This window comes from Chiloscyllium punctatum, chromosome 45, assembly GCF_047496795.1.
Source record: "Chiloscyllium punctatum isolate Juve2018m chromosome 45, sChiPun1.3, whole genome shotgun sequence".
Taxonomy (NCBI): domain Eukaryota; kingdom Metazoa; phylum Chordata; class Chondrichthyes; order Orectolobiformes; family Hemiscylliidae; genus Chiloscyllium; species Chiloscyllium punctatum.
The window spans coordinates 35,925,438-35,997,526 of NC_092783.1; the positions used below are offsets into that span (position 1 = coordinate 35,925,438).

The 72,089-nt window shown below is 40.4% G+C and overlaps 1 protein-coding gene across 1 annotated transcript; it reads left to right on the plus strand.

Annotated features, from left to right (window-relative positions):
- Nucleotides 1–1,739: 1,739 nt before the first annotated feature.
- LOC140467098 (peptidase inhibitor 16-like) lies at nucleotides 1,740–55,408 on the plus strand. The gene is made up of 8 exons (XM_072563163.1): nucleotides 1,740–1,898; nucleotides 15,307–15,525; nucleotides 22,577–22,686; nucleotides 23,352–23,440; nucleotides 33,262–33,282; nucleotides 35,676–35,696; nucleotides 38,225–38,245; nucleotides 53,359–55,408. Exons 1-8 carry the CDS (start codon nucleotides 1,740–1,742, stop codon nucleotides 53,457–53,459), a joined length of 741 nt encoding a protein of 246 aa, XP_072419264.1. The 3' UTR covers nucleotides 53,460–55,408.
- Nucleotides 55,409–72,089: the final 16,681 nt, after the last annotated feature.

The following is a 72,089-nucleotide window of genomic DNA, read 5'->3' on the forward strand; positions in this document are numbered from 1 at the left end:
AAATCTGAATAAGTGGTAATAATAACTCAGTGTCAGAAACTGTGTTCGTTGTGCTGAATGCAACCCTTATAATGGGATATTAGGCCTAGCAGAATCCTTCCTATCAAAAAGATGTTGTGAAACTTGAAAGGGTTCAGAAAAGATTTACAAGGATGTTGTCAGGGTTGGAGGATTTGGGCTACAGGGAGAGGCTGAACAGGCTGGGGCTGTTTTCCCTGGAACGACGGAGGCTGAGGGGTGACCTTATAGAGGTTTACAAAATTATGAGGGGCATAGATAGGATAAGTAGACAAAGTCTTTTCCCTGGGGTTGGGGAGTGCAGAACTAGAGGACATAGGTTTAGGGTGAGGGGGAAAGATATAAAAGAGACCTAAGGGGCAACGTTTTCACACAGAGAGTGGTACGGGTATGGAATAAGCTGCCAGAGGAAGTGTTGGCGGTTAGTACAATTGCAACATTTAAGAGGCATTTGGATGGGTATATGAATAGGAAGGGTTTGAAGGGATATGGGCTAGGTGCTGGCAGGTGGGACTAGATTGGATTGGGATATCTGGTTGGCATGGACGGGTTGGACCGAAGGGTCTGTTTCCATGCTGTACATCTCCATGATTCTATGACTGCTGAATGCAGCCCATCATAACAGGACTGGGTGTGGGTTTAAAAACATGGAAGAATGGAATCAGGCTGTAAAATTATTGAACTCAATGTTGAGGCCTAGAAGCTACAGGTTTCCCAGATGGAAACTGAGATGCTGTTCTCCAAGCTTGCACTGAGATGACAGAAATGTTGGCAATGGGAACTTGGTGGTGTGTTGAAGAGGCAGGCAACTGGAAACTTGGGATCACTTTTGTGGATAGGACATAGGTATTCTGGGAAGCCTGCCTGCATTTCATCCCCCCAAAGTAGAGCAGACTGCATTGTGAACAGTAAATACAGTGACAAGATTGAATGAAGTACAGGTGCTTCACCGAGAAGGTCTGTCTGGTACCTTGAAGAGTGAGCAGGAAGGAGGTACACGGTCATGGTATTACGCCTTCTGTGATTGCTTGGGATGGTGCTGTGAAAGTATTGGAAGTCGAGGAGCAATGTCCCAGTGTCCCAGAGGGAAGGTGTCCTGCACAACCTTTTACTTATCCACCCCACACCGATTCTGTTATGACATGGGTTGTTTTCAGCCTTGTACTCCTCTACCCATTATATGAATGATATTCAGCACAGGGTTCCCAATTTCTCACTCTTAGCTCTCATTACCACCTCTTTAGTGCTTCTTCTGTCCTAGTCACCCAACCTCTCACCGTCCCAACCTAAATTCGAGTTCAACTTCACTTTTCTCCAAGCTGCTAACAGTTCTGACAGAGTCACCGAACTCGGGAACATTAACTCTGCTTTCTGCCCACCGATGCTGCCCACCTGCTGAGTTTCTCCAGCAATTTCTGTTTTTGTTTCAGTTCGCCAGCGGTTCTTTGGTTTATTCCAGAAATCCGTTTTGTTTTAGGCTCACGTGTAGCCCACTTAAGCGAAATAAAGATCATGATCCGTTACAGTTGTGCAGCTTGCATCTCAATCCTCCAGCGCTGACTTCTCCTGAATGTTGATATCAAACGGCGCCTGAAGGCGTCATAAAGTTGTTCCCGCGGTCACAATCATGAACATTGCGCTTCGTTTCCTCTGCCTCTCTGAGCCGGGAGGCCCTGTCCACGAAGTCAGGGCCAGGCTTGTCACAGGGTCTGCGAGGAAGGATGGCAGCAGGAACACTCCGCTTGCTCGCTCTGCTGCTCATTTCTCTGGCGTTCCCCAAGCTCAGCCACACCCTGACCAAGGCAGAGAAGCAAGAGCTAGTAGATGCACACAACAAGTTTCGCTCTTCAGCATCCGATGCATCCAACATGCTGACAATGGTAAGTGAGATGGATTCCTTCATTGTGACTCCGAAGAGAGATGAAGAAAAGCTGAGAGAGCAAAAAAAATGATTTCCCCATTACTGATCGAGAAAAAAATGTCTCCGTTAGAAAGTTGATTGTACCTCACCAATCCTGGGTCATGGGGAAGGCAAGTGTTTCTACCAGCTTGCATAGGACTCGTTCCGACATACAACAGTTCTCCTGGCAGATCGAGACCTGCCAATTTTTGAATCACTTAACAATTAACTTTTCCTCCATTGCCATCATCATTATGTGTGCTGGTAGTTGTTCATATCTATCTTTGAGCAGTTTCTCATTTGTCAACAACTTAGAGTCAGAGAGATGTACAGGATAGAAACAGACTCTTCAGTCCAACCTGTCTATGCGGATCAGATATCCCAACCCAATCCAGTCCCACCTGCCAGCACCTGGCCCATATCCCTCCAAACCCTTCCTATTATATACCCATCCAAATGCCAAATAAATGTTGCAATTGTACCAGCCTCCACCAGTTCCTCTGGCAGCTCATTCCCTACATGTACCACCCACTGTGTGAAAAAGTTTCCCCTTAGGTCTCTTTTATATCTTTACCCTCTCACCCTAAACCTATGCCCTCTAGTTCTGGACTCCCCGACCCCAAGGAAAAGACTTTGTCTATTTATCCTATCCATGCCCCTCATAATTTTGTAAATCTCGATAAGGTCACCCTTAGCCTCTGATGCTCCAGGGAAACAGCCCCAGCCTGTTCAGCCTCTCTATAGCTCAAATCCTCCAACCCTGGCAACCCTTTGCAAATCTTATCTGAACCCTTTCAAGTTTCACAACATCCTTCCGACAGGAAGGAGACCAGAATTGCACGCAATATTCCAACAATGTCCTGTACAGCTGCAACATGACCTCCCAACTCCTGTACTCAATACTCTGAACAATAAAGGAAAGCATACCAAATGCCTTCTTCATTATCCTATCTACTTGCGACTCCACTTTCAAGGAGCTATGAACCTGCACTCCAAGGTCTCTTTGTTCAGAAACACTCCCTAGGATCTTTGCTTTCTCAAAATGCAGCACCTCACATTTATTTGAATTAAACTCCATCTGCTACTTTTCAGTCCATTGGCCCATCTGGTCAAGATCCTGTTGTAATATGAGGTAACCCTCTTTGCTGTCCACTACAACTCCAATTGTGGTCTCATCTGCAAACTTACTAACTATACCTCTTATGCTTGCATTCAAATCATTTATATAAATGACAAAAAGTAGAGGACCCAGCACCGATCCTTGAGGCACTCCACTGGTCACAGGCCTCCAGTCTGAAAAACAACTCTCTACCACCACCCTCTGTCTTCTACCTTTGAGCCTGTTTTGTATCCAAATGGCTAGTCTCCCTGAATTTCATGAGATCTAACCTTGCTAACCAGTCTCCCATGGGGAACCTTGTCGAATGCCTTACTGAAGTCCATATAGATCACACCTACCACTCTGCCCTCATCAATCCTCTTTGTTACTTCTTCAAAAAACTCACTCAAGTTTATGAGACATGATTTCCCACACACAAAGCCATGTTGACTATCCCTAATCAGTCCTTGCTTTTCCAAATACATGTGCATCCTGTCCCTCAGGATTCCCTCCAACAACTTGCCCACCACCGACATTAGGCTCATTGGTCTATAGTTCCCTGGCTTGTCCTTACCAACCTTCTTACCCAGTCTTCCGGCACCTCACCTGTAATACAAATATCTCAGCAAGATGCCCAGCAATTACTTCTCTTCATTCAACTTTGAAGTCATCCAACAATGATTATTTCTCTTTTTCCTCGATTCTACCATCCTTAACACTTCTTCTAAGTCTGCTCCCTCTTAAAATGTCTGCTACCTAGTTTCTCCTAATTGTATACGACAAACTTCGCTCTCCAGGAGATAATGCGTGTATGGAATAAACTGCAAGAGGAAGGCTGCAAGAGGAAGAAGAGGCTGGTTCCATCATAACATTGAAAAGGCATCTGGATGGGTATATGAATAGGAAGGATTTACAGGAATATGGGCCAAATGCTGGCAGATTTATCTAGGATACCTAGTCAGCGTGGATGAGTTGGACCAAGAGGTCTGATTCCATGCTGTACAGCTCTATGACTCCACCATGCTTAATCATTTGTTATTTGTTTTCTGCTCTGCAGATCTTTCCATTCTCCTGATTACACATATTTCAAAGCTATTTAGAATTATAGAATTCCTACAGTGTGGAAGCAGGCCATTCAGTCCACACTGACACTCCAAAATGCATCCGACCCAGACCTCTCCCCTGTCCCACACCCCCAATCCCTGTAACTCTGCATTTCCCAGGGCTAATCCGTCTAGCCTATACACTCCTGGACATGATGGGCAATTTAGCAAGGTCAATCCACGTAACCTGCATCTTTGGACTGTGGGAGGAAACCAGAGCACCCATCGGAAACCAACAGAGATATGGAAGAATGTGCAAACTTCACACAGTTACCGCTGGGAGGAATCGAATCCTGGTCCCTGGCACTGCGAACGGGCAATGCTAACCACTCAGCCACTATGATGCCAAGTTGGAGATTTAGTAAGTTGGGTTTTCCATGGTACATAAGGTCCGTGTCCCGTGTCCAGACAAAACAACAGTGAATCAGGCTCCTTAACTAGTATAGGACACACATCTTTCTATTTGCGGAAACTAACTTTGAGTCATTCAAAGATGTCAGAATAAAAAAGATTTCATTGTGCGCCTCTCAAAACTTTTGCAAACTCCTTGGGGGAGCTTGTGGCACAATGATAATGTCACTGAATGAGTAATCCAGAGCCACAGGCTGGTGTTCTTGGGATATGGGTTGGACTTCCATCATGGCAGATGGTGAAACTTGTATTCAATAAAATCTTGAATAGAAAAGCTAATGGTGACCATGTAAGCATTGTTGACTATTTAAAAACTCTCATATTGTTCAATGATTTAGCAATTTTTGAGAAGATTTGTAGCTCAGGTTGATAAGTATGTACGTTAGCTCACTGAGCTGCAAGGTTTGTTTTCAGATGTTTTGTCACCATACTAGGTAACATCATCAGTGAGAGTCTCCAGTGAAATGCTGGTGGTACGTTCCGCCTCTCTATTTAAAGATCTTGGTTTCTTCAGGTGGGTGATGTCATTTCTAGAAACAACAAACACAGACCAAATACTTAACTTCAGAAGCAGTCATTAAACACCCACAAACGGACCTGCATCAAGACATTATTTCAACGAGCTTCATCGCACTGCAGCACCCAAGAACTACAAACAGGTACCCAATAAACACAATCTGCTGATTCCTCAGAAACAAACCCAAACAAGCAGACACAATGCAACGAAAAACTATAGCCATGTTACCTTACATCAAAGACATATCAGAAATGACTTCAAGACCATTCAGACCCCTTGGCATCATGGTAGCCCACAAACCTACTAACACACTTAAACAGCGACTAATGAACCTAAAGGCTCCATTAGATACAACCAGCAAAGCTAATGTCATTTACAAAATATCATGCAAGAACTGTGAAAAGCACTATATCGGACAAACAGGCAGGAAACTTACCACCAGAATGCATGAACGCCAACTAACCACCAAAAGACATGACCCATTACCACTAGTTTCTATACATACAGATAAAGAAGGACACCACTTTGTCTGGGACAATGCACTTATCCTAGGGTAAGTGAAACAAAGAAACGCACAAGAAATCTGAGAGGCATAGCATTCTAATTGGAACTTCATTAATAAACACATCAATTTAGACCCCATCTACCTTCCCTTCAAAAATGAACCGGAAAGGACATCACCCACCTTAAGAAACCAAGACCTATAAATAGAGAGGCGGGACATATCACCAACGCTTCCCTGGAGACTCTCACTGATGATGTTACCTAGTCATGGTGACAAAACATCTGAAAACAAACCTTCCAGCTCAGTGAGCTAACTTACATCCATATTAATGATATACTTGCGGAAAGGAAATCTGCCATTTCTACCTGGTCTCATCGACATGTGACTCCAGGCCTGCAGGAATGCGGCTGATTCTTAATTGCTCTCTGAAATAGCCTGGAAAATCACTCACTTGTATCAACACTAAGAATGCCTAAAGAAAGGAATGAAATCTGATGGACTAGCTGACATTGACCTAGGCACCCGAAAGGACCTCTGCAAAGTTCTCCTTACCAAAATCTGCAGCCTTGTGTGACAGTGTCCCACAGACTAGTCAAACATCATAGTCATGTGGAATCATACCTTATGAACAATTTCACAGATGTCATCATTACCCTTTCTTATTATGTCCTTTCCCACTGGCAGGATAGATCCAGTGGAGGGAGCAGTGCAGTATTATACAATCAGGAAAGAGTTGTTGTGGGAGTCCTGAACATTGACTCCAGAACCATGAATTGTCATGCATTTGGTCAAACATGGCCAAGGAAACCTCTTGCTGATAGCACCCTCTCCTTGGCTGAGTACTGCTCCATGTTGATTAACTCTTGGAGAGTGCACTGAAGGTGACAAGGACACAGAATGTTCTCTGGTGGGGGACTTTAATATCCATCACCAAAAGTGGCTTGGTAACATCAATACTGACCAAACTAAACTGAGGCTGTGGGAATAAATGAGAGAATTAACAAGAATGAAAAATCGATTTGACCTTTCACCAATCTAACTGAATCAGATATTTCTCCATAGCAGAGAGCACTGTGCAGCACCCTTCCTTGTGGAGATGAAGTTTCGTCTTCACATTGAGAATAGCTTCTGTCATGTTGTGTGGCATTACCAACATCTTAAATATACCTAACAGGTCAAAAGTAGACATCCATGAGGTGTTGAAGGTCATCATTGATAGCAGAGTTATATTCACCCAAAATCTGTAACCTCATAGCCCACAAAGCCTCATCATTACTATCAAGCTGGAGAGAAAAATTTGTTCAGTGAAGTCAGTTATCAGAAAAATGATGGACAGGCTCATTGAGTGTACAATAAACTTGCAAAGGAGTAATTAGCTCACTGATGCTCAGTTACTACTCCAGCAAGTCCACTTGCCTCCTGACTTCTCTATAATCTTGGTCCTAGAGTTGAATTCCAGAGTGACTGCCCTTGACATTAAGGCAACCATTGGCATTGTGTAGCATCAAGGAGCCTGAGTGAAACTAAAGTTGGAGTAATTTACGGAGAGAACTCTCCACTGGGTTGAAGTCATTCGTAGTACAAAGAATGATTTCTTTGGTTTTGAAGGTATTCTAAAAACCAGATTTACAGTTATTTCTGGCAACTTTATAGAGCTTTTATTTTAGACTCATACAATCCTAACTTATTTTATTAGCCATGTATGACTGACCTTTCTTGCATTTAAAGATTACTTATATACAGTCAAACCATTATCATACTTTTTTCAATCCACTTCAGTCAATTTGTTTCCCATGCCTTCATAACATCCCTTATTCAAATTTAGCACCCTTGCTTTAGATCGAACTTTTAAATATAACATAAAATTCTAACATAATGTAAACATGCATCACTAAAGGTCCCTTTTACAATAACTTCTTTAATAATCTCTTTATCATTCCATAATTCTAGATCTAAAATAGCATGTTCTGCAGTTGGCTCCTCAACATACTGCTGTAGAAAACCATTTCTTACACGCTCCAGGAACTTGTCTTCCACTGCTTTAATGACCAAATGGTTTATCCAATCTATATGCTGCTTGAAGTCACCCATGATAACTGTGTTTTTCATGCTACATGCTTCTCTCGTTCCTGATTCATAACATGTTCCACTTTATCACTACTATTTAGTGGCTTATAAACAACTTCAATCCCAATGATTGCTGCCCCTAGCAGTTTGTTACCTCCACACAAACACCACACATTGTTCTTCTGATCTGAGATCATCCTTGACTAATGTACTACTCCCATCCCTTATTATTTGTGTGATTCCACCATTTCCTCTTGTCTGTCTTTCCAAAACGTCAAATATCTTTGAACATTTATCCTGGTCACTGTGCAGCCATGTTTCTGTAATTGCAATTAGATTATACCTTGTTTCTCCTGTCTCTCTAGAATCTTTGCGATTTTCTGTTACCAACTTTGTTTCCTTCCAATTTGAGTTACCCTTCAGGTTTTCATGTCCCAACATGCAGGTTTAAAACTAACCAAAGAGCAGCAATAAATCTTCATGTGAAGATATTAGTCCCAGTGTCAGTCCTATGAAAATGTAACCCATCCAGTTTGTACAGGTCACTTCTGCCCCAGAACCAGTCCCAACTCCTCAGAAATCAAATGAGCTTCTCCCAACATGTGTTTTGCAGCCATGTAGTCAATAAATTTATCCGTCTGTTCTTACGGTCACTAGCACATGGCATTAGGAATAATCCTGAGATTACTGAACTTGAGGTCCTGCTTTTTGATTTCCTTCCCAACTCCCTAAAATCTGCCTTCTAGGCCTCTTCTTTCTTCCTACCTATTTTGTTTTCACCAGTTTGGACCACAATGTCTGGCTGATTGTCCTCCCTCAGAAGGATGTCCTGCAACTAGTCCCCGCTGTCATTGACCCTGGCACCAAGGAGCTAACACACCACCTTGGAGTCACAGTTAATGCCACAGAAACACCTGTCTGATCCCCTAACTATAGAATCCCCTATAAATATTTCTCTTCCATTCTCCTTCTGCCTTCCCTGTCCAGCTGAGTTACCCATGACGCTATGAGCTTGACTTTGGCTGCACTCCTCTGAAGTTCTACTTACCTTAACAGTTTCTAAAATGGAGTATTGATTAGCAAGCAAGAAAGACAGGAGGGCTCCTACTCTACCTGCCTGGTTTTCTTTGACTTTCAGGTAATCATCAATTCCTTCTCTGCCTGTATGCTTCTAATCTGTGGTGTGACCAGCTCATGATGTGTACTATTGATTTAGTCCTTTGCCTTATGCTTATGTGATTCCAGCCACAACTAAAGATCTGAAGCCCAGAGCTGAGGCCCTGTACAGCCATAGAACATAGAACATAGAACATAGAACATAGAACAATACAGCACAGAACAGGCCCTTCGGCCCACGATGTTGTGCCGAACTTCTATCCTAGATTAAGCACCCATCCATGTACCTATCCAAATGCCGCTTAAAGGTCGCCAATGAATCTGACTCTACCACTCCCTCGGGCAGCGCATTCCATGCCCCCACCACTCTCTGGGTAAAGAACCCACCCCTGACATCTCCCCTATACCTTCCACCCTTCACCTTAAATTTATGTCCCCTTGTAACACTCTGTTGTACCCGGGGAAAAAGTTTCTGACTGTCTACTCTATCTATTCCGCTGATCATCTTATAAACCTCTATCAAGTCACCCCTCATCCTTTGCCGTTCCAACGAGAAAAGGCCGAGAACTCTCAACCTATCCTCGTACGACCTACTCTCCATTCCAGGCAACATCCTGGTAAATCTTCTCTGCACCCTCTCCAAAGCTTCCACATCTTTCCTAAAGTGAGGCGACCAGAACTGCACACAGTACTCCAAATGTGGCCTAACCAAAGTCCTGTACAGCTGCAACATCACCTCACGACTCTTGAATTCAATCCCTCTGCTAATGAACGATAATACTCCATAGGCCTTCTTACAAACTCTATCCACCTGAGTGGCAACCTTCAAAGATCTATGTACATAGACCCCAAGATCTCTCTGTTCCTCCACCTGACCAAGAACCCTACCATTAACCCTGTATTCCGCATTCTTATTTGTTCTTCCAAAATGGACAACCTCACACTTGGCAGGGTTGAACTCCATCTGCCACTCCTCAGCCCAGCTCTGCATCCTATCTAAGTCCCTCTGCAGCCGACAACAGCCCTCCTCACTGTCCACAACTCCACCTATCTTTGTATCATCTGCAAATTTACTGACCCACCCTTCGACTCCCTCTTCCAAGTCATTAATAAAAATTACAAACAGCAGAGGACCCAGAACTGATCCCTGCGGAACTCCACTTGTAACTGGACTCCATGCTGAATATTTACCATCTACCACCACTCTCTGACTTCTACCGGTTAGCCAGTTTTCTATCCAATTGGCCAAATTTCCCTCTATCCCATGCCTCCTGACTTTCCGCATAAGCCTACCATGGGGAACCTTATCAAATGCCTTACTAAAATCCATGTACACTACATCCACTGCTCTACCCTCATCCACATGCTTGGTCACCTCCTCGAAGAATTCAATAAGACTTGTAAGGCAAGACCTACCCTTCACAAATCCGTGCTGGCTGTCCCTAATCAAGCAGTGTCTTTCCAGATACTCGTAAATCCTATCCCTCAGTACCCTTTCCATTACTTTGCCTGCCACAGAAGTAAGACTAACTGGCCTGTAATTCCCGGGGTTATCCCTATTCCCTTTTTTGAACAGGGGCACAACATTCGCTACTCTCCAGTCCCCTGGTACCACCCCAGTTGCCAGTGAAGACGAGAAGATCATTGCCAACGGTACTGCAATTTCCTCTCTTGCTTCCCACATAATCCTAGGATATATCCCGTCAGGCCCGGGGGACTTGTCTATCCTCAAGTTGTTCAAAATGTCCAACACATCTTCCTTCCTAACAGGTATCTCTTCTAGCTTATCAGTCCGTTTCACACTCTCCTCTTCAACAATACGGTCCCTCTCGTTCGTAAATACTGAAGAGAAGTACTTGTTCAAGACCTCTCCTATCTCTTCCGACTCAATACACAGTCTCCCACCACTGTCCTTGATCGGACCTACCCTCGTTCTCGTCATTCTCAGGTTTCTCACATATGCATAGAATGCCTTGGGGTTATCCTTGATCCTATCCGCCAGGGATTTTTCATGCCCTCTCTTAGCTCTCCTAATCCCTTTCTTCAGGTCCCTTCTGGCTATCCTGTATCCCTCCACTGCTCTGTCTGAACCTTGTTTCCTCAACCTTATGTAAGCCTCCTTCTTCCTCTTTACTAGACATTCAACCTCCCTCGTCAACCAAGGCTCCCTCACACGACCATTTCTTTCCTGCCTGATCGGTACATACATATCAAGGACACGTCGTATCTGCTCCTTGAAAAAGTCCCACATTTCCACCACATCCTTCCCTAACAGCCTATGCTCCCAACGTATGCTCCTCAAATCCTGTCTTACAGCATCGTAATTTCCCTTCCCCCAATTGTAAAATCTACCTTGTTGTGCGCACCTATCTCTCTCCATAACCAAGGTGAAAGTCACAGAATTGTGGTCGCCATCACCAAAATGTTCACCCACCAACAAGCCCACCACTTGTCCCGGTTCGTTACCGAGTACCAAATCCAATATGGCCTCCCCTCTGGTTGGACAATCTACATACTGCGTTAGAAAAGCTTCCTGGACACACTGCACAAACACCGCCCCATCCAATCTACTTGATCGAAAGAGCTTCCAATCAATATTTGGGGAGTTGAAGTCGCCCATGACTACGACCCTGTGGCTTCTGCACCTTTCCAAAATCTGTTTCCCAATCTGTTTCTCCACATCTCTGCTGCTATTGGGGGGCCTATAATAAACACCCAACAAGGTGACTGCACCTTTCCTATTTCTGACTTCAGCCCATACTACCTCCAGAGGCAGATCCCCCTCAAACTTCCTTTCTGCAGCCGTTATACCATTTCTAATTAGCAATGCCACCCCCCCTCCTTTTTTACCACCCTCCCTAATCTTACTGAAACATCTGTAACCAGGAACCTCCAACAGCCATTCCTGTCCCTCATCTATCCATGTTTCCGTGATGGCCACAACATCGTAGTCCCAGGTACCGATCCACGCCTTAAGTTCACCCACCTTATTTCTGATACTCCTTGCATTGAAGTATACGCACTTGAGCCCATCTCTGTGTCCGCAAGTAGTCCCTGTCAGTGCTACCTTCTCCACAGCCTCCCTGCAGTCTTGGACATCCTGACACACAGCTAGCTTACTTGCTGGACTACAAGTCCGGATCCCATCCCCCTGCCAAATTAGTTTAAACCCCCCCGAAGAGTGCTAGCAAACCTACCCCCCAGGATATTGGTGCCCTTCTGGTTCAGGTGCAACCCGTCCTGTTTATACAGGTCCCACCTTCCCCAGAATGCAGTCCAATTGTCCAAATATCTGAAGCCCTCCCTCCTACACCATCCTTGCAGCCACGTGTTCAACTGCACTCTCTCCCTATTCTTTGCCTCTCTGTCACGTGGCACCGGCAACAACCCAGAGATGACGACTCTGTCTGTCCTAGCTTTTAGCTTCCAGCCTAACTCCTTGAGCTCTTGAATGACCTCCCCACCCCTCTTCCTACCTATGTCGTTGGTGCCAATGTGTACCACGACTTCTGGCTGCACACCCTCCCCCTTAAGGATTCTGAAGACACGGTCCGAGACGTCTCGGACCCTAGCACCCGGGAGGCAACAAACCAGCCGAGAGTCTCGCTCATGTCCACAGAACCGCCTGTCCGTCCCTCTAACTAGAGAGTCCCCTATAACTAGCGCTCTCCTCTTCTCCCCCTTTCCCTTCTGAATCTCAGAGCCACAGACCCCTTCACTGCAGCTTACACCTGCAAGGCTGTCCCCCCCAACAGTTTCCAAAGCTGCATACTTATTTTTTAGGGGAACGACCACAGGGGTTGCACTGCCTGTTTCTTCCCCTTCCCACCTCTAACTGTTACCCAGCTACCTCTGTTCTCTGGCGTAACTATGTCCCTGTAGCTTCTATCGATCACCCTCTCAGCCTCTTGAATAATCCTCAGCTCATCCAGCTCCAGTTCCAGTTCCCTAACTCGTTCGGTGAGGATCAGGATCTGACTGCATTTCCTGCACACGAAGTCGGCAGGAGTATCGGTGGTCACCCCTACCTCAAACATCCTGCAGGAGGAACATTCCACCGCCTGCGCTGCCATGACTGTACACTGTCTCCAAAAACAAGAACACTGAGTCAATAACCTGTGGACTTTAAAGTTAGGTTAGAGGAGGAGGGTGGGAGGGAGGCCCTACGGAAGTAGGACCTGGGGTCTAGAACACACCCACTCAAATACTAATCACTTACCTTCCCGCCCAGCTATGCGCTCCAACCTCACTTCCGCTGCCCGCTACAGGTAAGTAATTTTGAAACAAACTGTCTTACCTTAGCTGTAGTCAGTACCACTTCCAGTAGATGTGTTTGTCTGGGACACATGGTATCCATGCCTTCATGTGTACTGCAACATGTACACTCCACTTGTCCTTTCTGACCTGCCATCCCATAAGTATAAGAATTTTTTTTTACCCTTAAAATAAGTATAAAGGTTTGATGTAAATGAACCAAGTTATTTCTCAGAAAAAGAGAGAAAAACAAGATTTAAAAAAAGACTACAGACTCATAACTCTGGATTTGAACAAGACCTGAATGAAAAACTTCATCCATGGTGTTTAATAGGTTCATGTTAAATTGATGTAAGTCACATTGCTAAATAATTGCTATGAACTAGTTGATTCGAGCAAAACCTCTTCTTCGTTTTTTTTAAGGATCTCTAAATCCAATAGATGCTCAAATAAGAGTTGGGAAAAAAGAAATGAATGCCATAAATTTATCGTAAATTTTGAATACTGTAAGTGACCTTGTCACAACATCAATAAACATGGTATTAATTAATCTCCAAAAAGGTTTTGGACAAAATTTCATATCCTTTCCTTGAACTATGACTGAGCTAACAATGTATTGACCAGGTGAGGAGGGATAAAATGACTGCCCTCTTTTCAACGATCTCAGTTAGTCACAATATCAATGTATTTTAGGCAGCAATGGCCTAGTGGTAGTATTGTTGGCCTATTAATTCAGAGACCCAGGTAATGTTGTCGGTTGGAATCCTGCCATGGCAGATGGTGGAGTCTGAATTCTGTAAGAGCCTGGAATTAAGCATCTAATAATGACTATGCATCCATTACTGGTAAAACCCATTTGGTTCACTAAAGTCCTTTTGGGGAACGTAACTGGCGTCCTTACTGGTCTGGCCTCCACATGTCTCCAGACCCACAGCAACGTGGTTGACTCTTAACTGCCCTCTCAGCAATTAGGAATGGTGGCCTAACCAGCAACATTTTCATCCCGCAAATGAATGAAATAAAAAAATACTTTTTGAAACACATTAAACCTCACTCTAGTTAAATTGTAGTTAATTAGTTCATGAGAAGCATTAACAAGTTAATTACAAGGATATTTTGAATGAAAGGAAAAATAATTTTAGTACTTGCTAATGCTGAGAAGAATAGTAGAGACGGGAAATCACAGGACATAAGTGCAAAGCTGAAAAGTGAATAAGAAAGAGAGATAAACAATATGCAGTTTAGAGTCTTTTGGGTGTCTTTGAGATGTTAGGCTTTAACCTGAGACCACAATTGGTTGGCAGTGTCCAAGATGGGCAGCAGTTGTCGATATGACAAATATTGTTTGAGTTCTTGGTGTTTGGGTGTTTCTCCAATTTGTGTTGTCAGTAGTTAATTAGTCCTCCCTTAGCAAGAAAGGGGAGAGAGAGTGTTTCTTCTACTATTAGAAATTCATCTCCATTGCGCTGCCAAAACAGTGGCTTGAAATGTACCTCATTCATGTATTCCATGCCAGGGTTCATTTTTCCAGTCTGGATAGATTAGATTAGATTACTTACAGTGTGGAATTTGGCCCAACAAGTCCACACCGTCCTGCCGAAGCGCAACCCACCCATACCCCAACATCTACCCCTTACCTAACACTACGGGCAGTTTAGCATGGCCAATCCACCTGACCTGCACATCTTTGGACTGTGGGAGGAAACCGGAGCACCCGGAGGAAACCCACGCAGACACGGGAAGAATGTGCAAACTCCACACAGTCAGTCGCCTGAGGCGGGAATTGAACCCGGGTCTCTGGCGCTGTGAGGCAGCAGTGCTAACCACTGTGCCACCCAATAATTGCAGGCTTCTCTTGTATTCTTAAAATGCGAAGGTTATCATTTAGGTATAAATTTAAAATGTGATGTACACGTTTCCTTTTATTTCCCTGGCTGTTTTCAGTCTCTTTTGATCAATTATTAACTTCAGTTAAGACAGTTGCATTTATTTCCCTATTGTTTTATGCAGCTTTGTTCAAGCTGTGATCAGGCCATTTTTAAATTAGCAATTTTTAAAATGATTTTATCTCATGGAAGTTCCAGGTATTAATATAGATTATGTGAGTCCAAAACTGATAGATCAATCACAATCTCATTGAATAGTGCAGCAGACTCGATAGGTTGAATGGTCTACTTCTACTCCCACGTATTATGGTCTTATGGTAGTCCATATTTCGTCACAATCATGACATTGATGATATGTTAATTAAAATAGATTTAGTTCATACTTGACCGAACTTCTATTTTTGTGTATACTATTTTTACTTGCTTTCAGAAATGGGATGGACATTTAGAAAAAGTTGCAAAGAAATATGCAAGTAAATGTCTCTGGAAACACAATATCAACAGAGGGAATGTTGGAGAAAATTTGTTTGCAACGAATGGTCCATTAGACCCGGCAACGGGGGTCGAGGACTGGTACTTAGAGATTTTTGATTACACATATGAGAATATGAGCTGTACTCCAGGGAAAATGTGTGGACATTATACACAGGTATGAATTTTAGCTTACTTCTCAGAGTGGGCAGATTTATGACTTTGTTTGATTAATGAACACATCTAAGATTTTCAAAATCATATTTAAGGAGATTCCTGACAGTGGAAATCAATTTTATTTGTGGTCTGCATAGCAAATAGAAAATTCCAAAGCTTCTATCAAGATTAAAAAGTGTAAATGACTGGATTTTACGTTAGTTCTAACAAATCTGATGGCATATACATTTGTATAAATTCGACAGCAATATTTGCAACTACACATTTGCAGTTAAATGTGTAAATCAGAAAGCTGTTATCCTAGTGTAAATATCATTTAACTTTTAGTTACTCACAAACAATCTGTCTGGTAGCAAAAATGAACTTCAGACTTTAATTATTTAAAAAAGGAAAATCATTCAACTTTACTATTCTTTCCATTTATTTTATTCTTTCCATGCAATCTTTCCTCTGCCTTTTTAAATTCACTTACTTTTGACACGGATTTTGTTATTTCAAGTAACACTTATGGTTCATACTCATTATTGATCATTAATAATTCTTCAACCATACATGGTTGCTGTACCCATTCAGATAGGTATCAGACGTTCTTTAAAGGGTACTGCAGTTTTGGACAGTTTGGATATCCCTCCTATAGGAAGGATGTTATGAAACCTGCAAGGGTTCAGAAAAGATTTACAAGGATGTTGTCAAGGTTGGGGGGGTTTTAGCAGTAGGGAGAGGCTGAATAGACTGGGTCTGTTTTCCCTGGAGCATCAGAGGCTGAGGACTGATTTTATCGAGGTTTATAAAATCGTAAGGGATATTTTTCCTAATTAACTTATTAACTAAATTTTTTGTGAGCTATTTTATCGTTAATCCTACGATTAAAATGTTTTTCAACCAACCATTCAATTTACCTTTGCAACCACTTAATCATCAATCCATTAAATCTCAACTATCCATTATAATTAATTTTATTGGGAATGCAAACTTTCTCTCATCTTACTTGTAAGAATAATGTAATTTTACTCATTTCTGAAGTCAATCAAAACCATTATTTCAATTATTTCTTTCAGAGATTTATTCATGTCTTGTAATAATTTTGAAATAATTACTTTTGTCACTTTCACTTTAAATGTATGCACCACAAATTGCTTCTTTAGTAGAACTACAGAGTAGAATAAAAGCACAGAATAACGTCATTCAGCCTATCCTGTCTGTCTGGGTTGAGTAAAGTGGCCACCCATCCTAATCTCCCTTTCCAGCACTTGGTTTGTACATTGTGATTATTACGGCAATCTTCCAATACATAACATAGCTACAATTTATTTATTCTTCAAATGACCCATCAGTTCATAATCACATCCTTATTTATAGTCTCTGGCACATAAAAGGTGTGTGGGGAAAGAATAGGATAAACTTGAAAAAATATCCAGTAGAACGTACCAACAAGCAGTTGTCTTACCCTGAGGTTTATATGTGTCTCTCATGTTTAATTAATTAATTATGCTTGAGGCTTTTGAGCTATTATATTGAGTTGACCAATCAAAATTATTGAATATCGCTTCCTCAATCTGCAAAATAAGTCTTGGACTTTCTGATTTGTATTACTTATTTAGATTCAGGAATTCAGTACAAATTGTGCCCGTTTGCAGTTTATGCCATCCTAGAAGGGGCAATGGATTCAGAGGAAGCAGCTTAGATGAATTGGACCAAAAGTGCAAATGGACAGAAAAGTGGCAGCTTTTATTTAGAATGAGCTAATATGAAGTTCTGCACAAAGGAAGGAAAAATTATAGCGTAATAATGAATGAATAGTGATCAAATATGAATAGTGAAGTTGAATTAGACCTTGAGTATATTGTCTTTTGAAACTTACAATTTGTTAACCGCTAAAAATGGATTGAGTTAACAGAAAATACAGTCATCGGAAACCAAATCAACAATGTCAATAATGTTTTGTAAATTTATAAACAGAACTATAGAATACAAATTCAAGGAATCACATTGATTGCTGCTTTTTGGATGGGAACATAGGAGCAAGAGTAGGCCACTCTGCCCCTTAAGCTTCTTAGCTATTCTAGATCACAACTGATCATCCACCTGTGGTAATCTTCATATCCATTGATGTAATTGCAAAAAGGAATCTAGCAATATCTGTTTTGGACATGCTCAATGGCTGAGCCTCCACAGACCACTAGGAGAGAGAATTTCCAAATATTTCAAAGTGAAGAAGTTCATTTTCATTTCCATCTTAACAGAGACTGTGTTCAATGTTTTAGACCTCCTTACAACTTGGGGAAATATTTTTTGTGCATCTACCCTTTCTAGCTCTTTAAGAAGTTTGTAAGTTTCAATTAGATTAATCCTCACCCTGTTAAACTCTTCTCAATTTCTCCCGAAAGAAAAGTTCTGACAACCCAGAAATTAGTCCAGTGAATTTCCACTGCATGGATCATACAGAAATTATATCCTGCCTTAGATAAAGGTACCAAATTGTACACAGCACTCAACATGTGGTTCCACCAAAATTCTGTACAATTGAAGGAAGACATCTTTAGCTCTGCACTCAAATTCTTTAACCACAAAGGCCAATATTTTATTTACTTTCCTAACTGCTTGCTGCATTTACATTTTCACTCTGTGATTTATGGTCAAGGACAACCAGATCCTTTGGACATCTACACTTTCTAGCCTCACATTGTTTAAGAAGAAATCTGCACCTATATTCCTCCTACTGAAGTGGATAACCTCAGACTTTGGCACATTCTGTCATTTTCTCGCCCATTCACTCAGCCTGTTCATCCCCCTTGATATCTCTTTGCATCATTCTCAGAACATACATTCCCAAATAATTTTGTATCATCCATAGATTTGGAATTTTATATTTGGTCCCCACATCTAACTCACTGATATAGACTTTGCACTCCAAGCACTGGTCACAAACTGTTAACCTGAGAATAACACATTTTTTCTGTCTGTTTTATTTCTATTAATCCATCCATGCCAGTGTATTAGCCCCTGTGTGAGAACTTGTCAAAAGCCATCTGAAAATCTCAATGGACCACATCAACAGGTTCCCCGTCATCTACTCTGCTAAGGACATTCTCAAAAGACTCTAACAAATTTATTAAACAAAATCTCCCTTCATAATTAATGTCGACTTTTCCCAATTGGACACTTAATTTTATAATCAATGTTAGTATTTTCCTGCTACTGACATCACACTAACAGGTCTACAGTACCCAATTCTATCCCCCAATCTCTTCTTAAATACTAGACTACATTTGCAATTTTTTTGAATCCCATTAATAACAGATGAAATGAACCAATGAGGATGATGAACTGAAAGAAATCTGTACTAGTTAAAAAGTAGCATTTGAGAAATTAATGGCACTGAAAGTTGAAAAATGTCAGAGACCAATGATCAATAGTAAGAAACAAACAGAAATAGGCTTCTAGACAAAAATAGAAATTGCTGCAAAAGCTCAATAGATTCGGCAGCATTTGTGGAGAGAAATCAGAGTTAATGTTTCAGGTCGAGTGACCCTTTCTCAGAGGCCTCCCTTACTCGACCCAAAACATTAACTCTGATTTCTCTCCACAGAAGCTGTCAGACCTGCTGAGCTTTTCCACCAATTTTGCTTTTTGTCTAGAAGCCTGTTTTTGTTTGTTTCTTACAATTTGAAATTCACATCTTTAGTCATGTTTCTTTATCAGTTGCCTGGTCCAATTTTGCTGAATTCTATAATGCCATGCCTTGTGCACCGTGTTCTGTTCTAATCACCAAAACAAAAGGATTTACATAAAATGCGAAGAGTCCAGTTCTCATCTCTAATATTGAAAGTATGAGTTATGAGTGTTTCAGCCTTGAATTGAGATGTCTCATGGAATCTCATGCACATATTCAAGACAAACAACAAAGAAAAGTATAGCATAGGAACAGGCCCTTCAGCCCTGCAAGCCTCTGCCAACATGTTTTGTCCTTCCATACTAAAACTGTCTTCACTTACAGGATCCGTATCTCACTATTCCCTTCCTATTCATGTTTTCATCCAGGTGCTTCTTGAGTGCTGCTATTGTGTCACTTCCACCACCTCCTCTGGCAGCGCATTCCAGGAGCTCACCGCCCTTCATGCGAAAAACCTGCCTTGCTCATCTCTTTTAAACTTTTCTTTCTCGCTGCATCATGAACCTGTCCCCTAGTAATTGACCCTTCCACCCTGGGAAAAAGCAGCATACCTTCCAGTCTGTCCATGACATTCTTGATTAGATTCCCTACAGTGTGAAAACAGGCCCTTCGGCCCAACCAGTCTACACATACCCCCCGAAGAGTAACCCACCCAGACCCGTTTCCCTCTGAATAATGCACCTAGCACTATGGACAATTTAGCATGGCCAATTCACCTAACCTGCACATCTTTGGACCGTGGGAGGAAACCGGAGCACCTGGAGGAAACCCACGCAGACACGGGGAGAATGTGCAAACTCCACACAGCCAGGCTGGAATTGAACCTGGGACTCTGTGCTATAAACTTCTATCAGGTCATCCCTCAACCTCCTACGTTCCAACGAAAACAAACTCAGTCTATCCAATCTTTCTTCATAGCTAATATGATTACATTTCTGTAAATGGGCTGGGAAAGTACTTTAAATGAAATTGAGGACAGCAGATACAGGGTCAAACCAGTTAAAGAAAAATGTAGAAGCGATATCAGTAACATCTTCTTTGCGCAAATTGTTAACAAGGAATGGACTCCGGTACACAGTGGTAATCATGAAAAATCTAGAAATAATTTAAAGACCAATTCAAATGTAGCAGTAAGGAGACTTCAAGATTTTTCCAAGTGGGTTAACTAAAATCAAATGAAGAACATTGCTTATTGATAATTACCTTATGATATCTTGACAAGACAAATAACCACTTGCAAAAGCTATGATAGGGCTGCTGGCAACAGTATTACGTTATGCAGATATTGAAGATATTTGAAAAGGAGTGAATAACAGTGAGTGGGGAAAACCACAGTCATAAACAACAATCCAAATTTGGACCTGGGTGAAGTTAAGACTTTTGAATTGAATTGAACTGAATTTATTGTCATATGTACTGAGGCACCGTGAAAAGCATCGTCTTGTGAGCAATACAAGCAGATTACAGAGTTAAGTAGCATAGATAAATAAATAACAGGTGAACAGCAACAAAATCAAAAACAGAAATACAGATGAATGTTAAGAGCTTGTGAATCCATTCAGTATTCTAACAACAGTAGGGTAGAAACTGTTTCGAAACCGGCTGGTGTGTGTGTCCAGGCTTCTGTACCTTCTCCCCGATGGTGGAGGTTGTAGAAAAACATTGCCAGGGTGGGATTGATCTTTGACAGCCTTTCCTTGACAGCGGGACTGGTAGATGGAATCTATAGATGGGAGGATGGCCTTTGTGATTGTCCGGGCTGAATTCACCCCTCTCTGTAACTGTCTTTGATCTTGAATGGTACAGTTGCCATTCCAGGTAGTGATACATCCAGACAGAATGCTCTCGATGGTACACCTAACAGTGAAGATTAATCTGATGGATGACAAGCAAGTTACTTTCATACCTCATCAGCATTGAAGACTTAAGTATCTCAGAATTGGTCTAGGGAAAAAAATAAACTTGACCATAAATTGAATCATTCCCCTTTAGTAACACTCACCCTCACACCCACCTCCCTATGAGTAACACTCACCCTCACACCAACATCCCCATGAGCCACACCCACCCTCACACTCACCTCCCTGTGAGTCACACTCACTCTTACACCAATCTCCCCAACAGTCACACTCACCTTCACACCAACCCCCCCATAAGTAACACTCACCCTCACACCCACCTCCCTGTGAGCCACACACCCTCACGCTAACATCCCCATGAGCCACACTCACTCTCACACCAACCTCCCTGTGAGTCACACTAACCCTCACACCCACCTCCCCATGAGTCACATTCACCCTCACAACCACCTCCCCGTGTGTCACACTCACCCTCACACCCACCTCTCCATGTCAAAGTTTGCAGATGACAATAAGATGAGTGGCAGAACAAAATGTGCAGAGGACTGTGACACTTTGCATAGGAACGTACATACTTTGAGTGAAGGGGCAAAGGTCTGGCAGATAGAATACAATGTTAATAAATTTGAAGTCATCCATTTTGGTCAGAATAATAGTCAAAATGACTATTACTTGAATGGTTAAAAGTTGTAGCATGCTGCTGTCCAGAGGAACCTTGATGTCCTTGTGCATGAGTCACAGAAGGTTGGTCTGTAGGTGCAACAGGCAATTAGGAAGGCAAGTGGAATTTTGTCCTTCATTGCTAACGGGATTGAGTTTATAAGCAGGGAAGTTATGTTACAGCTGTATAGGGTGCTGGTGAGACCACGCTTGGAGTACTGCGTGCATTTTTGGTCTCCTTACTTGAGAAAGGAAGTACTAGCACTAGAGGGGGTGCAGAAGAGGTTCACTAGATTGATTCTGGAGTTGAGGCAGTTGGCTTATGAGGAAAGATTGAGTAGACTGGGATTATATTCATTGGAATTTAGAAGAATGACAGGAGATCCTATAGAAACATAAAATTATGAGGTGAATAAATAAGATAGATGTAGAGATGATGTTTCCAATGGCAGTGAAACTAGGACAAAAGGGCATAGCCTTAAAATTAGGGGGAGCAGATTTAGGACTGAATTGAGGAGGAAATTCTTCACTCAGAGGGTTGTGAATTTATGGAATTCCCAGTGCAGTGAAGTAATTGACACAACTTCAGTAAATGTTTTTAAAGCTAAGATAGATATTCTTTTTAACAATGAAAAAATTAAGGGTTACAGTGTGAGTAAGTGGAGCTGAGGCCATGAAAAGCTCAGCCATGGTCTTATTGAATGGCAAAGCAGGCTGGAAGGACCTGATCACGTACTCCTGCTCCTAGTTCTTATGTTCTTATGTTTTATGGCATATTTACAGCTTACTTTCACAGTTAACTTTTGCAATTGTTGCCAAAAATATTTTGAAATTCACATTTAGGATTATTCATCTTACAGGTTGTCTGGGCAACTACTAACAAAGTGGGTTGTGCTTCGTATTTTTGTGATCATCTACAAGGTTTGGAAAATAAAAACCTGTCTATTCTGGTTTGCAACTATGCACCTCCGTAAGTATAAATAGAATTGAAAAGTCAAAACAGGGGAGGTGAGTCGAAAACAAGAGGGCATAGTTTGAAGTGAGAGACGAAAGATTTAAAGGGACCTGAGAGGCAACTTTTTCACACAGACAGTGGTGCGTATACAAAATTAGCTGTCGGGGAAGTGGTGGAGGCTGGTACAAATACAACATTTCAATGGCATCTGGATGGATACATAAATAGAAATGGTTTAGAGGGTTATTGGCCAAATGTTCATGAAAGGGACTAGATTGGCTTAGTATAGCTGGTCAGCATGGACGAGTTAGATTCAAGGGTATGTTTTAGTACGGTGTGTCTATGATGCTGCTGACTCTTGCCTTTCCACATTGAAATATTAATAGTATTTCATAAGTGCTACTTTTGCATTATATTTCTGTTGGATTTGTTAAATTCTGTAACATCAGGCAATGAGCCGCTGCATGGTTTATTACATGTTGCACCAACACAGTAACTACAAATTATTTTCTTTTCTAGATTCATAATGTAAATATAATAGATTCTGGTGCATTATGCTACTGATTACAAAGGCTGTAAAGGACTCAAATGACAATTAAGGGCAGGATTTTTTTCTTTAAAATGTTTGATGGAAATTTTGCCAATGTACTCAAAATTTTGCATGATGTTTCCATTTCCAGCGGTAACATAGTTGGTTCGAGGCCATTTAAAAAAGGAATATCCTGCAGTGAGTGTCCAGATGGATTGCAGTGTGTTAATAATCTTTGTGGTAAGTATTCCTTTACGTAATAGTAAAAGTATTGTTTGATTACTGCTGCTTACTTTGTTTCTGAGCCTAGCTTTCTATGAATTCACAAATTATGAGTAAGGTTGTTAACTTTGACTGGTTTCATGACTAGGGGATTCATCCATGAGAAATTTGATCATAAGACTGTTATAGTGCTGGGTCCTGAAAAGCCAGCAGGATCATGAACTGTGGTCATAGGTGAATTGGGATTTGCACCTCACTTATGAAGTGGAGGAAGTCAAAGGAACTTTTGTCCCTATTGTACTTTCTTATCAAGTTTATAAATTTGAGATTCATATGACTACTGGGCAAAATTCACTTTGCTGCTTTGTTTGACCCTATTGAAACTTTAGTAATAACTATTAATTTTTAGTGATGGGAGGCAGTGGTATCATGATAATTTTACTGTCTCGAGTTCCAGGCTAATTCTTTTTTAACTCAGGTTGGCAGCTGGTGATATATAAATGCAACTAAACAATCCAGAATACAATCTCAGTAACGGTGACAATGATAACCATCTTTAATTGCTGTAAAAAGTCATCTGATTTACTAATGCCTATTAGGATGGAAATCTGCAATTCTTACTCAGTATGGCCTACACATGACTCCAAGTCTAAAGCAAGGTGATTGATTCTTAACTGTCCTCCTTTTAATTTGTAACCTTTCTGCTTTTTTAATAAATCTACAATCGTGAGTAGAATAGCTTCTTTTTTTGATTATATGTTTTATTAAGGTCTGTCTTTTGGCTAAACTTTAAAAATATAAAATATAAGTTAGCCTGGTGCAGTGCTTTTTAGACCATGTAAAAATTACATACTAATTTTTACTATATACTAATTTCTGGATCTGTAGATTGTTATGGTGCAAAAATAACCTTTAGTAGATTGATGTCCTTTTCCTGTAGCATGTGAGAAATTAGGGAGGGTTTCCCTGTTAGTGAAGATTTTGTCTGCGGGAAGTGTGTTTGTTTGCGAATCCTATCAATTGCTTAGATTGTTTAGAGCAACAGTTAGAGGCAAATTACAGGGGCTAGTGGGGTGTGATGGATGACAGTTGCAGGAAATGAGGTAACTCGAAGATACAGAGAGGTAGATGGGTTACCTCCAGGAAAGGTAGGAGAGGGAAGCCGGTCATGTAGGAGTCTTTGGTGGCTATCCCCATCTCACACAACTACACTATTTTGGAAAATGTAGGGGGTGATGGAGTCTCCGGGGAATATTTCACTGAAAGAGAGGTTTCTGATACCGAGAATAGCCTGAATGTAACAAGAGGTGCATCAGGTTCCAAGAGATCGATTGTGATAGGGGACTCTAGTCAGAGGCACAGACAGACAAGTCTGCAGCCAACGGTGAGACATCAGAATGGCATACTGCATCCCTGGTACCAGGATCAAGTATATCTTGGATATGTTGCAGAATATTCTCAAAGAGGAGAGGGACCAGCAGGAGGTTATTGTACACATTGGAACTAACGACATAGGAAGAGAAAAGGATAAGATTTTAAGGAGAAAATATAGAAAGTTAGGCAGGAATTTAAAAAGGAGTTCTTCAATAGTAATATCTGAGCTTTTGGGTCGTGCTGCCGCCATTAGGTGGCGAGTGAAACGCACTCGGGTCAGCCGTTAGAGGTCTGTGATTAATATGCTTTGGGGGTCGCTTGTTGTGGAAATAGTGACCATCTTGTTCTACAGTAAATTCTTACCATCCAATAGAATGGAAGTGGAGCCAGGGTGGTAAGTTCCGCCTTTACCAATTGGTCAGACAATGGCAAACCGTTTCCTGATTGGCACTGGGTGAAGGTGAACTCCGGTGCCCATTGGCTGGAGCGCCTATCAATCCTGCACACGCCTGTTAGTGGGTCGGTTCAGTTGTTGCTTGGTGTTGGCTTGGGGGAGGGAGGGGATGAATGGGTTGATGGTGGGTCAGGTGATGAAAAGAGATTCTAGAAAATTTTTCGTGTTTGGAAGGTGGGGACAGGAGGAGTCGATGTCAGGAGTGGAGGGGTGTTTGCTGAAACCTGGTTTCAGGTGGGTGGTGTTGTGGGCTGGGGTATGCATGGGAAGGGGTGGGGAAGGTAAAGGAGTGTGTGGCTTAATGGTGGACAGAATGGGCACCCGTTGCTGCCGACAGGAGGGAGATTCAAATGAGTTCGGGAAAATGGTTTGCTGCAGTGATGTCAGCCACCTTTTGAACCCCCTTCTCATTGCCCCCTACCCGCCCCCTTCACGCGCACCAGTCCCGACGTCATCGAACAGCTGAGCTGGCACGAGTGTCCAGTTGAGTTGGTGTCAGAGCCCGACACAGTGCAGTGGGAAAACAGACAAAGGCCTGAGCTGGGGACCTCCGGCCACGTAAACAATGTACAACAGCTAGTAATATGACAGCAAGGTCCAGCTTGTGGAATAAAGTGCACCATTAGTATCTGCTATACATGTACCGGACGGGTTCAGCAGTAACCCGAATTAAATCGAGTGTCAGTTTTTGTGCAATGTTTTCTGCCTACAAAGGACTTATAATGTCTTGAGCGCTAGGCAATGGCCGACTTTTGTCTGTGGGCCTCTTTCTTTTCATTGAACATTTGTGCTGAAGTAAATAAAACAACAGTCAATTAAGAATGTACACAGCTTGTATCTAAATAAAAGCATGCTGCTGACTTAGTGAGAATTAACCACGTTTATGGGACATTGGACCTAAGTAAATTCGAATGAAGTGGCTAGCTTGTTCGTAAAATCTACTCTAGATTCATGTTATAAACACACATTTACTAGTTTACTGGGGATTTGTGTTGTAACAACATATATTGTAGAAAACATTTCAAAATAGTTTCAACCAATTTCAAACTCTCTTTAAATTGGAATTCCTTTTTCTGGCTTTTGCTCGCAATGAAAACATTTATGCAAGTAACCTTTTACAGAATTACATTTCAAAGAATCTTTGTTTTCTTTTAGTTGAGATGTGTGCTTTAGTTATTGAATGCTAACGTGTCTTTTTAATAATTTATAAACACTTAATTGGGTAAACAATTTGTTATGGCTTTTAAACATTTATGTAGTCGGAGTTTCTAAAAATAATATTCTGTATAGAAATCACTAGGAAATGTTTCTCTATTTATTTATCTGCACTTCTGTTGTGCAGTGGTAAAAGTAGTGTTCCTGCTTGTGAGCCAGAAGACCTGGGTTTAAGCTCCTCCTGCTCCAGAGGTGTATAACAAGATCTCTGAACAAGTTGATTAGAAAATATCTACAAATAAACTTTAACTTGGCAAATGGGACAGGATTATTTTAGGATATGTAGTTGGCATGGATAAGTTGGACCGAAGGGTCTGTTTCTGTGCTGTGTACATCTCTATGACTCTATGAGATATCAGTGATTTGTAAGAATAATAGGGTAGTAATGGTATGGGATTTTAACTTTCTGAACATAGAATGTGGCTGCTTCATTGTTCAGGGCTTGGATAGACAAGAGTTTAAGTGTGTACAAAATAAATTTGGATTCCGTATTTGGATGTACATACTAGAAAAGTTGCAAAACTTGACCTACTCTTGGGAAATAAGGCAGGGCAGGTGACTAAGGTGTTAGTGGGGGAGCATTTTGGGGCCAGTGACCAAAATTCTATTCGTTTTAAAATAGTGATAGAAATGGATAGACCGGATCTAAAAGTTAAAGTTCTAAATTATAGGAAGGCCAATTTTGATGATATTAGGCCAGAACTTTCAAAAGTTGATTGGAGCTGGATGCTTGCAGGCAATGGGACGGCTGGAAAATGGGAAACCTTCAGAAATGAGATAACGAGAGTCCAGAGGCTGTATGTTCCTATTACAGTGAAGTGCTTAGCTGCTAGGTATAGGGAGTGCTGGATGATTAGAGCAACTGAGGTTTTGGTTATAAAAAAGAAGGAAGCATATGCCAGGTATAGACAGTAGAGATCGAGTGAATCCTTAGAAGAGTATAAAGGAAATAGGAGTATACTTAAGAGGGAAAATCAGGAGGGCAAAAAGGGGACATGGCATAGCTTTGGCAAATAGAATTAATGAGAATCCAAAGGGATTTTATAAATCCATTAAGGGTAATTAGGAAGAAAAAAGAGCCCCTTAAAGATCAACAAGACTGCCTATCTGTGGAACTGCATGAGATGGGGAGATACTAAATGAGTATTTTGCATCAGTGTTGCTGTGGGAAAGGACATGGAAGATATAGAGCATGGGGAAAATAGTAGCAATCTCTTGAAAAATGCCACCTTTCAGAGGCGGAGGAGCTGGATGGCTTAAAGTGGATAAATTCCTGGGACCTGATCAGGTATATGGTAGAACTCAGTGGGAAGCTAGAGAAGTGAATGTTGGGTCCCTTGCTGAGACATTTGTACCATCAATAGCCACAAGTGAGGTGCCAGAAGACTGGAGGTCGGCTAACGTGTTGCCACTATTTAAGAAAGGTGGTAAGGAAAAGCCAGGTATGTATGGACCAGTGACCCTGATATCAGTGGTGGGCAAGTTGTTGGAGGAAATCATAAGGGACAGTATTTTATGTATTTGAAAAGAACTGATTAGGGATAGTCAACATCCTTGTAAATCTTTATACGTGGGAAATCATGTCTCACTAACTTGATTGAGTTTGTTGAAGAAGTAACGAAGAAGATTGATAAGGGAAGAGCAGTGGACATAATCTATATGGATTTCAGTAAGACGTTTAACCAAATTCCTCATGGGAGACTGGTTAGCAAGGCTAGATCTCATGGAATGTAGTGTAAACTGTCCACTTGAATTCAGAACTGGCTCAAAGGTAGAGACAGAGGGTGGTGGTGGAGGGTTGATTTTCAGACTGTAAGTCTGTGACTAGTGGTGTGCCACATGCATTGGTGCTGGGTCCACTGCTTTTCATCATTTATATAAATAAAGGGGCATCACGGTGGCTCAGTAGTTAGCTCTGCTGCCTCATAGGGACTTGGGTTCAATTCCAGCATCAGAAGGCTGTGGAGTTTGCACATTCTCCCCATGTCTATGTGGGTTTCTGTCAGTTGCTCCAGTTTCCTCCCTAAGTTGAAAGATGTAGGGATTAGGTGGATTGGCCAGGCTAAATTGCCCATAGTGTCCAGGGATGTGTAGATTAGATGGATTAGCCATGGGAAATGCAGGATTACAGGGATACCGCAGAATGGTGAGTCTGGGTGGGATGCTGCTTGGACAGTCAATGTGGACTTATTGGGCCAAATGGCCTGTTTCCACACTATAGGGATCCAGTATAAAATAAAAAATTTGGATAAGGTATAGTTAGTAAGTTTGCTAATTAAACCAAAATTGGAGGTGTGATGGACAATGAAGAATATTACATCAGAGTACCACAGGATCTTGATCAGATGGGCCAATGGGGCAGGGGGTGACAGATGGAGTTTAATTTAGAAAAAATGTGAGGTGCTGCATTTTGGAAAGGTAAATTGGGAGGAGTTATTGACTAATGTTAAGGTGCTATGGAGTGTAGCGTAACAAAGAGACTTTTGAATGCAGGTTCACAGATAGGATAGTGAAGAAGGCATTTGGTATGCTTGCTTTAATTGGTCAGTGCATTGAGTATAAGAGTTGGGAGGTCATGCTGCAGCTGTACAGGCCATTAATTAGGCCACTTTTGAAACACTGCATACAATTCCGGTTTCCCTGCTATAGGAAAGATGTTGTGCAATTTGAAAAGGTTCAAAAAAGATTTACAGGGATGCTGCTAGGGTTGAAGGGTTTGAGCTATAGGGAGAGGCTGAATATACTGGGGCTATTTTCCCTGGAGCATCAGAGGCTGAGGGGTGACCTTACAAAATCATGAGAGGCATGGATACGATGAATAGCCAAAGTCTTTTCCCTCGGTTGAAGGAGTTGAAAACTAGAGGGCATCGGTTTAAGATGAGAGGGGAAATATTTAAAAGGGACCTAAGGGGCAACCTTTTCATCAAATGGGTGGTGCATATATGGAATGAGCTGCCACAGGAAGTGGTGGATGTTGGTGCAATTATAACATTTAAAAGGCATCTGGATGGTATATGAATAGGAAGGATTTAGAAGGACCAAATGCTGGCAAAAGTGATTAGATTTATTTGGGATATTTGGATGAGTTGGACCGAAGGATCTGTCTCAGTGCTGTACATCTCTATGACTTGATGACTCGATAACAGTGGCAATATGTTTGTATTAGGGTAGTTTCATGAAGTATTTACATGGAAAGAATCATTGAAGAAGAGTTGAAGAGTCTGTGCATCTGTATGATGTATAGATGTTTTAACATTTCTTATGGATTTTGTAACCTTCATGAAATTTAAACTTCACGTTTGAGTGTTCTTGACTTGGTATGTTGGAGTCTTGCATGTTTTTGACATGCTGATTGTTATCCTGAGAATCTTTCACATATTCACAGAATCCTTACAGTGTGCAAACAGGCCCTTCTGCCCAAGAAGTCCACACCAGCCCTCCGAAGAGTAAACCACCCAGACCCATTCCCCTACCCTCTATTTACCCCTGAATAATGCAGCTAATCTAAACATTCCTGAACACTATGGACAACTTAGCATGACCAGTTCACCTAATCTGCACATCATTTGATCATGGGAGGGAACCAGAGCACCCAGAGGGGTCCCACATAGACACAGGGAGAATGTGCAAACTCCACACAGACAGTCGCCCAAGGCTGGAATTGAACCCAGGTCCCTGGTACTATGAGGTAACAGTGCTAACCACTGAGCCACCATGCCATTCAATTATCCAAGCTTATTTTTATATATAATTGGATTTGATTTTCTTCGTGTTGCTCAATCTGTGTTGTGTTTTCCTCAATGTTTAAACACAACACCTGGTAAACTCTCTGGGTTGCCATGTGCCTGTGTAGTATATATGACCATTACCTTTTATTCTAGATACAGAATAGGTAGTTCGACAATTGCATTTCAGTCAGACACCCCATCATCAATCTTGCTGCTTTCTTGAGAAATTTGTCCTAAATGTCAGAATTTGGACCAGTGATGGCTTGGCTGGATTTTCCTAACTTGCTTCCAAAACTTTTCAAATAGTTTCCAATTTTTAATGATTTCCAATGGCTATTTTCACGGCTTACTTACATAGCTAAATATAAGAGGTATAGATTCATCCTTTGTTTAAAAATTCTAAATGTCGATAGGATATTTGCAGCCTTCCAATTCATGTTAGGTAAGTTGCTAAATTTTTTTACATCCCCTTTCTTTTGCAAATGCAATTAATGTCCAGGGATTTATGGTTGTCTCTAAAAAAGCATTTGCTCACGCTATTTTTAGTTGCAGCTTAAACATTTTTTTTAAAAATTGAGCACTCATGGTTTGTGTAATAATTTTTCTTTGTTCTGTGGACTTGGTATAGATGTAACATTTGCTCTGCTTTCAATCCTGCCAGCATCAGGAAGTGGAGAAGTCGACGTTTCAGCTAGAATGGGTTACACCTGAAATGTTGACTTCTCTACCTCCTGATACTGCCTGGCTTGCCATGTTCATCCATCCTCCTGCCTGTTTACTTTGGATTCCAGCATCTGCAGTTTTTTTTTGTCACTGTTTGCGTCCAATCCTGCTTCTCAGTTTATCATGTAGCTCAAGCTTCTAACAGTGTTTATGTTTCTTAAAAAAGATCACCAGCTCTGATTTTGATTTCATATTTTGTTATGTTATTTGTAAGTAATTTTGCTTGAGTAGTATGGATTCAGGTTGCTTGAAAATTTCACACAGGTTTCCTTAACTGCCCAACCTATGGCTTGCATTTGTATCTGACCCTATACAGGTCAGAGTAAGGTAGTTACAGGGTCACACTGAGGGCTGATGTTGCTGAGGTGTGTAGACATATTACAAAATAAACTTCCAGCAGTCTGTGGGAGAACAAACTTTAATTGTTGGAGAACCTTGGATATATTGAGAGGATTGTCTGTCCTGATAGGGAAGCAGCAACAAGAAGACTAAATGACAACATATCAGAATCTGCCTGGCAACACTGAATACAATAGGGTATGCTCAGCAATTGCCAGCAGCTATTTTCACAGAATACCATTTAAAATGCAAGTAAATATCTAAAGAAAGTAATTCCTCTCAACAGAACACTAAGACCTGAACACCAAACATAATTCATGTTGAAACATCAATTCTAATATTAAATTGTATGTACAAGAAAAATATCAATTTTTCAGAAGTTAGAATGAGGTAAAAATTAAATAATTTATATTCCTGATTCTAGAATTATCCTTTTAAATTATTGTGGTCATGTATGTCTTTGTAATACAGCAGACACAGATGAATAATAAAAACAAATTGGAAATGAAAAGAACATTTTAGAAGTGGTTTAGACTTTCTGTACGTTTTATTGAGTGAGATCTAAAATCAAATTTAAAATTTGGGTACAATAATTAAAATATAACAATTAATAATAAAGGGGTAGAAATATTGGGCTAATTCTATAAATACATACATAAATGATCTGGAGGAAGGTATAGGTGGTCAATTAGCAAGTTTGCAGATGACATTAAGATTGGTGGAGTAGCAGATAGTGAAGGGACTGTCAGATAATGCAGAAGAACACAAATCGTTTGGAGAATTGGGCGGAGAAATGGCAGATGGAGTTCAAGCCAGGCAAATGCGAGATGATGCATTTTAGAATTCACGAGCAAAATATACAGTAAATAAAAAGGCCCTGGAGAAGATTGATGTACAGAGAGATCTGGGTGTTCATGTCCATTGTACCCTGGCAGTGCAGGTTGATAGAGTTGTCAAGAAGGCTTACGGCATGTTTTCCTTTGTGGGATATTGAGTACAAGAGTTGGCAAGTCAAGTTACAGTTGTATAGGACTTTGGTTTGGCCACATTTGGAATACTGCATACAGTTCCGGTCGCCACATTACCAAAAGGATGTGAATGCTTTGAAGAGGGTGCAGAGGAGGTTCACCAGGATGTTGCCTGGTCTGGGGGGGTCAGGGGGCACTAGCAATGAAGAGAGGTTGAGTAGATGAGGATTAGAAAGATGGAGGTTGAGAGGGGGACCTGATTGAGGTCTACAAAATCATGAGAAGTATAGACAGGGTGGATAGCAAGAAGCTTTTTCCCAGAGTGGGGGGACTCAATTACTAGAGGTCCTGAGTTCAAGGTGAGAGGGGAAATGTTTAAGAGAGATATGTGCGGAAAACTCTTTCAGTATTGTATGCTGAGTGTCTGGAATGTGTTGCCAGTGGAGGTGGTAGAGGGGGCATGATTGCATTACTTAAGATGTATTAAGACAGATACATGAATAGGCAGGGAGCAGAGGGATACGGATCTTTATAAATTAGGTGACAGGTCTAGGTAGAGGATTTGAATTGGTGCAGGCTTGGAGGGCCGAAAGCCCTGTAACTGTGCTGTAATTTTCTTTGTTCTTTGCTTAGCTTAACTATATATCTAATGGCATCAATTTGACCACTTATTTATATTTTGCCAGATTTTATCTGCACAGAAATAGATGACAATTAAAATTTTACAGGGTCTGAAGAAGCCACTTAACCACATTACTTTGAAATTAGTCTCATAGAATCTAATTCTTCAGCAGCTAGTTAAAAACAGGAAAAGGGCAGTGGGTTAAAGGGTCAATAGTTATACTATGGTGATGTGTTCCTTAAACTTGTTAATCCTGAGGTCAGACTGTTATTGCACCTGTGTAATGCTGTCGAAGTTTGTCGTTGGCCCTAACATTACTCTCTTTCAGGTTTGAAAACTAATGTACTTTTAAATATGGCTGTTTATTTTCAAATATATTTAGAACTGCTTTTGGAGTTTGTTTCTTTTCTTTGCAGCATCTAAATCAAAGGCATCAGGTAAGAAATAATGCTTTGTTGCGGATGTCTGTTGGGCAATGTGATTGATTTGAAAGCAGCCTGAAAAATTGACCAGTAGATTAATCTGTGTTGCCTCACAGTGTAGTGAAGCAACATTACTAATCACCCAACCTATCTGGCTGATGTGAGATCAGAATGCCTAACTTGGACCACTTTGTTGTTGCAACACTTGCTCACTTTACACTGTAAGTGGCACAGAGATGCAAGATGGGCCTTTTCTAGTTTTCCTTAAAGGTGTAGGTAGACAGGTTATGGGTAAAGTCATTCTTTAAAGAGCTTCTTCTATTGTGAAGTGCCTGTAGATACTTAGGAGTGTTTTAGAATGAATGATGTTTTTATCTATTTATTGTCACTCACAGTTTACAGTGAATAGTACAGTAAAATACAATGAAAAGCTTCAAAAGGTGGTGTGTTCAGTTCATGGATTTGCCAGAAAGTGTTGTTGCTTCTTTTCAGGCAGGACAGAGGATTTAGTGAGCCCCCCACACAAAGATTGCAGCAGCTAATGGGGAATGCTAGAGGTGTGTTCCTGGGTCTGCAACATGACAGCAGAGGCAGACCACAGGCTGTGGAGAATGAAAGCTCTATGTCATAACCTCTGCCAACCTGGCGATTGTCTCCTCCATGGTCCTTGATTGTGAAAGGATCTGGCAGGCTATCCATTGCACCCAGCATCCCAGTGATCAGCCTTTTCAGCACTCACCTATAGTGCATTTGCAGCCTTCCAATTCATGTTAGCCAAGTTGGCAGTCAGCTTTCTCATATTCCCTGTCTTTTGCAAATATTATTGATGTCCAGGGATTTATGGTAGTCTCTAAAAAATACTTGCTTGTACTATTTTCAGTTGCAGCTTAAACATTTCTTTAAAAATCGAGTGCTCATGGTTTGTGTAATAATTTTTCTTTTTTCCTGTGAACCTGGTGTAGATGTAATTATGCTCTGCTTCCAATCCTGGTTGGTGGTCTCTCATGTAGTTTTCAATCTTCTAACAGTGTTCATGTTTCTTAAGAAAGATCACCAGCTCTGATTTTCATGTCGTAGTTTGTTATGTTATTTGTAAGTAATTTTGATTGAGTAGCATGGATTTAGGTTGCTTGAAAATCTCACACAGGTTTCCTTAATAAATCAAACTATAGCTTGCATTTGTGGCTGACCCTATGCAGGCCAGAGTCAGGTAGTGATAGGATCACAGTGAGGGCTGATGTTGCTAAGGTGTGTAAGCACACTACAAAGTAGATTTCCAGCCGTCTGTGGGAGAACAAAATGTAATCGTTGGGGAACCCTGACTATACTGAGAGGGTTGCATCAGGAGGTTCAGAAGTCGACATCCTGAAGAGGGATTACATCCGAAAGGTTGACTTTTGCACCTCCTGTCTTGCTCCCTGTCTTGCTGTGTTCTTCTAGCCTCCTGCCTGTCTACTTAGGATTCCAGCATCTGCAGTTTTTTTGTCTCTGTGCTGAGAGGATTGTCAGTCCTGATCAGAAAGCAGCAACAAGAAAACTGAATGAGAAAACAACACATCACAATCTGCCTGGCAACACCAAATTCAATAGAGTGCGCGCAGCAACTGCGAGCAGCTATTCTCACAGAAAAATACTTAAACTGCAAGTAACTGTCTGAAGAATATAATTCCTCTGCACAGAGCACTAAGATCTGAACACCAAACATAATTCATGTTGAAACATCAACTCTAATATTAAACTATATATGCAAAAAAAAATCAATTTTTCAGACATTAGAATGAGGTAAAAATTAATGAATTTATATTCCTGATTCTGGAGTTATTCTTTTAAATTATTGTGCTCATGTATGACTCTGTAATACAGCAGGCACAGATGAATAATAAAAACAAATTGAAAAAGAAAAGCACATCTCAAAAGTGATTTAGATTTCCTTTTAAAATTTGGGTTCAATAATGAAAATATAATCAATAATAATAAAGTGTAGAGATATTGGGCTAATTTTAGCTTAACTCATTTAGTAGGTAAGTAATCGCATCGATGTGGCCATTTGTTTAAATTCTGCCAGATTTTATCTGCACAAAAATAGGTGAAGATTAAAATTTTGCAGGGTGTGAAGAAGCCACTTAACCATTCTTTGAAATTAGTCGCATAGAATCTAATACATCAGCAGCTACTTAACAATTGGAAAAGGTCATTGGGTTAAAGGGCCAATAGTTATACTACGACAATGTGTTGCTTACACCTGTTGATCCTGAGGTCAGACTATTAATGCACCTGTGTAATTTTATCCAATTTTTTCACTGGTCCTAACACTACTCAGGTTTGAAATCCTATGTACTCTTAAATATGGCTGTTTGCTTTTAAATGTATTTTGAGCTGCTTTTGGAGTTTGTTTCTTTTCTTTGCAGCATCTAAATCAAAGGCATCAGGTAAGAAATAATGCTTTGTTGCGGATGTCTGTTGGGCAATGTGACTGATTTGAAAGCAGCCTGAAAAATTGACCAGTAGATCAATCTGTGTTGCCTCACAGTGTAGTGAAGCAACATTATTAATCATCCAACTTATCCGGCTGAAATGAGACCACAATACCTAACTTGGACCATTTGGTTGTTGCAACACTTGCTCACTTCACACTGTAAGTGACACAGAGATGCAGGATGGGCCTTTTCTAGTTTTCCTTAAGGTGTAGGTCGCCAAGTTATGGGTAAAATCATTTTTAAAGATACTCAGGAGTGTTTTAGAATGAATGATGATTTATCTATTTATTGTCACTCACAGTTTACAGTGAATAGTACAGTAAAATACTATGAAAAGCTTCAAAAGGTGGTGTGTTCAGTTCATGGATTTGCCAGAAAGTGTTGTTGCTTCTTTTCAGGCAGGACAGAGGATTTAGTGAGCCCCCCACACAAAGATTGCAGCAGCTAATGGGGAATGCTAGAGGTGTGTTCCTGGGTCTGCAACATGACAGCAGAGGCAGACCACAGGCTGTGGAGAATGAAAGCTCTATGTCATAACCTCTGCCAACCTGGCGATTATCTCCTCCATGGTCCTTGATTGTGAAAGGAGGTTAGAATCATAGAATGCCTACACTGTTGAAACAGGTCGCTCAGCCAAACAAGTCCACACTGACCTACCGAAGAGTAACCCATCCAGAACCATTCCCCTACCCTATATTTACCCACGAGTAATGCACCTAACCTAGACATCCCTGAACACACTGGGTATTTAGCATGGCCTAATTTGCACATCTTTGGACTGTGGGAGGAAACCTGGAGGAAATCCACACAGACACGGGGAGAATGTGCAAACTCCACACAGACAGTTGCCCGAGGCAGCAATCAAACCCGGGTCCCTAACACTGTGAGGCAGCAGCGCTAACCACTGGGCCACCGAGCTGTCCCTAGGTTATCTGACAAGCCGTGGTCAGCTTTTTTTACGCTCGCCTGTATGCTTACTTGCTTACATGGTCTTGCAATAGCTAAATTTAAGAAGCATAGCTCCATCAGGGATGTCCAGGGATTTATGATAGTCGCTTTAAAAAATTGCGCTTTTTAAAAAATTTTTTAAAAGTTGCAGCTTAAATCTTTTGTACAAAATCAAGTACTCATTGTTTGTGTAATAAGTTTTCTTTTTGTCTGTGTACCTAGTGTAGAGGTAACTTCTGCTCTACTTTCAATCCTGCCTGTGAGCTTCTCATGTAGTTTTCAAACATCTAACAGTGTTTATGTTTCTGAAGAAAGATCACCATGTCTGATCTTCATGTCAGAGTTTGTTATGTTGTTTGTAAGTAATTTTGATTGAGTAGCATGGATTTAGGTTGCTTGAAAATCTCACACAGGTTTCCTTAATAGCTCAAACTATAGCCTGCATTTGTGGCTGACCCTATGCAGGCCAGAGTAAGGTAGTCACAGGGTCACAGTGAGGGCTGATGTTGCTGAGGTGAGTACACATACTACAAAATAGACTTCCAGCAGTCTGTGGGAGTGCAAACTTTAATTGTTGGAGAAATCTGGCTATACTGAGAGGATTGTCAGTCCTAATAGGAAAGCAGTAACAAGAACACATCAGGATCTGCCTGGCAACACCAAATACAATAATGTGTTCAGCATTTGCTGGCAGCTATTGTCACAAAACAACGCTTAACATACAAGTTAATGTCTAAAGAAAGTAATTCCTCTCCACAGAACACAAAGATTTGAACACCAAACATAATTCATGTTGAAACATCGACTCTAATATTAAACTATATATACCAGTAAAATATCAATTTTTCAGACATTAGAATGAAGTTAAAAAAAACTAATTTATATTCCCGATTCTGGAATTATCCTTTTAACTTATTGTGGTCAAGAATGACTCTGTAGTACAGCAGGCACAGATGAATGATAAAAACAAATTGGAAAAGAAAAGAACATTTCAAAAGTGGTTTAGACTTTCTATTTGTTTTATCGAGTGAGATTTAAAATCAAATTGAAAATTTGGGTACAATATTTAAAGTATAATGAATAATAATAAAAGGATAGAGATATTGGGCTAATTTTAGCTTAACCCATTTAGTAGGTAACTAATAGCATCAATTTGACCATTTGTTTATATTCTGCCAGAATTAATCTGCACAGAAGTAGGTGAAGACTAAAATTTGGCAGGGTCTGAAGAAGCCATTTGATCACATTACATTGAAATTAGTCTCACCAAATCTAAATCTTTAGCAGCTAATTAAAAACTGGAAAAGGGCAGTAGGTTAAAGGGCCAACAGTCATACTGGGGCAAAGTGTTGCTTATACTTGTTGATCCTGAGGTCAGACTGTTATTGCACCTGTGTAATGTTGTACAATATTTGTTCCCTGGCCCTAACACTACTCTCTTTCAGATTTGAAATCTTATGCACTTTTAAATATAGCTGTTTGCTTTTAAACATGTTTAGAGTTGCTTTTGAAGTTTGTTCTTTTTTTTGCAGCATCTAGTTCAAACTCAACAGGTAAGAAATATTGCTTTGTTGTGGATTTCTGTTGGGCAATCTGACTAATTTGAAAGCAGCCTGAAAAATTGACCAGTAGATTAATCTATGTTACCTCACAATATCGTGAAGCAACATTACTAATCACCCAATCTACCTGGCTGATGTGAGACCAGAATGCCTAACTTGGACTGCTTGGTTGTTGCAACATTTGCTCACTTCACACTGTAAGTGGCACAGAGATGCAGGATGGGCCTTTTCTAGTTTTCCTTAAAGGTGTAGGTAGCCAAGTAGGTTAAGGCCATTTGAAAATAATTTCTTCTATTGCGACGTGCCTGTAGATATTCAGGGGTGTTTGAGAATGAATGATGATTTATTTATTTATTGTCACTCACAGTTTACAATGAATAATATAGTAAAATACAATGACAAACTTCAAAAGGTGGTGTGTTAGTTCATGGATTTGGCAGGCTACCCATTGCACCCAGCATCTCAGTGGTCAGCCTTATCAGCACTTGCCTGTACGCTGCCCCATCACGGTCTTCAATGGAATCCCCTGCAGCAGAGCATATCTATGATCTCATTCTCCAAAGTACTAGCAAGTGAGCTATCCTGTAGCTCTGACCTGAATACAACCTTTGTGCCTACAGGACTTACCAGGTGTGCATCCTAACCCTACACGACAAAGAGCATAGAGTTCCAATATCTGAACTGCAAGCTGAGAATGTCAGATCAAATGAAGGAGCTGCTTCAGCATTGCTGAGCTGTTAGTCACTCACTATTCCTCTTTGGGTTTCTGTGACTAGATATGCAGCCATGATTGGGTGTGTAAAACAGGAATTAAGCACCAGAAGGTCGGAATGAGAGAAGGTTTATTGCGTGGGAAGGTGAGGTCCATTCTCAGTCACATCATTTTCAGCCTGCTCATCATACCAGATAGCAGGATGTGAGTGCGCTGGGATTTGAGAAAGGCCACAAGACAGGATCATTTCTTCAGCCTCAATGTTGCCCATAATGCCAGATAACATTAGCTTTGTTTCTGTCAGCCCTGTGGTGCAGAGAGCCACCTTGTCTGTAGAGATCAGGAAGTGCTCTTCTCCTTTCTGATATGTGCTACCTTGTGCTGTATAAGAGGGTGTCAGTGATTGTTCATCACTGTGCTTTGGTGATAATCCTGCCACAGCTTATTAGCTGGAGAATATATGTAAGTAGAGGCTATGACATTTGCAGCTTTGATAGGTATGTAAGAGTGAAATAGAGCATCAGAATGTTGGGTGTAGTCACCTTTGTGTGCAGTGCATGCATATGCATCCAGAGTCATGTTTTTCAAGCAAAAGCCTGATTATTGTGATCTCTTCTTTGTATTTGGAACTCATTGCTTCATTGCTGCTTTTGGGAGTGATGGCATCAGGCAAGTGAAAATAATTTGCAAATTTTGTGAGTCATAAAAGAGTAACTGGAAGAGGGCCAAATTGACACAAAGTAAGAAAGAGAGAAAGAGGGAGAAATCCAGGCTGCAAAATTTAGACATTATGATTTTAGCACAACAGGTGCCATTTTGGAACCAAAATGGCATCCATGTTATGTGCACACACTCCCACTACAACCTATGTTGAATGCTATCTTGGTAAGAGCATCTTAGACATTAGGAGTATGCACCAAGGTTTGCAGAGTTGACATCAGTCAGTGTCTAAGGCACATTTGACCACATTTTCTCTCTTGTACTTTAAGTAATGACTTATCTTAAACATACCCAGCTGAGGATACATTCAACATCAGGAGGCACGACATGCTAGTGCTTATTAAATTTTTGTCAGTTGCCATCAGGCTAGAAGCTGCTTAATGTATATAGGTTCTTGGTGAACTTTCAGCAGTTGTTGGTGGTTTGCAACCTTGTGATTAAAGGTAGTGAAGACATCACGCAATAATGCTGGATCTGGAGACGCCTTGGCTCTGACTTCACTGAGCTGGTACTGGTATATGTTGGTGTCCTGTGGAACCATCTGGGAAGCCTGGAGTAGATTTGCTGCCACTGAACCTTCTTGCTAATATTAGTCTAAGCTACTGATATGATGTGGGGAAGGATGCCCTCACAAAATTTTCAGCAGAAGATAGGCTCATTGTTGATGAACAAGAAATAGGTTTATTTTGTAACTTGTTACATTGCAACTGAAAGACATGACAATACCTTGTGAGACTATGAGGCTCAATTTAAGATTAATTATACATTAGTACGTTGGCTGCATGCTGTTAACACAAACAGCACTCACTGAAGCACTATTCAAACTCTGGCAAGTGTAAGCAGATATCAGAGGACACATGCAGAACTTGTTAACTCCTCCCCTCACCATCTTGGTAGTTTCTTCCAGTTTTACAACTTTTAGAGATATCCGCACTCTATAAGTACTGACAACATGAATGATCAAAAACTCTCATCATAGTCACACGCCTTCAACTTGACTTTAATCATTCTGCCATTTGTATCCATCTTCAGCTGCCAAGTTCCCACTGTAGTTCTGTCCTGTTACTGACTATATGCTCCTAGAAAAACACAAATGCGACTCCTCACCATCCCTGGCAAAGCTGCCTGCTTGATTAGCACCCCCACCCAGCACCTTAAGCATTCATTCTTCTATCACCATAGCCCCATAGCAATAGTATGTACCGCCTGTAAGCTACACAGCAACAGAATCTATAAATGTTTCTTTCCTTGACTTGCATGCATGTTTGGAGATTTTAAGAAAGATTGTGTTCTTTTCTATTTTTGAAATAATAGTGGGTGTGGAAGCCTCTTGTCTTGATTTGCACATTTCTTATCAGTTTGACTTCACATTGAGACTGTGCAGCTAGCAGAGGAAACTGTTTCTAATTTGACAGTCTCTCAAAGATATAGAGACAAAGGAATATGGAGCGTGCAATACAAACTCCAAGTCTTTTTCATCACTCATTCCTATAACAGCTAATCTGAGCTCAATCGCTTATACTTTGATGTCTTCATCTGAAAAGTGAATCAATCTCAGTCTTCAAAATTTAAATTGAGAAAGCATATTATTTTGTAGAAACCATTCTGCATTTTCATTACCTTGTGTGAACAAAGTGATTCCTGATTTTATTTTAAATTTTCTCACTCTAATTTCATAGCTGTCCTTTCTTGTTGTGGGTTAGATTACCACCCCAATGTTCTGAAGTCACAGAAATGTAAGCAAAGTTTATGCTGTCCTCACAACTTAAGCATCAGTACAACTTTGGTGAACTTGCACTGTACCCACACTAAGATGTAAACCTCCTCCCTTAGATTCAGTACCCAAACTGAATGTAGTACTTCACATAGGATCTGATTGTGGGTCTATATGAGTGAAGCATAGTTTTTTTCATTTGCAAATTCTAGTCCCATTGAGATCAAGTGACTTCCCATCTGTTGACCACAATATCTCACGTTAATTTCTTTAATTTGGAAGAAGATGCCTCATGGAAGAATAGGGAAAGCACAAATAGCTTAAAAATCTAGCTCCCTGTGACAAATTAAGAATAGCTATTGTTTTAACTGTTAGAAGTAAATTAGGATTTCCCATGTAGATTGGTAACAAGGAAAACTTGATTCCTGTTCTGGGAAGAAAAGCCTGTTTAATATCCAAAACTGTTCTAGTGTGAAAGGTCATTGGCTATTTTTAACTTTTGAAGTGAAGGACTAGTTTCTGGAATTATTTGATTAGATTATCTATAGTGTGGAAACAAGCCCTTCAGCCCAACAAGTCCATACCGACCCTCTGAAGAGCAACCCACCCAGACACATTCTCTTAACTAATGCACCTAACACTACAATTTAGTATGGCCAATTCACCTATCCTGCACATCTTTGGACTGTGGGAGGAAACCGGAGCAAACCCACGCAGACACAGGAAGAATGTGCAAACTCCTCACAGGCAGTTGCCCAAGATGGGAATTGAACCCGGGTCCCTGGCGCTGTGAGGCAGCAGTGCTAACCACTGAGACACCGTGCTATATTGTCAATTTAGATCTGTGGCAGCTGGCACAGAAACATGATATTTTTTGTGGATAGACTTTATTAACCACTGAGTCTTACATCTCTTCCACGTACCAGACTCACCTGTTCCCTCTTTATATTTACTCAGCATTTTCTTTTTAAATCAACCTGATAAAGTGCATTAAATATACCTGTGAAGCAGGTGAGACATGAAGGTGGGCCTTTTGTCTTGGAAATAGGGGCATTACACATGTGTCACAAGAGACCTGTATCCAGCCAAAGATATTTTCTAATCAACCTGTTCAGATATGTTATGACACACCTCAGGAGCAGGTGGGACTTGAGGCCAGGCCTCTGGCTCAGAGGTAGGGACACTACTGTAGTGCCACAAAAGCCCTCTACCCAGCCAAATATTTAATCAAGTAACCCCAATCACCTGCTCAATTACTTAATATATTAACAGATTCCTTTCTTCCCTTTAAATAATGCTTTTCAGGTAGGATCTTATTGTGTGGTGGCATCGTCCATAGTTTTGGGTTCAAACGTTTGGGCTTAAATCCTATCTGACACATCTGACCATGCTGATTAAAAATATTTTAAAACTTTTGAAGACATGTAAATATTCTTGAATGTAGTTAATGCAAATCAAACAATTCTTAAAATATTCTACATCTTACTTCGTTAAAAACAGAATCAACTTTCTATATGCACCCTTCATTCTTTAAACAAAATGAAATAACATGTTCCATCATTAAGCAACTAAAACATAAATTGATTTTCTTTCATGTTCTCATATCTGCTCATCCCATGAAGTGTCCCCTTAGGGGATCTTCATAAATTCTTGGATCTGACACATTTTTTTGTGAAATAATTTGACAACCAATGACATGTGTCAACCCACTTTATTTCAGAAATCAATTTTTTGGAAACCTTCTTTTCTTTCAAACATTTCCTCTGCGCTAGAGAGATGAGTCCTCAAATTCTTAGTTTGTGCCATCCTTTGTTAAATATACATTGTTCCAAAGAGAATCATTATCCACATAATATTCTGTGTGCAGTCCTTTCTCAGGTTGTCCCTCAAACACGATTTATTTTAGAAGATTGTACTGGCAGTTATGTTTCAGCTGCTAAGGTACTTTGAACTGTTCCTTTAAATTTCTTGGCTTCCCAGGCCAATAGGCAACATTGATTATTTTTATCCACCAAACATATAATGCAGTCTGCAGCACTTGAATAGCCAACTGGAAGATTAACACATGAAGCATTATTTAAAAAGGACTAGCATTATATCTTCTGGGTCACCCAAGCTTGAGTGTATTTTATAGGATTTAGTTTCTTTAATGTTTCCTTTGCTGTAATGACTTCCTCCGCAATAGCGTGTTTAACTGTATTCCAATATGTTGTACCTTGGATTTGGTCTAGTCTGAATGCATAACAAACCAGCCAATCAAACCTCCTGACTGGTCAGTTTCATCCCTCTCTGTGAGGATCTTGCCTGATTTATTTGGATATGGGTAATATTTTTCAAATAAGGCTGTTGATCCAAAATCGCTCCTGACTTATGCTGTTTCATGTCTAACTATATATATTGTTTTGAGTAAATCATCACAAGTTTCTTTTAATTTGGTCTACTTATTAAGAAATATCACAGACAATGAAGTACTGAAACAATGATTTAAACTTTATTGCGTATAGAAACCAAAATAAAATCCCTCAAGTAAGCAAGTAATTTGAGTTATAGGGAGAGGCTGAATAGGCTGGGCTGTTTTTCTTGGAGCATCAGAGGCTGAGGGGTGACCTTATAGAGGCTTATAAAATCATGAGGGGCATGGATAGGATAAATATACAAAGTTTTTTCCCTGAGGTGGGGGAGTCCAGAACTAGAGGGCAGCACGGTGGCACAGTGGTTAGCACTGCTGCCTCACAGCGCCTAAGACCTGGGTTCATTTCCCGCCTCAGGCGACTGACTGTGTGGAGTTTGCACGTTCTCCCCGTGTCTGCGTGGGTTTCCTCCGGGTGCTCCGGTTTCCTCCCACAGTCCAAAGATGTGCAGGTCAGGTGAATTGGCCATGTTAAATTGCCCCGAGTGTTAGGTAAGGGGTAGATGTAGGGGTATGGGTGGGTTGCGCTTCAGCGGGGCAGTGTGGACTTGTTGGGCCGAAGGGCCTGTTTCCATACTGTAAGTAATCTAATCTAATCTAGAGGGCATAGGGTTAGTGTGAGAGGGGCAAGATATAAAAGAGACCTAAGGGGCAACTTTTTCATGCATAGGGTAGTGCTTGTGTGGAATGGGCTGTCAAAGAAAGTGGTGGAGGCTAGTACAACTGCAACATTTAAGAAGCATCTGGATGGGTATATGAATTAGGAAGGGTTTGGAGGGATATGGGCCAGGTGCTGGCAGGTGGGACTAGATTGGGTTGGGATATCTGGTTGGCATGGATGAGTTGGACCGAGGGGTCTGTTTCGTTGCTGTACATCTCTATGACTCCATGACTCTAAGTTAAGCTTCAAAATCCAACTTGGCCATTCCCTGATTATGGTGGAATATGGCCAGGATTCCACCAACAATGTTTGGCTCTGGATGTGTCCTGGGTTCAATCCTTGTACAGTATTGTTTTTTTTAAGTTCTGCTAAAGGGGCAGTTCTGCTGTTCGATTCTTATAGAATTTTTTATCCTTCGGGCCATTACTGATGATACTTCAGATTCTTTCATCCAAAAAGTTGATAATTCCTCTGGAAGCCTTTAGTCTGCAGTTTGTTTCCATATCAAAAGTAGCTTCTTAGTTTCTTGTTATGTTTAGCCTTAAATGTTTATTTGAAGATACAGCTTTCCTGTGATAAACTTCTTAAATTTTTCTACAGGACAATCATTGTCCTTTATGGCGATAAAGCACCCAGTTTATTGAGCAGGTGTCAAAGCAATTTTGATCATGTAGCCACCACTCCTCCTTTTGCCAGACATGGCCAATTGATTTCAATTCATGGATAAGATAGTCCTTGACTTTACCAGTTTATTACAGACAGTGTTATTGCTACTTTTATGCATATTGTAACGGGTTTATCTTCTGTTGTTTCATCCATTCCATGAACAGTTACTAAAGTTCTAAAATGTATAATATCAGAATCTCTCTAAAACCTGAATTCCAATCATAAACTCTTCCTTTATTTTTTCAATCAGACAAAGTTCAAATTTCATAGAAGCTTCCCTCGGGCCTGTTGGCTGTATGCAACCCATTTTCTAATTAAGCTGAAAGTAACCTACTTCCTGCAAGATGGACCGAACTGAGAAATGTCATGCCCTTGTTGCATCATTCAATACAGAAACATATTTATTTAATTTCCATATCTTTACTCCTATATCATCTATTTGCTTAATTGGTTTGAAAATCACTCCCCTTTGAAACTCTGATAGCTTGCATAAGTGTAGCTTTTATATGAATTGACTTACATTCCTAGCAGCATGTAGCTAATTTGCCAATCTGTGGACCTTAATTTCTTAGTTTACATATTTAGCCAGATTTTGTTTTTATACAGTTATGGCTTTATTCTGAGTCAAAACCATGTTTTTTGTTCCATGTAAGAAAAATACTGGTTTTATCCAGAATTTGTGACCACTCATTGTGATTTTGCTTGGAAGCTCTGATTAATTATACTTTAAGAAAATGTATATGAGTGAGAAATGTAATAGTTATAGAAAATCTGCAATTTTGAAGCTTACATAAGAAAGTAAATCCATAAGATTGTTCATGTTTAAAATTTATTGAATTGTTTTGCTAGCAATTATGAATAGTTAAGAAATTTACCAAATTTATACTAAGCATTTTCTGTTATTTTAAAAGAATTGTGACTATAATGTGCGAATCCAGCTGATGGTAGCACCAGATATGTTAGCTCCCAGAGTGAAATCTGGCTTGATAGACCATATGTTTTATTTTTGCATATTGGTTACCATGGTAGTCAGTCATTGAACATATTCACAAGAAGCTGCCGATGTGCTTTTAACAGAAGATCATCAATGCTTATTATGCACAGAAGGAAAAGAAATGAACTAAATTATGTAAGAACTATTTGAAACTGTCCTAATGCAAATGCCAGAAATGAAAATTCAACCCTGCTACCCTCAATAACCATCTTACAGATACTTAAATCTCAATGGAAGGATCACTTTGTTTGCATCTTAAAGTTCCTTCTTCAATATAGACCAGCTGTACTTTATCTCTTCGTTCATCTGATGCTATCTTTTTTACTTAACGTCACTTGATGTTACACTTAAACAATGGACTAACACAGCTCATGTATATTTTAGCATGGATTCCTTAAACTCCTCTTCCAGAACCTTCTGTTTCTGGAGCTTTCTTTTGCTCTTTCTTTATAACACTCAGGGCTCCATTATAGCTCAAACCACTTTCGAGATGACAGACTTATAAACCTCTTTGCAGCTATAGCACTGTACTCTCTAACAGAAACTTGCTCATTCTCTGATCATTTGGAGGGTTCTCTCTAAAGGGAAGTTGTTTCTCATTATGTCAACCTGTGTCATTGGATACATTTTTCATAGACCACGACCCATTTTCTTTCTCACTTAGAGTCAGAGTTGTAATCCAACCAGTCCATGCTGAACATAATCCCAAACTAAGCTAGTGCCACTGCCTGCCCATATCCCTCCAAACCTCTCCTATCCATGTACTTGCCCAATGTCTTTTAAATGTTGTAATTGTGCCCAATTCTATTACTTCCTCAGGAAGTTCATTCCAAAAGTGAACCATCCACTGTGTAAAATATTTGCCCAAACTGTTTTTTAAATCTCTCTCCTCTCACTTAAAAATGTGCCCCCAGTCTTGAAATCCCCCATGCTAGGGAAGAGACAATTACCATTGACTTTACCTATACCTCTCATTATTTTATAAATTTCTATAAGGTTGCCTCTCAACCACCTACGCTCCGTGAAATAAAGTTAGACCTTATCCAACCTATCTTTATAACTCAAACCTTCCATAAGACCATAAGACCATAAGACATAGGAGTGGAAGTAAGGCCATTCGGCCCATCGAGTACACTCCGCCATTCGATCATGGCTGATGCGCATTTCAGCTCCACTTACCAGCGTTCTCCCCGTAGCCCTTAATTCCTCTAGACAACAAGAATCTATCAATCTCGGCCTTGAAGACATTTAGCGTCCCGGCTTCCACTGCACTCCGTGGCAATGAATTCCACAGGCCCACCACTCTCTGGCTGAAAAAATGTCTCCGCATTTCTGTTCTGAAATGACCCCCTCTAATTCTAAGGCTGTGTCCACGGGTCCTAGTCTCCTCGTCTAACGGAAACAATTTCCTAGCATCCACCTTTTCAAAGCCATGTATTATTTTGTACGTCTCTATTAAGTCTCCCCTTAATCTTCTAAACTCCAACGAATACAATCCCAGTATCCTCAGCTGTTCCTCATATGCTAGACCTGTCATTCCAGGGATCATCCGTGTGAATCTCCGCTGGACACGTTCCAGTGCCATTATGTCCTTCCTGAGGTGTGGGGACCAAAACTGGACACAGTACTCCAAATGGGCCCTAACCAGAGCTTTATAAAGTCTTAGTAGTACATCTCTGCTTTTATATTCCAACCCTCTTGAGATAAGAGACAACATTGCATTCGCTTTCTTAATCACAGACTCAACCTGCATGTTTACCTTTAGAGAATCCTTGACTAGCACTCCCAGATCCCTTTGTGCTTTGGCTTTATTAATTTTCTCACCATTTAGAAAGTAGTCCATGCTTTTATTCTTTTTGCCAAAGTGCAAGACCTCGCACTTGCTCACGTTAAATTCCATCAGCCATTTCCTGGACCACTCTCCCAACCTGTCTAGATCCTTCTGTAGCCTCCCCATTTCCTCAGTACTACCTGCCTGTCCACCTAACTTCGTATCATCGGCAAACTTCGCTAGAATGCCCCCCGTTCCCTCATCCAAATCATAATATATAATGCGAACAGCTGTGGCCCCAGCACCGAACCCTGCGGGACACCGCTCGTCACCGGCTGCCATTCTGAAAAAGAACCTTTTATCCCAACTCTCTGCCTTCTGTTAGACAGCCAATCCTCAATCCATCCTAGTAGCTCACCTCGAACACCATGGGCCCTCACCTTGCTCAGCAGCCTCCCGTGTGGCACCTTATCAAAGGCCTTTTGAAAGTCTAGATAGACCACATCCACTGGGTTTCCCTGGTCTAACCTACTTGTTACCTCTTCAAAAAATTCCAACAGGTTTGTCAGGCATGACCTCCCTTTACTAAATCCATGTTGACTTGTTCTAATCAGACTCTGCTCTTCCAAGAATTTAGAAACCTCATCCTTAATGATGGATTCTAGAATTTTACCAACAACCGAGGTTAAGCTGATTGGCCTATAATTTTCCATCTTTTGCCTTGATCCTTTCTTGAACAAGGGGGTTACAACAGCCATCTTCCAATCATCCGGGACCTTTCCTGACTCCAGTGACTCTTGAAAGATCTCAACCAATGCCTCTGCTATTTCCTCATCCACCTCTCTCAGAACTCTAGGGTGTATCCCATTGGGACCAGGAGATTTATCAATTTTAAGACTTTTTAACTTTTCTAGCACTATCTCTTTCGTAATGGCAACCATACTCAACTCAGCCCCGTGGCACCCTTTAATTTTTGGGATATTACTCATGTCTTCCACTGTGAAAACTGACACAAAGTACTTGTTAAGTTCTCCTGCTATTTCCTTATCTCCCATCACTAGGCTTCCTGCATCAGTTTGAAGTGGCCCAATGTCTACTTTTGCCTGTCGTTTGTTTCTTATGTACTGAAAGAAACTTTTACTATTATTTCTAATATTACTGGCCTAGCAACATTATTTACCCAGTCCACCTGCATATTGAAGTCTCCCATGATCAATGTAACCTTGCCTTTCTGACATGCCTTCTCTATTTCCCGGTACATGTTGCATCCCTGGTCCTGACCACTGTTAGGAGGTCTATACACAACTCCAATTATGGTTTTTTTGCCTTTGTGGTTCCTCAATTCCACCCACACAGACTCCACATCATCCGACGCTATGTCATTCAATACCATAGATTTAATTTTGTTCTTAACTAACAAGGCAACCCCACCCCCTCTGCCCACCTCTCTGTCTTTTCGATAAGTTGAAAAACCATGGAGGTTTAACTGCCAGTCCTGACCCCCTGTAACCAAGTCTCTGTGATGCCTACTACATCATAATCATTCACTATTATCTGTGCCATTAGTTCATCTACTTTGTAATGAATGCTACGAGCATTCAGGTAAAGTGCCTTAATGCTAACTTCCTTATCATTAGAGATGTTGGAAGTCATATGTCCTAAGTTATCCTTGCTTTTTTCTGCATTCTCAGTCTGCCTCAATTTTAAATCCGCCTGGAAACATGCTATCCTGCTGCTTATCGTTCCATTTACCTCCATACTCCCTGTCGCTTTCACTTTCCCTTCCCCCCAACTCAGAAGTTTAAAGTCCTACTGACCACCCTATTTATCCTCTTCACTAGAACACTGGTACCTGATCGGTTCAGGTGGAGACCGTCCCAACGGTACAGATCCCCCCTGTTCCAAAACTGATGCCAATGCCCCATGAAGTGGAATCCCTCTTTCCCACACCAATCCCTTAGCTACGTGTTTACTTGCCTAATTTTCTTGTCCCTATGCCAATTGGCACGTGGCTCGGGCAGTAATCCGGAGATTATGACCCTTGAGGACCTGTGCTTCAATTTCCTGCCTAGTGCTTCGTAATGCCCAAACAGGTCCTCCACCCTAGTCTTGCCTATGTTGTTGGTACCAACGTGGACCACAACAACTGGATCCTCCCCCTCCCGCTCCAATATCCTTTCAAGCCGGTCAGAGATGTCTCGCACCCTGGCACCGGGCAGGCAACACACCATGCGAGACTCCCGATCCGGCTTGCAAAGGATACTAATCTGTCCCCCATACGCAATACCAACCTGGTAAATCTCTTCAGAACGCTCTCCAGCTTGATAATATCCTTCTTATAAATGGGAGACCAGAACTGGACAAAATATTACAGAAGAGGCCTCACCAATGTCTGTACAACCTCAATACAACTCCCCAACTCCTATATTCGAAGGACTGAGCAATGAAAGCATTCATACTAAACACCATTTTAACCCCCCTGTCTGTATGTGATACAAACTTCAAAGAATTATGTATCTGAACCACTTGGTCCCTTTGGTTTACAACAGTACCCAAGGCCCTACCATTAATTGTATAAGCCGTCCCCTTGTTTGTTGTACTAAAATGCAATACATCACATTAACCAGATTGAACTATCTGATATTGTTCAGCCCATTGACCCATTTTAGCAAGATCCCTTTGCAATCTTAGAAAACATGTCTACTATGCCACCAGTTTTGGTGTCATCCACAAACTTGCTAACCATGCCTTCTGTATTTTCTTCCAAATCATTCATATAAATAATAAACAGAGGAGGACCCAGAACCGATCCCTGTGGAACACCGCTGGTGACAGACTTCCAGTCTGAAAAGCAAATCTCCACCACCACCGTCTATCTCCTCCTGTTAAACCAATTATATATCCAGTTGACAAGCTCATCCTAAATACCACGTGACCTAACTTTACTAACTAGTCTACCATGTCTTCCATGTCTTTGGATCCTTGTCTTCCACTGTTTGTTTTCTAAATAACTTTTCTAATTACCTCAACATTTTCTTAAAGCTTCATTCAAATGCATGTAAACACATTTCAAATACCCTACTGATGCAAAGAACACAAAAATCAAGCTAAGTTCTTCTCTTAACTCACAAAATGTAGAAATACAAATCAAACTTAGAGGTATGCATTGTCCACTCCCAAGTTTCCAATTAATACTACATATATTATTTGTTTTTCAAGCTTAAGATAGTTACTGTTAGGGAAATGGGTGCTGAAGTGAGTTAATGCACTAAATTGGCTTCCTTATTTAAACAGGGTTGAATTCTGCAAGTTCCAAAGAACCAACATATCTTTTAATTAATACCGATATTTGGCACACCTTTGGCTTTCTTATTCAGAGACAGGATGTAATTGTTTGAAGATTAAATCACTGTTATTCAACAAGTTTAATGGAAAAAAAGAATCATGAAAATGACTCCAACTCAAGAACTGGTGACTGTTAATTATGGTATTTATCTCCTTACAGCCCCACCACATGAATCATTTCTACTTCAATTTCCTGAGCTTTTTTTAGGCGATCTATTCTTAAAGTAGCAATTAGGACTACAATGAGAATATCAGGGTTGAATAACTTATATTAGATTCAGTCTTTGGTGCATAAAGTCTGGCAGGATCATTTTGCAAATGTGTTTTATTACTGTTATAAGTAGCATAACAAAAGATGAAGACATAACCTGCCAGTTTCGACAAAGCTTTGAGGAAATAAATCTCAATCCCTCATAGTAACATATAAACATGTCCATTTTAATCACGGATGCTTTAATATTCTGATCTTTACATTGACATTATATGAGAGAATTGGTTACATAGGAGCCATAGCCTGCTATTTTCCTCTATTTCAATAAATTTCAATGTTTCTTCAAGCCAAGCAGCCTTCTAATTATAAGCACAAAATATGGTATGAATTAGGAGCAGGGATTAGCAATTTAACCCAATAAGCCTGCTCTGCCATTTGATACAAGCATGGCTGATCTCATATTGGCCTCAATTCCACTTTCCTCCCTGTTCCCCCATAACCCTGAATCCAGTACTAATTTTAAAAATCTGTCGATCTCCTCCTTAAATTTACTCAATGTCCCAGCATTCACTGGACTCTGTGGTAGCGAATTCCATAGATTCACAACTCTGAGAGAAATAATTTATCCTCATCACTGCTTTATGTCTGCTACACCATATCCTAAAATTATGGCCTCTTGTTCTAGATTGTCCCAAATAAGGATATGTCATCTCAACATCTACTTTGTCGATCCCCTTTACCATCTTATGTACCTCACTCCCATTCTTTGAAACTTCACATTCCAAAATAGCCAGAATAGTCAAGTATGCTTTGACCCCAAATTATAAGATCACCACAGTAGATGAAATATCAAGGCAAAGGGACATTTACACAAACTGTTAAAAATAGCAATTTTGAAAATAAACAGACTGTTCAGCTGAGAAGTAATGTACTTTCTCACCACTGATTTGTGAAATAGAAATGTCAGACATTCTTAAACTGTTGGAATTAAACATATGGTTGAAAAAAATTGAAGAGAATGTTACTCTGTATTCATCTGTGAACTAATTTAGCAAGTTAACGACCAGCAGTCACTAGGCAAAAGTGAGGACTGCAGATGCTGGAGATTAAAGTCAAGATTAGAGTGGTGCTGGAAAAGCACAGCTGGTCAGGCAGCATCCGAGGAGCAGGAAAATCAACGTTTTGGGCATGAGCCCTTCACCAGGAATCCTGTCCAATAGGAAGGGCTCCTGCCTGAAACATCGATTTTCCTGCTCCTCGGATGCTGCCTGATCTGCTGTGCTTTTCCAGCACCACTCTAATCTTGACCATCAGTCACTTCCAGGAGTAACATGAGTCTTTCAGACCAGAAGGTTGTGCCAATATTAATTGGGAAACTACAATTAAACATTGATGTCTCTGGGCTAACAAGAGAGTAGAAAGCAAAAGATTGAGCAAAGTCATGACACCAATTCCACTGAATACCCAGTGACTATTTGCTCTCTGAGCACACACAGGCAAGTCATGATGTGGATAAGACAGCAGAGAGCAACTACTTTCCATAGGTTATTACAGACTGGACCAGTAACTTTCAGGAAGAAGAGAAAATTACAATATTTAAAAATTGACAATATTATTAAACAAGCCAAGAATTAAGGCAGGATTGGGCAGATTTAAGAAAAGCCAGTTCTAACTCTGGTCATCAATCATATACAATATCTTATTGTTAATTATAAACCGGGGAACATTTAGAAGGCCCTTACTTTGATATTTTCTTATGGCTTCCACTAAATATTAATAAGTTAGAGAAAAAAGACCAAGGTGTATAATTACATTTTGCAGTTTTCATTGAAATGCATATTTTAAAATTTAGAATGGCTGAATGTGAGGCATTTAAAATCTTCATTTTGTTTTTCAACAGGTTATCAGGGAAAAGAAAGCACCCAACATAATGAAAAATCAGCACTGTGCTATAATGTTGTTTTTACACTTGTGATGTTAGCAATTTCATATTCTGTATAAAGTTATAGAGCAGTATATGTTACAATGAATGTATGCTCAAAATGATTTTGTTTTGTTTTCCTGATGAGAGAGTTTTCTTGGAAAACCTTGACTGAATATTCTGAGCAGTGAGAATAGATTCACTGATCAAAAAGAAATCTCAAGTTCTAAATAGTACAGAAGAAAAAAACATACTAAAAGAATGTTGCCGTTCAAACTTGCTGCCATTTCAACTTTATCTCCATGATTTTCGTTAGACAGTATTCTTCCAATATTTTTCTCCCTTCTCCCAAAGACAAGTGAGCTCAGATGTTGCGATCTGTGTTTAATAATGGTATTAGCTATTCATTGCATGTACATTTGCCCACAGATCTTTATGTGAATCTTACAGTGATTAGAAATCTATTTCAGCCCTGGATCCACCATTGAGAATCTTCCTGATTTCCATATTTAACTGTTTGTGTGGTTGCCAAAAGTTGCTGTCTCACTTAATCCTTAACAATATTGAACGTTATTAACCCAATGTTATTTTTATTACAAAACCCAGACCTTTATGTTTTGCCGGGACAGCCAGTGGGGTAAACCCCTGCTTGTGAGGCTTAGAAGTATAGAAAACAAAAACATGAAAATATGGAAAGTAAACGCACAACCAAACCAAACCCACAACCAGGCCAAGCAAATTTACATTCCATGTTTGGTAATTTCTCTTGTACAATCCCACTCTGCGAGTTACTCTATTTATAATACGCTATTCTGAAGTTAACAGGGCTCTGAGGAATATTCAATGCAAGCCTAAATAACATACAGGAAGGAAGCAAAAATAATAAATTATATATTATAAGTTTTCTTAAATATTAAAGAACAAGATAGTGAGTGTAATAATTGAGATAAATTCACACTGAAAAAAAAATTGATCGCAGCATACTATTTGAGCAAATTTAACCCAGATAGGGGATCACAGGCTTGTTTATGAAAGAAATGGGGATTATTTATTTTCCTTTACTTTTCTCTTTAATAGGTGAGTTCATACTTAACCACTTGAAAAATGTTTAAATGATCTTTCATGTCTTGTTTTATCCACCAGTAAGATAGAAACTAATTCCTTTGGGGAGCAATGATAGTCATTGCTTAGTGTTAAATGGATCTTTTTTTAGTTCTATATTTGGAAACACTTAAATTCACCAAAGACATCGAGCAGACTGCAAAGAAAAGCTGATGTGCACATATATAAATGTTTGGTAAATCTTTTTTGACCCAATGATCCACGGATTTTCTCATATTGCACCAATGGCTGCAGAGCCAGGAATAATATAGAAATTTTTGTAGAACCCCAGAGCTCCTGCCATTGACTGAACAAATCAGAAAAGAGATAGTCATCACCACTCTATGAGTACTTTGTGACAAACTCTGCAACACCCTAGTGGGGCTAAGCATAGAATTCAAATGGTTACTAATAAAACTATGGGTGGAATCTTTAATTTCCAACTTCAGGCAAGAGGGAAGAGACAGTCACTGCTTGGTAAACCAGTGTGAACAGGCTGTCACTTGGTTGGGGTGTTCCCTTGATCTGCACTGCTCTGTGCCTGTTCGAAGGACTAAACATAGGGCGGGGGCAGGGGGAAAGGGGCATAGTCATTATGGCCACTGAGACCCAATCTCCTACCTTTCCCTTCATCCCCCTAACTACTTCTGCCTATGTCCCCTAAACCCAAACCCCATCCATTTGTACAGAAAGCATACATAAGACCTTGCTCATCTGGACGTTGGTCATCCTGCTGGCAGCATGTTCTCACAGCCTTTGCAGTGGCACTGTCAAGGGCAAAACACCAGCCTTTGATTGGTGGGCAACTCTCACCAGAGGGGCTTCTAGTTCCAAGAATTTGATTTTGAATGAGCACTCACCATTGCCATCCAAATTGCCTGATTAAAGGAAGATACTGCAGGCCTTGTTGCATAGTCAGCTTGGGTGTGCCACCATTTCTTCAACAAGCAAGCGGGCCACCCAATGACAGTGGAAGATTCCATTCTTATTTTTAATGAGTGAAAATTCTGGAAAGTATACATGCCTATGAGTCTGGTTAAAATATCTTTAGTTGTTTGGCCATAACTTGAGTATTACTGAAAAACACATGTTGTTGAAACTTCATCTTGCACTCATCAGGATTATTTACAAGAAATACCAAAATAAATTGGATGTTCAAAGCATCGCGATGAGTAATGAGCCCATGAATTACCATCATTTGTTTTACCAACTGAAGTAGATAAATTGTTCTTTCTGTCTGTGTACTAATGTATGTCTGTGTACTAAACTACTTTTCAGTGCAATTCATCACATACTCAGGATTATTCAACAAATATTGTCCAATCATAGAATTACATCTAACATTAGACACTGTTGTGAGTTTTACAAGTGCATGCTGATTGGGTGCGGACAGTATCTTGCATGTTGTGAACAGTAAAAGGAATATGATTTTTGATTCCATCTGCCAATCTTTAGGGCATAGAGCCCATATACTTAGCATCTGTGCAGGCACTGTATGATAGTCATTTATGTGATAGGCACAATTTGTTTGGCTGCTCAGTAACGTTCTGTTAGTGAATATATCGAAGCTACGTGTAGAAAAATACAATACTCTCTTCTTGCAGATAGAATGTATGCCCTTGTTCCTGTTTCAATTCAACAGTGTAGGGGGCAGCATTTTCTGATTCATTGCTTAGGGTAATTTTTGCCCAATTAGAATTAATCTACCAGGTTTAATATTTAAACAGAACTTGGTCGTTAACTGTCATTCACCATTAACTGGCCCATTGTCCATACAATATCTCTACTTGTCAATCAGCTGACACTCTCCTTCACAATTTTTAAAAATTTACTTCTAAATTCCTTCTTCACTGCCCTGATGAAAAGCTTCTACAAGACTCTTTTCAGCAATAATGTAGATTATTTTAAAGTTTAACAAGGTTCCTCTTAACCATTATGTTTTCAAACTTTTAAATATAATCAACTAAGATTTATTCATGTTGATATTCTACTACTATTCCTGTTGCTCTGCCAATGAATATTCTTTACTTATTGTGAGGTGATATAATCTGAACCCAATACTCCAAGAAATAATGCATCGTAAAGTCTGGACTCTTGAGTTTTTATTGATCTGGCTATAATAATTACAATAATTTTGAAAATTGCTTCCTTACTTTACGATTGAAAATGACATAGTGAACAATTAGTATAATGCTAGTACTTATAGTCAGAACAGTAGAAGACAATGTTCCAGAAATTCCAAACAACTTCTCTTCATATTCTCCGAGTCAATCCTGTCAACGGTTGGCAGTTGAATAAGCAGTGAATGGAAGTCAAGAAATCTATCATTGCCCAAATTATTTTGGGGGTTTGGGATGTGAACTGCAAGTAGTTGCATGATGTTTAGTCAGTCCCATTGCTCAAGGTATTATCATATAATTAACTGCTATTGTACTGACAAATCAAGTTAAGTAACACACACAGAACATTAACTTCTCAGGATTTATGTTCAGCATGATAGGCAATATAGAGAAAGAAAGCATGTGAAGGAAGGTAACCCAGTTTTAAGAGTACTGTTTGAATATGAGGATGTTATCTAATTACTGGGTAATTATGCTGTTTTATGGAGTTATTGTAAAATATTGTATTGCTATGCTTTTTGATGTTTGTCATAGAAAACAAGAATTGTTACTCCAACTTTCTTTTATTGTTATTGAAAGAGAACATAAAACATCTTTTGATTTGAATGGAATTTGTTAAGTGAATCAGATAACAAAACTAGAATAAAAAACATCAATCCTAGTGATCCGTGAAACATTAATTTGTATGATTGTATGTGATTTATGGATTGTTGGGAAGATCATTGTTGGACATGGGAAGGTAATGGCCTAGTAGCGATATCACTGGACTGTTAATCTAGAGAGACAAGTCATGTTCTGGGGCTTGGGTTTGAATCTTGCCGTGGCAGATGATGGAGTTTGAATTCAGTAAATATCTGGAACTAAAGAGTGAATGATGACCACAAATCCATTGTTGGAAAAAGCCCATCTAGTTCACTAATGCCTTTTAGGGAAGAAAATTGCCACCCTTACCTGGTCTGGCCTACATGTGACTCCAGACCCACAGCAATGTGGTTGACTCTTAACTGCACTCTGGGCAATTTAACTACTTGTGAAAGTAACATTTAAAGCAAAATCTTTGTAGTAAAATTTACCTAAAGCCAAACTGAGTGTTTGCAAAATTACATACATATAATTTGCAATATCTTTAACAATGTACTGCGAAAGGAAGAATGGACACTGAGTTGAAGAAGGAAGAATGAAGAGGAGTGACAAAAAACACCTGATCAAATTAATGGGTCAGTATGATTTGCTAACAAGTATGATTGTGCACCCAGGAGATTCTGTGTCACTGGTCATGGGTTCTGTGGATCCTTGCATTGGCTGATGAACTGAATCATAAAGCTAAATCTCCAACTGCATATGCTGAATGTTTCCTTTATATGCAATTGGTCCTTAGACTCAAGTTCATTGGCATCCCTTTCTCAGGCACCTTTTCCATAGCTCCTCCTGCTGATGGGTATTGTCGATAAATTGTGTCTCTTCAGACAGATGGTTCCTCCACGTTGGTTTGTTCTGACCGAGGGCTTCCAAGGCATTGACATCTATGTTGCATTTCTTGAGGTATGTCTGCAGGGTGTCTTTCAAATGTTTCCTTTGCTTGTCCAAGTGCCTTCTGTTAATTGGGCGAAGATGATTTGCTTTGGTAGTCAGAACTCATGTATCCTAAGTATGTGACCGGCCCAGCAAAGGTCGTTTTGCTGATGCTATTGATTCCTTCATAAGGTGCTGACATTATTATGCCTGACTTTATAGCTGATGTGAAGAATCTGACTCAAACAGTGTTGATTTTACTTCACCAAGATATTGAGGTAATGTCTGTTAGTAGTGCAACTTTCAGAGCCACATTGAAGAATTGGAAAGATGACTGCATTAGGCATAAGGATCTTGGTATCAATATGGATATCACAGTCTTCAAACACTCTCATCCTTTGGTATCCAAAGGTCAAGCTTGCAGATTGAATGTGGCTTTGGATCTCTGTTTAGTGTTAGCCTTAGATGAGAGTTGCTCCCAGGTAGGGGCAATGTTCCATGATTTGAAGAATTTCTCCATTCATTTCACTGGAAGCATGACTAGAAATTCTCCAGGGACAGTTTGGTAACAACTTGAGTCTTCTTGCTGTTGTGGCTGAGACCAATTCTTTGGTATGCTTCTGCAAAGGTGTTGGGTGAGGCTTGAAGACTCCCTTCTGAGAGAGCAGAGGCGACAGTGTCCTCAGCATTATGAATTGTATTGCCAATGTTAATGTTGTTTTCTTATTGGATTTCAACCAGATGAGGTTGAAACATGTTTCATCCATTCTATTGACAACATCCACACCACTGAGAAGCTTGTTCTTGATAAGATAAAGGATGGTGGTAATGAAGATCAAGAAAAACAAGAACATGATGACATATCTCTGCATGACTTCAGTCTTGTTCTTGAAGGTTTCTGTCGTTTTACCTTGGTGAGGAAGGTGGTGACACCTTGTCATGGAGGAGACAAAGGAGGTTGATGAATTTGTGTAGACAGTGGCCTTTGACAGAGTCTTTCATATCACTTTTTGATTGAACCAGATACCTTGGTCAAATTGATAAAGGCCATACAGAGTGATTGGCGTTGTTCTTGGCATTTTTTATGGAGCAGTAAAAATCATGTGCATAGTCCCATGATTTGGTTAGAAGCGACACTGCCATTCAGGAAGGATTTCCTCAGAAATGGAGAGAAGATACCTGGAGAGGATTTGGGCAATGATCTTCCCAGTAATGGAAAGTAGGAACATTCCTCAGTAGTTCCCACAATTCACTTTGTCTCCTTTCTTGAATAGGTTGGCAATGGCAAATCCCTGAGATCAGCAGGGAATTCTTCTTTGCTGTAAATTTTCATGAACAGTTGGTGGAGTTGACAGGTGAGCTCTCGGCCTCCAAGTTTGAAAATATTTGCCTGAATCCTCTCCACTTCTGCAGCTTTTCTATTTTTAATGTGTTTAATGATGGTTTTGACTTCCATGCCACTTGGTGGGAGTTGGGTGATTTCCTTGAACATGCACAATTCAGAAGTTCTTTGAAGTGTTCCCTCCAAAGGAGGCTGATGTTTTCTTTGTTTCTCAACAGAGTTCTGCCCTTACTTTGCACTGGTTTGTGACCCTGTGTGTTGAGTCTATATATTGCCTTGATAGCACTGACAAAACCCTGGATGTCGTGCTTATCGACAGGGTTTTGCAAGTCTCTAGCTTTCTCAGTACACCATTGGTTCGAGATGTCCCTGGTTCATCTTTGTAACTCCGCCTTTGCTGTTCGATGAGTTCTCCTGATTGCCTCACTGGTGATATTATTTTTGCTAGCCACAGCGAGCTTTCCTCTTGTCAGTGAGGACATGGGTGATGTGGTCATCCTCGTTGAAGTAGTCTTGGTGTTTCCTGGTCTTGTAATCAAGTAAAGGTAGGGGGAATGTATAAAATCCACAGCCTCGAATGCAAATTGCAGAGGTGGATGGGGATAGATAAGATTTAAATTTACTGCAATGGGGGACTGGAAGCTAATTTAGCTCAATGTCATTGGGAGTGACTGGTGATCGGGACTTGATGAGGAGAGGATATAGGCAGCATCATTTTGGATAAACTTAGGTTTATGAAGGAAAGCATGAAGGATTGTGGACCTGATCAGAGAAAATTGAAATGATCAGGTCTACAGAGGGCAACAATATAAATTATTTCAGCTGTAGACAGACTGAAGTGTGTAACAGCTTGGAGATCTGAGTAGGTAGTCGTTGTGATGTATAGAACATGGAGTTGGTAACTCAGCTCTGTGTCACATAGTTACAAACATTGTCTTTCAACCTGCGATAGCAGTCAGGGAGAAGGATGGGGTTGGTGATGAGAATATTATTTGAAAAATACGCTGCTACCACATACTGCAGTTCATTAGGAAGCACTTGTAACATTATGGATCCAAGAAATAAATTACATTCAATTTGCTTCACTACCGGTTTTATAATTATATCAATAGCTCCAGTAAATTTTATTAGCCACTTAGAATTAATAATGTAGGTTATAACTGATCCAACGTAACTAGCATACACAATATAGCTACATAATAACAGGTACAGCATAACATGTTTTGGACCCGATTCTTCTCTGCAAAGTATTGTACTACCAGTTACTACCAGTGGAGGCTGCATTGAGCTGCTCAAAATATTACATCTCTCTCCAATGACATATCATTAGACTGTCATAATTCTGACTTACTTTATTTAATTTATTTCTCTTGCCAGACACAAAAAAGGAGCAGGTCGTATGATTAAAAATGTTCAAAAAATTAAATCAGACACGTAATTCTTTAGATAGAATAGGGGAATGGATCACTAACTTGCAAGGGTCAGTGTTTTCTGTTGTTCTGTGAACTGACTGTTAAAGTGGAAAAGTATATAATGCTTCAGATTACACCCTTTACCATAGCTAGTCAAAATTTAAATCATAACTTAAGTTCTTCCAAATATTTCATTGTCATTTTCTGTGCAAATTATTTAATATTTGAATTGGGATGTCTTGTAGCAGCAGTACAGTGCATTGGTTGCAGGCTGCTTTTGGATTACTGCATTCAATTTTGCTCTTTCTGCTATAGGCAAGATGTAGTGAAACTTGAAAGGGTTCGAAATGTTGTCAGAGTTGGAGGTTTTGAGTTATAGGGAGAGGCTGAATAAGCTGGGGCTATTTCCCTTGGAGCTGAGGGGTGACCTTATAGAAGTTTATAAAATCATGAGGGGCATGGATAGGGTGAATAATCAAGGTCCTTTCCCCAGGGTTGGGGAGTCCAAAACTAGATGCCAAAGGTTTAACGTGAGAGGAGAAAGATTTAAAAGGGACCTGAGGGTGGTGTGTGTATTGAATGACCTGCCAGAGGAAGTGGTAGAGGCAGATACAATTACAACATTTAACAGGCATCTGAATGGGTATATGAATAGGAAGGGTTTAGAGGGATCTGGGCCAAATGCTGGCAAATGGGATGAGATCAGTTTTGGATATCTGGTTGGCATGCACAAATTGGACCAAAGGGCCATTAACCCCAGGTGATGTGCCTGATGACTGGAGGGTGGCTAATGTTGTACCTTTGTTTAAGAAAGATTGTAAGGAGAAACCAAGGAACTATAGACCTGTGAGTCTGACTTTGGTTGTGGGTAAATTATTGGAGGTCATTTTAACAGACAAGATTGATGGACATTTAGAGAGGCAAGAATTAATTAGGGATAGTGAGCATGGTTTTGTGTGATGAAAATCATGTCTCACAAATTTGATTGAACTTTTTGAGAAAGTTACCAAAAAGATTGATGAGAGCAGAGCAGTAGACATTGTTTACTTGGACTTTAGTAAAGCTTTCAACAGGGTTCCGCACGGTAGACTAATTAGTAAAGTTGGGTCACGTGGGATTCAGGATGAGCTTGCCAATTGGATACATAATTGACTTAGTGGCAGGAGACAGAAAGTGGGGGATTGCTTTTCAGACCGGAGGTCTATCACCAGCAGTGTTCCACAGGAATCGGTTCTGGGTCCTCTTTTGTTTGTCATTTATATAAATGATTTGGATGAGAGTATAAAAAGCATGAGTAGTGAATTTGTGGATGACACCAAAATTGGTGGCATAGAAGACAGTGAAGAAGGTTTTCTAAGATTACAAAGGGATCTTGAAGAAATGGGTCAATGGGCTGAAAAGGTAGCAGATGGAGCACAATCTGGATAAATGCAAGGTATTGCATTTTGGTACAACACACAAGGGTAGAGCTTACACAATTAATGGTAGGGCCTTGGGTAGTGTTGCAGAAGAGGGATATAGGCGTTCAGGTACATAATTCTTTGCGGTTTGTGTCACATATAGACAGGGTGGTTAAAAAGACGTTTGGGATGCTTACCTTCCTTGCTCACTCCTTTGAATATCGGAGTTGGGAAGTCATGTTGAGGCTGTACAAGACATTGATGAGGCCTCTTCTTGAATACTATGTCCAGTTCTGGTCATCCAGTTATAGGAAGGATACTGTTAAACTGGAGAGGGTTCAGAAGAGATTTACCAGAATGTTATCGGGTATGGAAAGTTTGAGTTATAAAGAAAGGTTGGATAAGCTGGAACAGTGTAAGAGGTTGAGAGGTGACCATATATAAGTTTATAAAATAATGAAGGCTACAGATTGATGTAATTTTTTTTAACCTAGGAAGAGGCATTTCAAGACTGGGGGCAATTTTTAAGGGGAGAGGAGAGAGATTTAAAAAAGACATGGGGGCAATTTTTTTTTACAGCGGATGGTGCGTGTGTGGAATGAACTTCCAGAAGAAGTGTTGGATGTGGGTACAATTGCAACGTTTAAAAGACATTTGGATAAGTACGTTAAAAGGAAAGGTTTGGAGGGATATGGGCAGGTAGCAGCCAAGTGGAGCTAAATTGGTTTGGGATTATGTTCAGCATGGACTAGTTAGACCAAGGGTCTGCTTTCATGCTAATTGACTCTATGACTCAATGACTATATTATGTAATGTCTAAATCAGAGTAGGCAAAATGTGTAATTTTAAAAATCCTTAAAATATGCAAAGGGCACTTTTATTACAATTCATGCTTATAATGCAAATGAAAATTAAAAATTAATGTCTCAATTATTTTGATGATTTTTTTTGTTATATATGTGCTGGTTTTATATGTAAATTGTATGTTTATCCAATTTGGAGGACTGAGAAAGGAACCTTTGTTGAATAACTTCAAATAGTCCACCAACCATTTCCTGAATATATTGCTTTGTAGGTTTTTATTTTATCCCTGCCTCAAGTTGTTTCTGAATTGTATCCAATTCAGTCAGAACATTGAATTTAATTGTGGAATTTAATCTCTCAGCTTTTGCAGTAAATAGCAAAGAAATGGTGTTACATTTAACCTCAAAAAAGCTGTCTAGAAAGGTGACTCCAGAATGCAGACTTCCACTATTCTCAGCAATGGTATCCAGGAACCGATCAGGCAGGTTGATCAACTAATCAGATTAGGAAATTCTCACAGACAGCAAAGTAGAAAGTAAGATGTAAGGAATATAATCCCATTTAAATCATTTAAAAATGAAATAAAGATTAGAACATACACAAGATATTAAGGGTAATTTTTTAAAAATTCATTGATGGGATGAGGGTGTCACTGGTTATGCCAGCCTTTATTGCCCACCCCTAATTGCTCAGAGGGCAGTTAAGAATCAATCACATTGTCATGGGTATGGAGTCCCATACAGGCCAGACCAAGTAACGAAAGCAGTTTTCTTCCCTAAAGGGCATTGGTGAACCAGATGCGTTTTTCCAACAATTGACAATACACCATTAGACTCTTAATTCCAAATATTTATTGAATTCAAATTCCACCATCTGCCATGAATTCAGCAGAATTCGAACCCAGATCCCCAGAATATTGCCTGTGTTAGCAATTCGGTTATAATACCATTGGGCCATTGTCTCTCCTTTTAGACCTCTAAATAGCAAATTATAAACTTTGAGAAAGGTAGTTTATTTTTTTTAAAATGACAGTGATTACCTTTTCTTTTCAATGAAGTTTTTTTTTCAGTAAATTGGGCTTATCTATTCAATCTGTTGTTGTGGTGAAATAATGGAGACTTTGATTAATTTTGTGTCTAATCGATAATTTCAATGTTGATTCCATCTGCAATAACTGAAATTGTGCACAATGGAAAGGAGCAGAGTATCTCTGACATTAATTTCTGGATTGTCTTGTTTAACTGTATGGTAGGATGCCAGAGGTTGCTATTAATTTTATTCAGTAAACATTAAATCATCAAAAATTCTGAGACCCAGTACCCACTAAGCCACAGGCAGAAGATAAACCATGTTCTTAATAACTTCATCCAACCACACAGACAGCTACAAGAACAGTAAGCAGGCTTTTCAGAGACAGTCCGTACAGTCCGATGGAAGAGTACACCAATGTTGTCAATACCATGTCTGTTCTGGTATGTGCGCTTTTGAGTATGTCTAAAAAGTAGTTGGTGATATCCAGGGTAAGCAAGGTCCAACAAACTTAGTATTATGTCTTTCAGATATGCACATGGATATGCACTCTATTGCTCTAACCCTAAGTGCTCTGCATCAATGATAACATGAGACGGGTCAAGGGACCCCAACTTCACTGCAGGTGCCCACATGGAGAAAAATCTTTGCACTGAAGCCCCTAAAGCTTCTTCTCAGGGTGGTTCATATACAGGTTCTTGGCTCCTCCTATCCTCCAGCCTTTGATGCCAAAACCTGCAGAAGCCAAAGCAAAGAATGTGATCCTGAATCTGAGGGGGACTCTCTAGGCCCAGTTACCTACAGGGACAATTGTCCAAATCTCCCAGGTGAACAATATGAACTACACAGCAAGGTCTCACTACCCCAGCTGTGTTAGATGGGAGAGAGAAGAAGAAAAACTTACTGAAGGCATGTCAGTGGCATATAAAAATAGCAGTGGTTTTCCACAAATATATCTTCACTTGCCTTCTTTAAATATCAAGTGTGTTATTTTCACTGTAGGACTTGAGTAGATTGCACCCAGGTGAGAGGTGAGCAGTATGTTCAGACTTCCCAAGATTGAAAGATATTATATTGGCCAAGCAGGATAGCATCAAATATGAGCCATCTCTAAACTGTCAAAACTAGGACTAAAGCCATGTCGATCTCCATGTGAGATCTATCAGCACACAATCCTGGGGAACATTAAACAGATAATACAAGTTTATTGAAGGAATTCTTCAGCCCTCACACCCATCACAATAAAGCCTTGTGTTATGTCTTTACGCAGAGTGGAATGGACACATCCCAAGGAGGTCATTGTCACACCTGCATCAGAAGTCCTGAAGTATGCAACACTATATAATTAATCTTTTGTGCAACCAAAGTTTTAATGCTATTCTGGGCATAGAATTCCATCAGTAAGCCAACTTCCTTGCATCCCCGCCAAAGGAAACATTCTTCTGCAATCCCACACCATGTAGTTGCATACTTACATTTCAGTGAGAATGCAGCAGCAGTGAAACATTGTCTTCCTGTGATATATATAGAATATGTTTGGAGAATGGAAATTTCAGGTTTCATTTTGAAGTGCTTTTGTCTGATTACAGCTATGCTGACAAAGCAAGGAAGAAATTAGAATGTAGAATGTGATGCTCCCGATTGCTGAAGCCAAGACTTAGAATGTGCATTCCTGGACCATCAGTGGCCTGCTGATGAAGTGCACATTGAAGCCTGATGTGTATCATTACTGAGTCAGTGAAAGCAAGATTTCTGCAATTGCCTCCGATGCTAAAAGTTTCACTTTGCTCCTGAAATAAACAAAACAGTAATCTACTCCATCACTTTGTATGGGGTAATAGCAATTTTGCTTAATCTTTACACAGTGGATTTTCAATCCAATATGTCAAAGTTCCAAACACGCAAACATACGAAATACATAGAAGTAACTATTCAGTCCCTCGAGCTTGCCCAGCCATTCAATTAGTTCATGACTGATCTGTTTGTGTTTCAAATTCCACATTAACTTCCCTACATTCTGAGTACACAGCTCCAAATTCACATAGTCCTCACTGAGAGAAAAAAAATCTCTTCATCTCTGTACTAAAGGTTCACCCCCTTATTTTAAAACAGGGCAGCCTAATTTTGAACTCACCCACAAAAGGAAACCTCCTTTCCACATTCACTTTGTCAGGATCATTCAGCAATGAATTTCGTCCAATGCATTTACATCAAAACTGCACATAGTATTCAAAATGTGATCTCAGTAATGACCTGTAATTAAAACATAATATCCTTAGTTTTAGGTTCAAGTTCTCTTGTAATAAATAACAGTAGCCCCTTAGACCTCTCAACTGTGTGCTTTACCTGTGTACCCATTTTGTAACTAATGCACCTGAACAAGTAAATTTGTGCACCTCAGAATTCAGCAGTCATTCTTCATTGCTCTTTTTAAAAAATATTGTCTCTTCCAAAGTGAACAATTTCACATTATCTCACATCGTACTCCATCTGCCAGATTTTTACCAACTCACCCAACCTATCTATATGTTTTCAACTTTCTTATGATATCTTCACAATATACTTTCCTACCTGGCTTGCTGTATATGAATTTTACTCATCTGCCTTCACACCCATTGCCAAAGTGTGAATTGTAAAACACTGAGGTCACATCACAGATCCATGCAAGACTCTGCATGTCACACCCTGCCAATCAGCTAAAGACTCATTTATGCAGATTTTGTTTTCTCTCAGCCAATCTACTAATCTTGCTATGTTTATATTGTGCGCTTTTATTTTTCCACAATAATCTTTGATGTGTCATTTTATCAAAAGCCTTCTGTAAATCTTAAATATTGTGCATGAATTGAGGGCACAAGTTAAAGCAAGGTGGTCTGATGTCATTACTGTCACCAAAACTTGGTGACATGATGGCTCTGTGGTTAGCACTGCTGCATCATAGCACCAGGGACCCAGGTTTGATACCAGCCTCAGTTGATTGCCAGTTTGGAATTTGCACATTCCCCCTGTGTCTGCATGGATTTCCTCTGGGTGCTTCTGACTTCTTCCCACAGTCCAAATGTGTGCAGGTTAAGTGGACTGGCCATGCTAAATTGCCCATGGTGTTCAGTGATGTGCAGGCTAGGTCGATTAGCCATGGGAAATGCAGGGTTACAGGGTTAGGATGGGTCTAGATGGGATGCTCTTTGGTAGGGTGGTGTGGACTTGACGGGCCGATTAACCTGCTTGCCAATGTATGGCTTCTTTGGTTAAGAGAGGGACAGTGTTGGCAGCTCAATATTCCAGGATTTATTAGTTTTTTTGGTGAGACATGGAGGGAGGCAAACAAGGAGGGGTTGTTGCAATATTGATCAGGGAATCAATTACAGGAGTAGAGAGGTGATAACATCTTAGAAAGCTCCTCAAATTGAGCCATATCATTCAAATTTAGAAGCCAAAATAGAAAATCCAATTGCTGGGCTTGAACAATACCCTCCAAACAGTTTGAGATAAATAAAAGAACAGATGTGGAGGCATATTCCACAGAAGTGTAAAATAGGATTATGGTAGTAGGTGATTTCAATTTCTCTAACATCTTCTGGGATAGTTATAGTGTGAAAAGTTTTGAGGGAGTGGAATTCTTGAAATGCATCCATGAGAGCCTTTTAAGTCAATTTGTAGAAGGTTGGACAAGACAGGGGTGGTCCTGGATTTAATTTTAGGTAATGAAGTGATTGAATCATCACAGGTGAAACATTTTGCAGACATTTAATTTGATTTGTATTGATTTATTATTGTCACATGTATTGAGATGCAGTGAAAATTATTGTTTACAAACTATCCAGATGAATCATACCTTACATAAGTACATCAGGATAATAGAGCAGAATGCAGAACATAGTGATACAGCTTCAGAGAGTGTGCAGAGAAAAGTCAAATCTAATATATGAGAGGTCTGTTCATAAGTCTGACAACAGCAGGGAAGAAGTTGTTCTTGAATCTGTTAGTACATGTTTTCAAACTTTTGTATCTTCTGTCCAATGGAAGAGAGTAGAAGAGATTATAACTGGGGTTAGAGGAGTCTTTGAGTATGTTGACTCCTTTCCTGAGGCAATGGGAAGTCTAGGTGGAGTCACTGAAAGGAAGGCTAGTTTTTGTGATGGACTGATCTGCATTCACACCTCTTTGCAATTTCTTGTGTTGTGGACAGACCAGTTGCCATACCAATCTGTGATACATCCAGATAGCATGCTTTCTATGGTGTATCTATAAAAACTGGTGAGAGTCATTGTGAACATGACAAATTTCCTTAGCCTTTTGAGGGAGGAGAGGCATTGCTGTGCTTTCATGACTTTAGCATTGATGTGGATGGACCAGCATAAATATTTGGTGATATTTACTCATCGGGACATGAAGCTCTTGATCATCTCCACCTCAGTATCATAGATACAGACATGGGTGTGTCCTCCACTCTGCTTCCTGAAGTCGATGACCAGCTCCTTCATTTTTCTGTCATTGAAGGAGATATTGTTGTCTTTGCGCCATGCTGCTAAGGACTCATCTCTTTCCTGTACTCACTCTCGTCATTGTTTGAGATCTGACCTACTATGGTGGATGTAAATAGCAAATTTGTAAATGAAGTTGGAGCTGAATTTAGTCACATAGTCGTGAGTGCATAACAAGTATAGTAAAGGACTGGGTAAACAGCCCTGCAGGGCACCGGTGTTGAGGATTATGGTGGAGGAGGTGTTGTTGCCTATCCTTACTGATTGCAGTGTGCAGGTCAGGAAATCAAGGCAGAAGGGTGAGCAGAGTCCCAGATCCCAGAGTTTGGAGATGAGTTTGGTTGGAATTATGATGCAAAAGGCGGAGCTAATGTCAATAAATAGGAGTCTGATGTAATCCATGTTATTCGGATGTTCCAGAGATGAATGTAGGACCAGGGAGATGGTGTCAGTTGTAGATCTGTTGCGATGGTAGGTGAATTCTAGTGGATCAAGGTAGTCTGAGAGGTTGAAGTTGATGTGTGCCATTACTAACCTCTCAAAATACTTCATAATGATGGATGTCAAAGCCACCTGGTGGTAGTCATTAAAGCACTTTGCCTAATTTTTCTTTGGCACTGAGATGATAATGGTCTTCTTGAAGCAGGTGGGGATTTCAGATTGTGGCAAGGAGAAGTCAAAGATATCTGTGAATATTCCCGCCAGCTGGTCTCCTCAGGAACTGAGTGGAAGGCTGGGGACTCTATTGAGGCTAGTTACTTTCCATGGGTTCACCTGAAAGAAGGCCGATCTGAAGATACGGGATGGTGGCCAATGGTATAGATGCACCCAAGGCTGTCGGGGCTGATGACATAATTTCACCAACCTTCTGTTCAAAATGAGCATAGAATGCATTGAGCTCATCGGGAGGGATGCATTGTTGTCAGCAATTCTACTCAACTTCACTTCTACTCGCCTGTTATATCATATAAGCTTTGCCACAGTTGACATGTGGTTGTGTTGGTTAGTCTAGGATCTTGTTTAGTCTAGTATTGTCCCTTGGCATCCCTGATTTCTTTGCAAAGATCATACCTAGATTTCCTGTACAGGTCAGGGTTACCCGACTTGAACGCCTCAGACCTAGACTTCAGTGGGGACTGGATCTCCTGGTTCATCCCTAGTTTCTGGTTAGGGAACAGGATCAACTTATTTGGCATGCATTTCTCTCTGCACTTACTAATGAGGTTTGTGACGGTACTGGCGATACTCATTTAGGTGGATCATCAAGTTCTTGAATATGGGCCAGCCCACTGATTCCAAGCAGTCACGTGGACCAGCACTGTACAGCTTTCTGTACCGGATCGTCATGCTTCAGTTTCTGCTTCTAAACCGGGAGAAGGAACACAGCCTTGTAGACTGATTTACCAAAATGCAGGCGGGGATTGGAGTGGTAGGTGTCTTTGATGGTTGTGTCGCAATGGTCCAGGGTGTTTGGGACTGTGATGGAACAGGAGATTGTTGTTATATTTTGGCTGCATATGCTTGAGGTTGGCTTGGTTGAAGTCACCGGCCACGATGAACAAGGTCTTGGGGTATTCCATCTCAAGGCTATTTGTAGCAGTGTATATTTCATCAAGTGCACTCTTGACTTCCCCATGGGGTGTGATGTAAACTGCTGTCAGGTTAGCAGAAGTGAACTCCCACAGCAGTTAGTAAGGATGGTACTTCACCATTAGATATCCTAGGCCTGGGGAGCAGTAACTAGCCAGGGTCCTCACATCCAAGCACTAGCTTGATCAGGATGCAGACCCCTCCACCCTGTGTCTAGCCTGAGGATTGAGAAGCCCTCAGGTGTAAGGCCTAGTCAGGTGAAGCAGGAGTGAGTCACATCTTCATAAAACAAAAAACACCGCAGTCTCTTACTTCCTTTTGGTGGGTGAGTCTAGCTTTAAGTTCACCCAGCTTGTTTTTAATAGCTTGGAAGTTTGCCAGGAGTGTGCTGGGGAAGGGGAATTCTTGAAACCACGTTGCTTCAATCTCACCGGCAGACCAGCAGATCGCCCACATTTCCTGGGTAAGTGGCTGCTTCTGGTCGGTGTGGGGCACCATATTAACTTCAAGATTGTTTCGGAAAAGACCAGGACGGGCCTGAAATCAAAATTATAAATTGGAGTAAGGCCCATTTTAATATGATCAGGTATAATTGGGCCAGAGGGGGCTGGGAGCAGATACTTTTAAGTAAATCTGTGTTAGAGCAGTAGGACACATTCAAGAAGGAAAGAAGTAGAGTGCAGGGCCAATATGTTCCAAAGATAAAAAGTGGAACCAACAAGTCCAGCTAACTTTGGCTATCAAGGCATATAAGGGTTGAATAAAGAGTGAAAGGGAGGCTTACAGCAGATACTGAGCGCTCAGAACAGAAACCAATAGGAGCACAGAATGTGCAAGAGACAACTTAAAAAATGAAATTAGGAAAGCATAAAGGGAGCATGAAAGAATAATAGCTGGAAAATACAGAGAAATGCTAAGTTATTTTATAAATACATTAAGGATAGAAGGATGTATAGGACCCATTAATGGCCACAGCGTTATTCGTGTGTGGAGCCAGAGGATGTAGATCCTTTTGCATCAGAAACCAGTAACAGCCAAATTCATTGCACACAGGCTTTGATGCATGGGAGAGGAGGGGAAAGAATGGGAATACAATAGTCTTAAAGGGTTCAGCTATAAGTGGAACAGGTAGGTTTTTTTTTAAGCTGAAAATGAAAAGTAGGTTGCCTCCTTGGTTCTGGAGTCAAAGGTCTTTCAGAGTGGCTACAGGACATCCTGAAGGGGGAGGGTGAACAGCCAATGATCGTGGTACACATTGGTGCCAATGTTTAAAAAAAGAGGATGAGGTTCTAAAGGCAAAATATGGGTAGTTCGGAAGTAAGTTGAAAAATAGGACCTCAAAGGAAGTGATCTCGAGATAGCACATGGCACTAGTAGCAATCAGAATAGAAATAGCAGCATTTGTCAGATGAATACATGACTGGAAGAATGATGCAAGGGGTAGGGGGTTCAGTTTACTCAGAGATTGGGACCAGTCTGGGAAACCAGCACAAACTGCATGGGCAGGACTGGAATTGGCTCATGTGGTTGGGGTGTGTTTAAGCTAGAATGGTAGGTGGGTTGGAACCTAATCAGGCTGACAAGAGAAAGAGAAACATGGACAACAGTAAAAGAAAGAACAATAAAATCCAAAAGTGGTAGACAGGATAATCAAGGATGAAAGACAATTAGAGCCACAGAACAAAAATAATTGAATGATTGTAAATGACAAAAACGCAAGCCTAAAAGCTCTTTATCCTGATGCACAAAACATTTGGGATTAGGCAGACAAACTAATGATGCAAATCAGGGTAACTGGTTATGATCTTATAGCCATTTCAGAGGCATTGTTACAAGGAGATCAGAACAGGGAACTTAATATTCAGGGATATTTGACCTTTTGGAAAGACAGGAGAGAAGGAAAAGGTGGTAAAGTA

Excerpts from the sequence above, each read along its gene's own strand:
- LOC140467098 (XM_072563163.1), top strand. The coding sequence starts at position 1,740 with ATGGCAGCAGGAACACTCCGCTTGCTCGCTCTGCTGCTCATTTCTCTG. Across the intron at positions 33,283-35,675 it reads ATCTAAATCAAAGGCATCAG|CATCTAAATCAAAGGCATCA; the intron begins GTAAGAAATAAT and ends TTTTCTTTGCAG. Across the intron at positions 35,697-38,224 it reads ATCTAAATCAAAGGCATCAG|CATCTAGTTCAAACTCAACA; the intron begins GTAAGAAATAAT and ends TTTTTTTTGCAG.